Source organism: Echiichthys vipera (genome assembly GCF_963691815.1).
Source record: "Echiichthys vipera genome assembly, chromosome: 4".
In the NCBI taxonomy this organism is placed as follows: domain Eukaryota; kingdom Metazoa; phylum Chordata; class Actinopteri; order Perciformes; family Trachinidae; genus Echiichthys; species Echiichthys vipera.
In genome coordinates, this window is record NC_139829.1 from 5,404,980 (window position 1) to 5,477,068 (window position 72,089).

The following is a 72,089-nucleotide window of genomic DNA, read 5'->3' on the forward strand; positions in this document are numbered from 1 at the left end:
GCAGAGATGGATGTGGAGTCAGACATTTTTTTCAATCATTTCTTTTTAGATGTGAATCTAAAACATTAACAATGTGAAGTCTGAAAATACATTTCATCAATTTTGAATAATTAAGGCTATTTTTAGGGGGGGGGGTATTTTTTTCAAGAGATGTCACATTTTTTAAAGTTAAAGTGTCACCCCTTTAAACTTTGTGAGTTTGGCCATAGTTCTCATACCAAATGGTACAGAAGCACTGAAACACTATGTGCTTGGCAGCTCAATAAGGGGTTTATTTCAACCTTTGAGGGAGCTTTGAAAATTACTGTTCAGGGATTCTCAGTCAGAATCCTGCCGGTGAGCAGCACATGGGATCTGGTCACTAACAACAGGGACTGAGTAGCAAATGTTTTCAGCAGACCCCTGTGTGACTGAACGGCCATCTTCAGGGAACTCAGTTCAGTTCTCACACTAAATAGGGAAGGGCCTAGAAATCTTGGGTCTGAAAACTGCCCATTCGAACACTCACCTGGATAAGTTACTGGGCCTAATCGGTCATTCCACTTCTGCAGTTGAAATAAGAAACGATACAACCTAAATCGGGCAACATGGAATGAATTGGCATTTCTAGAGGTATGCTTTTGTTCCTGTTAATGAGTCTAAACACATTACCACACCCAAGGAGAATGATGAACCTGGAGGAGTAGGAATGAACATGTAAAAAACCCTTTACTGAGCTTCCCCGCCCTTCTCCTCACCTACACCTGATTTTTTTTATCAGCTCTGCAGTATAGCTACTTATACAGCCTCTTTTCCCCAGTCAGTCACAGTTTGATAAAGTGCTTCATAGCATCTGTCATCTGCTGCTGCCTTCCTGCCCGATCTTTGGACTTCTGACTCTTCTGACTGTAAGTTTTTGTATCTTCCACATAACTCCACTGAACTGATCCTGTCTGCTTTTGTCTGTGTTTGGGTCGTTCCCTTGTTTCCTCACACTTCAGTTTGTACATATAACTAAGAAAAGTAATGCACTGTAATTCATATGTAATGCACATACTGTATTATTAATGTGGAAATTACACCGAGCAAGAAGGAAATCAGGTGACATAGTAAAATACTATCCAAATTAATATTGTATTTATCATTATTATTATTATTGTTATTCTTATTATTGGGAAAGTGAGGACATTTTGGCAAGTTCTTTCTTCTTAAAAGGCTTTTTTTGAGGGTTAAAACTTTTATGGTTCAGGTTACTGTGTGCATGTCACAGTGACAATAAAAAGCATTTATTATGAACTTTTGGAATACCCAATTGATTACTTTAACATTTTTCTTGTCTGTGCAGGTTTTCCCCCTTCCTTTTACACAGTCCTGTTGCTGAACCCAAGTCTGTAGAACAAACTGCCTATAATCACTGCTAACAGATCAACAAACCCTGAGACTGAGGACAGCGTGTGTAAGTCTTCCCCACTCAAGATGGATAAAACCAACCTGGAATGGCAGACCTTTAATGGCTCTCTCCCCGATGGAGCAGTTTCAATCTACAACGACTACGTTGGACGCACTGACTACGTTGCCAAATATGGGTCATCGGCCGGCTTCTACAACCCTGACAAGGGTGCTTACTGCTACTACCCCTATGGAGATAAAGAGCATCAAGGCTCCCCATTTGAGATCCTGGTAAACAAAGACAACTTTGAGTTTTTGGAATGGAAGGACGGCTCCTATGGTTCAGTGCCTGAGAATTCAGTGTACAGCTCGCCCAATGACGTATATGTTGGGAAGAACAAGTATGGTCTTGGGAAGGTGGTTCCTAAACATGAGGCCTTCTTCCTTCCCTGGAAAGGTTCTGAGGAATGGTACAAGGAGTACCAGGTCCTGACCTTTAACAAAGATGTAATCAGTGAGCACATCTATGATGTCAAGTATAAGATTGATGATGTTAAACGCATTAACTATCCTCCTGAGAGCATGCGCTCATATGTCCTCACCAACAATGACTGCCGACCAGTGACACAGACAGCTAAAATGAAAACCTCAGTCCAAACTGAGCAAAGGTGGGACGCCAACTTTTCCTTCACAGTTGGCGTGTCATCTACCGTCACTGCCGGAATCCCAGATGTTGCATCTGCATCAACCACGATTAGCGCAGAGACGACCCTCGGGTACAGCCAGGGGAAATCTCATATTGAGACAAAAGAAGAAGAAATAAACGTCGAGCAGGAAGTCCCAGCCTACCACTCCTGCACTGTCCATCTGAAGGCAACTAAGTACAAGGCAGACATCCCTTTCAATGCACGTGTTAAACGCACCTACAGAGATGGGAAGACCACCATCACGTCCATCACTGGGACCTACAACAAAGTCTCTTATGGAGAATTCAGGTCTGTGGTGGATCCCTGTGTACCTTCACCTGGTGCAAAGCATGACCACTGAAAGGTTAAAGAAGAACCATGAGCTTCAGTACCTGACATTTTCTGATGAAAAGCTAAAAATTAATTCTGCTTTTGTTTTACATGCTTTATCATATATTATAATCACAGAACTACTTGCCATTTAACCTTTTTATTCATTTTTTCAACTAATTGTTTTCAAAGCAATGAATAAAATTAATGAACATTTGCATGTTATGTTTCATTACTTCATATATAATAAAATTATATCCAAACTAAATCTGTGTCATAAAACTGTCTTTATTACTAAGAATCATAATGCGTTATTGTGTCTTTGTTTTGGAAAATCTGGATAAAGTTGTTTAGTTAGTTACCAGTCACAACTATTCAGTTTAAAGCTAAATGTACAAAGTGTATTTAATTTGATATATATATATACTGTATATATCCATTTACAAATCTCTGCTGGATGATTATAACTTATTTGGTTCAAGAACTCAGCGGAAAAAGAAAATAATTCCTCTGATCATTTCAGTGTCAAACATTAACAAGATCAAAAACTAGTTTTAGTGTACTGTAAACAATGAGGAGGAAGCTGAAATATCCAATAAATCCAGTAGATGGCACTAAATGAACTGATCACTACATGTGAACACAAGATGAGTCATGTCTTCATGGATCTACAGCTCATTATGCAGAACAATCAAACTGATTGTTTTCATCACATTTGATTTAATATACAAGAGAAATATATGAATACTGACAATTCAAGTTTTTAATCACAAACTTCATGTGTATGCTTATGAATAAAACAATGGTATTATCATCATTATTTTGGATTTAATAATTCTCATTCGTATTTTGTGCCATCCCTCATACTGAAATCTGACTCTTTAAAGTGGCTTTCAGTCATTTAGTAGTTTCTGTCTGATTCTTCTGTTTTTCTGTTTTCTTTAACTCAACATAACAGCGTGTTATGACAAGTCGAGTGCAAAGAGACAAAACAAGTTCTCCAACAGTGTTCACATTCCAGGGGAGGTCACTGACAAGTCACAGAGAAAAGAGTTGCTCTATACTTGACAGTGCTGCATCTCATCTGCAAATTCACAAAGAATGGATTGTGGCTGCTGATAGCATTATGTCTAATCCAAATACCTAACTGCTTGGCTCAGGCTACTTGAATTGGTCAAGTATGGTCATGTCTCCCATATGCCTAATGATAGGAGGTTTAATTTAGATTTTCCATTGCCCATCATAGCCTGTCAGGGCCACCAATTTGAATCCGAGGAAGTCACATCAGAACGTATTCAGGCTGAAAATAAATTTTTGACCAAAATGTAAGGTCGTCTGATTGGGTTCATATTTACAGGGTAGAATCTGCATGGTGGGAGAATACTTGTGTGGAAGTTTCAGCTCTAGACCAAAGCATTGTGGAGACATGGCCTTGTCCACCTTGTCCACTTCAAATTTTCCTGGCCTTGCAGTAAGTTATTTGGATTGTACATAATTTGTCCAATCCAAATACCTTTGTGCAGGGCCTAGGGTGTTTCAACTGGACAAGGTTAAAAAAAAAACACAAGACAAGAGGCTAGCAGCCTGAATCTAACAAGGCATGCTCCTGTAGGCCCAATGACTAACATATTGCATATTAAAGGCATTACTGCTGAGCTCAGGGTATTTGGAGTAGTATTCGACAGGATATTTGGACAAGGTGGATAAGGCCACACAAGTCTCCACAATGCCTTATGACAGGAGGCTGAAAATGTGAATTTTCCATCCCCTATCATAGCTTGTCAGGTCCAACAATATTGAACGAATTAATCAGAGGCAGTCACATTTTGAGCCTCAAAAAGGTATGAAATCAATTTTTGACCAAAATCGAAGGTCGTCCGACTGACATCATATTTACAGGGTAGAATCCTCATGATGAGAGGATAGTTATGTCCAAGTCTCAGCCCCTATCCCAAGAGATATAGCCCTGTCCGCTTCAAATACCATGGCTATGTTTCAAGGTATTTGAAGCGCACAGGGCTGTTTATATGTTGGTCACTGGGTCTCCAGCTATGCGTTTCAATAGTAGTTCAACTTGCCCTCGTTCACTTCCCCTCAGCACTTGCCCTCGGAAGAATCCTTGCTGTCATCTTATGGGTCATTGCAATAGTCTGAAAAACAGAAGGTAACTTGGTGAGACCGACCCTCGGAGGGCTGAGTGATCGAGTGAACAACGTTTGTCAATCTGGAGGTGGATATCACCCACAATGCATTTCGGCATGCATTAGGTTCAAGAGAATACATCCATACATAATAAAACACGCCATACCCTAAAGAAAACAGCAGCTGTGAGTAAGGCTGGAGTACAGCCGAAACTATCAGCTAAGAAAAGGTAAGAGGACATCCTTACCATATAACTAATTTGTCTGACTAGAAGAAACTCTAGATTCGAAATGGATAAGGAAGACATTAGGAATACAAGCGATCTACATCCATGGGTAGGTGGCAGTAATGGACGTAAAACCTCCGCGATTACTCAGCAATATGCATAAATTTAGCAACTTTTTATCATAAAACTTGTTTTGTGTTTTTCAGTTTCAGTTCAGTTTTTCAGTTCTATAAACAATAGCTTAGTGTAAGTTAGTTGTTTGCCTATTTAGCAGATAGTTTCTTAAGAAAATCTCATTGATTGCTTCATACTTTACTGAAAAATGAGTAGGTGCGGTAAATATTTAGCCTACGTAGTTTATATATATATATATATATATATATATATATAAAATATATATGTATATATATATATACAGTATATATATATATATATATATATATATATATATATATATATATATAAACTATATACTTGTGCAATTTCTTCTCAACATTATCTGTAAACGCATGGAATAAATGTTATTTTACTATATATCATAGCAATAATAATGATGATAATCACGATACAGATCAAAAACAGAAGTTTCTGAACCAAAGATGATGCAGCTGTTTACAAAGTGCAAACGGTGCAGACGTGTTGCAATCATCAGTAGAAAACACAGTCATCTCATAAAAAGGAGTCTAAAGATATTTCTGATTATTTGTAAGAAGCAGAAGTACAGTGCTAAGCATACAACTGGTGGTGGATCCATGATAGTTTGGGCTGAAGTGAACGAGGACAGGTGGATTTCATTTCATCCCCTGTGATAGGGAGAATAACATTTTTCCCTAGACGGTTAGGATTAACGTCCAATACTCGTTAGTATAGTGAGCTTCTGTTCTGATTATTTCTTTGTCAGTTAGGTTAGATTATTTTCTTTAGTAAGATTAACCAGAAAACTCCCTCGAGCCTGCCAAGGCCACGATTCCCTTGACGCCTTCAATCTGACTCTGCAGACTCAAATGATAACACTCAACGTCACTTCCTTAAAGTCATGTTTATGCATTTTAGCCAATGAGATGCCACATGAGCACATTGCTGTCTCAATCCACCTATTGCTGTTTGAACCTCAGATTTGAGGTGGCTTCACGCACTACTTTGTGTTGACGACTCTTCTGTTCTCCTTGATCAAGTAATTAATCTCCTTCAGTATCAGATCAATTTTAGGACTCCTAACTTTTTAAGATAAGTATAAGCATTTTAGCGCTAAAACAGCTCCTAAATCTATAAAAACGTAAGTCACTCAGAGTAAATAAGGAAGGAGCTAACATGGCTGCTACAGTCAATATTTTGGAGAGATTAAATGATAGTGAGCTTTTAAAAAGGTATCGCCTTATTGGAGATATGAACCAGTGGTAATTGCTTTAAGACTACAAGGGAAGCTCAGCTTCCCCTAAAATGTTACAAAAAAGTGGTGAAATATGAACTGCTGTGTGTTTATTTCATTGACTAAATACGTGCTAGAAAGCCTTCATCTTTTGTTCAGAATCAGCGCCTTATCCCAGGTAACCGGGGCAGCTTTCTTCTCATTCATCCCCACAGCTCCACAGCGCTATACAAAGTCGTACGCTCAGCTTCTACTGACTTCAATAGGGGAAGCGTAGAGCGGGTTGTTCCACTGCAGCCAAACTAGACGCTCATTGGATAAATGCGTTGCTTTGTCCCATCCATCGGACGCTCAGCGTCTCTGGGGGCCTATGGGGCAGTGGGCTGGCCCGGACGCTCGGCTTCTGCATGATGATTGGATGAGCTGCCTGAGGCGAAATCCTTTTTTTGATTGACAGCTAAATGAGCAAATCGGCGATCTTGAGGAATAAACATCCAAGTTTTTCATTCCGTTGTTCTGAACTGATCGGGAGACTTTTAGAATTTACATAAACAATTAAACAAACACATTAATGATGAAAAATTAGCTTTCCCTTCTTGAAAGACCAGCAGCCTCCACTGTTATGAACGTGGTAGAGTTGGTCAGGGATGCCATCACATCACCAACCAATAAAAACCACCCAATATCACCGCAGATTAAGGTTGGTACAACTCTCCGCTGTTTGACCACGGGAATAATGCAGCTGTGCAGCTCAGACGATCTTTGGCGTCCCTCAGCTGTTGGTCAGGAGGATTTCGCACCAGACAATAAATTCCCTATCCAGACCCCACATAGTGCTGCAGTTTATTCACTTCCCCACTGAAGTGTTTCCATCATAAATTCACACTTAGGGACTCATTCCCTTTCAGCCAATCACTGTGGGCCTAGAAGGGATGAACATGTCATCCATAGTAATGAGGTCAACCCTGCCCTCTAGTCTAATCTTAGGAGTCCCTCCCATTCCTTAGGAAAAGTTGGTCTCAGAGGCTTTGGGAATAGGTTTGAAGAAATGACTCTGAACTTAGAATGCTTAGTATTAAGATAAAATGTTTTTTGAATATGGCCCCAGACTGTGTTTTTACTGGGCAGCTTCCAGGTGTGAATGTGATCAGGGCATTCCTGAGAAGGAAAGGCTTCCTCTCAGTGAAACTGCAACTGCAATTGAAGGTAAGAAGAAAAATACAAATTTCCACAGACATGCACTGTTAAATATCCCACCCTGCCCTGTAATATAATGAATGGCCATGCAGCTGCAGATTGGTGTGCAGGCCTGTGCTATATGATGGAGGGGCCCCATTTAGACGGATCAGGGTTAGATAACATTATGCCTCGTCCATGACCAGGCCGCTAGTGTCAGGTACAAGAGGAAAAGTCAGAGGATCATCACATATATTACAGTTAATCCTAAAGGGGGAGATGGATGTGTGTACCAAACCCCATGGCAATCAATCCAATAGTTGTGAAGATATTGTATTTAAAAGCCCAAATGTCAACCTCATGGTGGCGAAAGGGGGAAAGTCAGAGGATCCCCGAAGTCTTCAGGATTCATCCTCTTGGCACCGTGAATCTGTCCTGCTTTGGGCTGCTGGTGGTGCTAGATGAAAATTCAAGGGTTCACCAAAGTCAGTAGGATTCTTTGCCTATAGACAATGAGTGCTTGTACGGAATTTCATGGCAATCCATCCAGCAGCTGTTGAGATATTTCAGTGGTGGTAGATCGCTTCATTGACAAGAGGAGGTTGTGCTGCAGGGTCTTGGATAAACGGTAACCCTGGACCTCAAGGTTAATGCCGAACCTCAAAGGTTGAATATTGAGAATGAGCAGAACACCCACATCTAGTGTCTCAAGATCGTAGTTGCAACAACAAAAAATAATTCCAGTAGTCAGGTTGCCAGGTTCATTGCCGAGTGTGTCAAGCGATCAGCCTGTGCCATGTCAAGTGATGAATCATAGACTAATCAATTAATTTGACAACATTATTTATAGTTTGCCAGTCATCAACTGGAAGTCTTTCTTTGAGTGGTGTTTAAACGATTAGCTAGCTCTCAACCCAAAAAGATTCCTTGTCTCGGTAGCCTAACAAGAGACAACCCTGGCAATCTGCAATGCCCAATGCTATTAGCTGCTACAATGGAACCAGAACGTGAGAGAAAGAAAGAAAGAAACATTTTTAAAATATTAATTCAGACTAAATATATTTTTTTATGGACAAGCAATACTTTCATTCTGTACCCCTCAAAACGACCCGTGGGTGTATTATTTAAAAAAAAAAGTTGACCATGCTGCAGGTACGTAGATAGAAGTTAGCCAACCTGACCGAAACGTTGATCTTTAAGGCATCAATTATTTACTTAGTCAAAAGTTCACATTAAACTAAATGACTGAAGAGGAGGGAGTTAGCTAATGTTAGTAAAGTCAAAAGTTCACATTAAACTACATGACTGAAGAGGAGGGAGTTAGCTAACGTTAGTAAAGTTAAGTCAAAAATTCAGATTAAACTAAATGACTAAAAAGGAGGGAGTTAGCTAACGTTAGTAAAGTCAAAAGTTCACATTAAACTACATGACTGAAGAGGAGGGAGTTAGCTAACGTTAGTAAAGTCAAATGTTCAGATTAAACTAAATGACTAAAGAGGAGGGAGTTAGCTAATGTTAGTAAAGTCAAAAGTTCACATTAAACTACATGACTGAAGAGGAGGGAGTAAGCTAACGTTAGTAAAGTCAAATGTTCAGATTAAACTAAATGACAAAAGAGGAGGGAGTTAGCTAATGTAAGTAAAGTCAAAAATTCAGATTAAACTAAATGACAAAAGAGGAGAGAGTTAGCTAACGTTAGTAAAGTAAAGTCAAAAAGTTTAGATTAAATGAAATGACTAAAGAGAAGGGAGTTAGCTAGCGTTAGTAAAGTAAAGTCAAAAGTTCACATTAAACTACATGACTGGAGAGGAGGGAGTAAGATAACGTTAGTAAAGTCAAATGTTCAGATTAAACTAAATGACAAAAGAGGAGGGAGTTAGCTAATGTTAGTAAAGTCAAAAATTCAGATTAAACTAAATGACTAAAGAGGAGAGAGTTAGCTAACGTTAGTAAAGTAAAGTCAAAAAGTTTAGATTAAATGAAATGACTAAAGAGAAGGGAGTTAGCTAACGTTAGTAAAGTTAAGTCAAAAATTCAGATTAAACTAAATGACTGAAAAGGCGGGAGTTAGCTAACGTTAGTAAAGTCAAATGTTCAGATTAAACTAAATGACTAAAGAGGAGGGAGTTAGCTAATGTTAGAAAGGCAGAAATTCAGATTAAACTAAATGACTAAAGAGGAGGGAGTTAGCTAACGTTAGTAAAGTCAAACGTTCAGATTAAACAAAATGACTAAAGAGGAGGGAGTTAGCTAATGTTAGAAAGGCAGAAATTCAGATTAAACTAAATGATTAAAGAGGAGGGAGTTAGCTAATGTTAGTAAAGTCAAAAGTTCAAATTAAACAAAATGACTGAAGAGGAGGGAGTAAACTAACGTTAGTAAAGTCAAATGTTCAGATTAAACTAAATGACTAAAGAGGAGGGAGTTAGCTAACGTTAGTAAAGTAAAGTCAAAAGTTCAGATTAAATGAAATGACTAAAGAGGATGGAGTTAACTAATGTTAGTAAAGTAAAGTCAAAAATTCAGATTAAACTAAATGACTAAAGAGGAGGGAGTTAACTAATATTAGTAAAGTCAAGTCAAAAGTTTGAATGGCTTGTGTTTGATTACGAATAGGTTGTCATGCTTTGCCAGGATTGCTGCATGTACGCAAAAGAAAAAACAAAACAAAAAGAACAATTTGGTGGTGGGAACTAGTCATTTTATAGTCGAGGCAGTAAAGGACCATGAGAGTGCCTGAAGTCATCAGGAGAGCCCAAGGAACTTGGATGTATTGTAGATAGATAGATAGATAACTTTAGAAAGTTACCAGCCACATTGACTTCAAACCACTGCCCCAGCATGTGACAGCAAAGAAGATCGCACTGGCCACAACAGACTCATAAAACATCCTCAGCATCGTCCAGCAGATGTTAAAGGACCTCAGCCTCCTCAGGAAGAAGTGTCAACTTTGGCCCGTTTTGTAGACAGCCTCTGCGTTTCTAGTTCAGTTCAACTTATTATTAAAGTACACCCCCAGGTACTTATACTCCTCTACAGTGTCCACAGGGACCCCCTGGATGGAGACAGGGGTCACAGGTGTTTTCACCCTCCTCAGATCCACTACGAGCTCCTTTGTTTTAGTCACTTTGAGCTGCAGATGATTCAGCTCACTCAAAGTGACAAAGTTGCCCACAACAGTCCTGTATTCACTTTCATCCCCCTTTGCGATGCATGCTGACCACCCTGTCAGACACACAGTTCTGTAGGCGTCCATACTCCAGTCTGCCCATCAGGTAATCCACAATCCAGGACACGACGGGGGGCCTCCACCTGCATCGCAGCCAGTCTCACCCAGTAGATGCATTGATCTGACTTGATTATATATAGTATATATTAATGAACTGGTATTCGATCAGAACATCTCTACATGACAATTGGTGGAAGTGAATAAGTAATACGTATTTTTATAGCTTTTCACAGACATAAGCGACAAAGTGCTTTACAAGAGCATAAAGCAACATACAAGGCAATCATAGAAGGAACACAATACATCATGAAATGACACAGTGACAAAGACTTGTCTAAACAAAAATGTCTCAATCTGCCTAAAGAAAGAATCCAAAGACATACCAGAGCATAAAGGTGAAAGCAGAGCATTTCATAGTTCAGGTGCTACCGACTCAAAAACCCAAGCTTAAGGCGAGTGCATGGTACGGATACATTTGACCTGTGAGAGCGAGCCAACGAGTGTATGGGAAGCAACGCAGTCATGTATGAAGGAGCTCGACCGTGAAAAGCTCTGTAAGTGAAAATCTTAAACTGGATCCTCTATGCAACAGAGAGAGAAGAGGTTTGAGTGTAAGGGGTAATGTGAGGCCGCTTATGACAGAGTGAGTATTGGGGGTGTACTCACAAAACATTTGATCTTAGCCCTAAGAGTTCTCCTAAGGAGCACTAAAAGTTCTTAGTTCAGAGTCATTTCTTCAAACCTCTGAGACCACCTTTTCCTAAGGAGTGGGAGGGACTCCTAAGATTAGACTAGAGGGCGGGGTTGACCTCGTTGCTATGGATGACATCATGTTTATCCCTTCTATGCCCACAGTGATTGGCTGAGAGGTAATGAGTCCCTAAGAGTGAGTTTATGATGGAAACACTTCAGTGGGGAAGTGAATGAACGGCAGCACTATGTGGGGTCTGGATAGGACATTTATCGCCTGGAGAAAAATCGTCCTGACCTACAGCTGAGAGAAGCCAAAGATCAGCAGCTGTATTTTTCCCATGGTCAAACAGGGCAGAGTAATAGTGAGGACCTACCCTGAGCCTTAAGAAAAGAAAAAAACAAGATCTGGTCAGTTGCTTAAGATCGGTGTCAAACGAATATTGGCTCTAAATTACGCAGGTAGGGGTGGACAGCAGAGGAACGAGGCCCAATACATCGCAGTATTGGGTTGTAAGATATTTTCTGTCCCTAGCAGCTGTAGAAAAAGAAGCCTAGATAACTTAAAAGCCTCGCTGAGTTTAAACGAGACATGAAGTTGGATATTGTCTGCATAAAAATGGTAAACAACATTAAATCTGCTGATGATAGAATTTCAGCTCTGAAAATTAACACGTATGTTGAGAGTGGAAGTTAATTCTTGATCTTGGAAACAATATAACAATCTCAATCTCTAAACTTTTCAATCACTGCTAAATAGTATATTTTCAATCATGTAGGAGATGAAAACATTTTATGACAACAAATTCCACAGATTGTGTGATGCACAGGGGTCCGTTTCACAAAGCAGGTTCCAAAAACTCTGAGTCTAACCCTGAACTCTGAGTTGATCTACTCTGAGATAGGAAACTCTGAGTTTTCGGTTCCAGAACAGCTGATTTGCGTTAGGTTGATCAACTCAGAGTAGTTTGACCTGGAGTTAAGCGCGTGCACCACAAGTAAAAAAAGACAGCATCAATGGAGCCCTGATTCGACGAGTCACCATGGCAACAGGGAAGCGAAGGGCTACGCTACCACTGGAATTGGAAATATTAATGCGCTCATACGGTGAGTTTGAGCAGCAAAAGAGAGGGAGACGGTGCGGGAGGACATCGCTGCTCGGGTCAGTGCATAAGTTTAAATGTAGTCCAGTTGCAATCACAGTAATATCACAGGGGAAACTGCTCGAGTGGAAGCCGATTAATTTATTTAATTTAAGTGCAACCCCGCGGGGGAGAAGCGCACTTGGCAGCAGCTTAAGATCAAAAATAAAAAACATTGTTCAAACAGGTAAAACATTGGCAGAATCTCATGGTGACGCCTCATTTTGAGCATGTTTTACATTGTAAAGTAAATATTACCGTAAGTGGCTGTTTTTCATACAACATATAAATGTTGTATAAAAAACTCCCATTTGCAAAAAAACGCAGCGCAACACACAATATCTGCTGTGATATAAGAGCATTACTGATTGTTAATGTTGGAAATGTAAGGAGGGATGAGATGGACTGTGACGTGAAACTGTGTTGTGCGTATTCAGAACCCCTGCCGTGAAATGCACCCCCTCGCATTATAGATGAAATTCTGGATCAGAAGGCTGTTGTTTGGACCTATAGGAGTAGTTTATATAGCAGTAACCCAACTAAAAGCACACACTTTTGAACCTATGAATTGCAAGAAAAGCTGGGATTATATTTAGGAAACGCTGAGTCAAATACATTCAACTTGCTCAAAAGATCCATTTAATTCATTTTGTAATTATGGCTGCAGTATATTAAGGACGTCTATGCGCGGTCTGATAATCATCTCCCGACGAATATTTAATTCTCTGTGCAGTAATGCGTCACCTTCATCCACGGGATCGTTATCAAAAGGACATGCCATGGTAGTGAAATATTCACCACCTAATATAACTTCTATATAGGCCTACTGAATGCTTTTTATACATTGCATACAAAAACTCCCTTTTGCAAAAAAAACGCAGCGCAACACAGAATATCTGCTGTGATATGAAACGGTACCGCTCAAAAATTGCCTGGAAATGCAAGCACATCTATAATCAATAGTTTGATAATCATCTCCCGACGAATATTTAATTCTCTGCGCAGTATTGCTGCACTTTCATCCATGGGATCATTATCAAAAGGACATGCCATGGTAGTGAAATAGTCACCACCTAATATAACTTCTAATGTCTGTTTTTTGCAGTGATTTTCTGAAAAAACAGACAGAACTATACTACGCTAAAACTCGCGTGCTGACTGAATGAATGAGGAAATCAAACACCGTGTGTGGCTGAAAGAGGGCGGAGACAGAGAGAAACTTGAGGTTTTCTGAGAAAAACCTGGTCCCGACCAGGTTAGTTTCAGACAGCATGTTACCATGGTAACTGACCGAGAGTTTAAGTTACCTCTCTCTGTGAAACAGGCTAGAGTTACCCCTCTGTCTCTGGTTTGAGTTACCTCCCTTTGTGAAACGGAAAACTCGGAGTATCCTTCATTTCAGGGTTAACAGACTTTAGTTTTCACTAAACCTGCTTTGTGAAACGAGCCCCAGGACAGCTTCTCACTGGATCTTGTGGTAAGATTGTTTTGTAAATTATACAAAATATTGTTTTATATGTTCGGTAAAAGTTTGCACCTCTTTGGATTTGATTTTATCCCATGTGTCGTCCACATATCTGAACCAATGGCTCGGAGTTTCTCCTTTGAAGGAGTTCAAAGCCTTGCCCTCTACCTCCTCCATGTACAGATTGGCCACAATAGGGGATACCGTTGAACCCATGGCACAGCCGTGTGTCTGTCTGTATATGAATACTGAAAAGTTAAGTGTGCTAGCATCTCACTCTTGACCTGAGCTCAACTCTCTGGTTTATAAAAACTTCAATTTGCAGGGGAGCCTTAGAACATGTAGATAAAAGTGTTATAACTGTTACTGCACAAAAGATGAGAATATGATTAAAAACATAAGATGAAGTGACTTAAAGAAAGATCGATTGTATCCTGTACACACACACACGCACAACATGTTACATAAGAAAGAGGAAAAAGTAGCTCTCGGATTTTTACACTGCAGTTCCAGAAAAAGTGTGTGAGGCAGCCTGGTTAGTAACAGCCCTACGGTTGCAATGTTTGCATGTCACCACATGGCTTCCTGTTTGCGGTTGAAGTCAGTTCTAGCTATAAACAACAGAAATTTTGTTTTGTTATTGAAGGATAAGAAATACAGTTAATACCTGTTCTTTAGCTATTTGTTGTGAAGGAAATGTGGATACATTTTCAAATACTTTATTCAAAATCCAAGCACTTTTCAAACCTAGAAAACACAACTTTAAAATTCAAACATTTTCAAGGACTTCAAGCACCTGTACGAACCCTGTGTTTAAAATGTTTTTCACGGAAGCCCTAGGGACGTCTTCAGATCACTTTATCTGACCTACAGTCTAAAAACTAAAATATTCTCTGTGAACCAGACATATCATCTGATACTTGATAAATCTGGCCCTGCTCCCATTCAGACAGAGTTCCCTGCCCTGTGCGGACCAATCACAACTGTTTATCTCACGTGGGGCAGGTTTAAGATGAGCACCGGTCTGCAGCTCCGTTCAGTGCAGGTTTTTTTAGGCAGCGTTGATCAAATATGACTCGATATTAGTCCAGGCCCTCTCCAAGGGGCGTTTATCCACGGTGCAGAGGAAATGCTTTGAGAGGCAGTAAGATAGACGGACAACCAATCAGAGCAACGAAACAACGGTGCTTGCTTTGTGAAAAACCTTTCTCACATTACAGCTAAACATTATGCTGTAAATATTCAGTTTTCTATAACATAAGAGAAAGAAAAGCAGCAAATCCGTACAAACTCGATGTCATGAACGGTGCAGGGAATAACAGTGTATCAGACCCAAATGCAGACAAGGACACAGTGAACGGTTTAAAGGAATATTTAATAACAAAGAAAACAAGTTAATCCAAAAACAGGGGAAACAAACAAACAAAAAGTGACGAGACGGTTTGTTAACAATAGTTAACTAACAAACTACGAAGAGCGAAGGTTCAAACAAACAAAGTACGGGAGCCAACCGACAAGAAGTTACCACGTAAATGAGGACAAGGATCTGGCGCCAAATGTGTCCCACATCCGGCCTTTTATGCAGAAGAGCAGGTCATCAGTGGAACTGGATACAGCTGGGTGGAACCACGCCTACCAGCTCCAGACCGACTAACACTGAGAGGGGAGACACATGCAGGGAACAACAGACAGAGGGAGACAAACACAGGCACAAAAGGAAAGGCAGAACTGGGATCCTGACACTCTAAACCTTTAACCGGTGAATATTTGTCATTGTTGTAAGAAAATTTACTAGAAAACAATGAATCAATTATAAAAATTGCTCCTGATTAATTTTCTGTCGATTGACCACTGAGATTTATGTTGCTGGAGTCCAGCATGTGGAGGTAGATGGTGTAGTTTGTGATGAAACCTCTCCCCTTGTCTACAGGCAGCTCGTATGTTTTAAAGGAAAATTTTCTTTCTTGCGAGGAGTTAGATGAGAAGATTGACACCACTGCCACATCTCTCAATTAAAGTGTCATTCCGGCGCAAAATCATCCCATGGTCTTTTTCGGCACCTACACTCATCAAATACGTTTTTTCCATGTAACAAGTATTAACCGAGAAATCTGGCCGGACATGGCTAACACTGATTAGCTCTGGGCAGCACAATGAAGGCATTAAAACGTCTTTTTTAACCACTTATACTGCTCAAAATAACAGCAAACCTCTGCAGCAGCATGAGAAGAGTCCCTACACAGAAAACAAAGCACCAATGGGCTCCTTCCTTTTGGATTGACTTAAGTGATTGATTGACGTAATCCACTTGAATGGACTTTACTATGAGAGGAGCTGGTACCGGGGCCAGTAGGTAAGTCTTTCAAAACACTCTATTAAAAAACTCAGGGTTCACTAACTACGTTGTTGCTGCTCGGAGCTGTACTATCAAATAAAGGCATAAAAAGCCCAGAAAAAAAGTCTTCAAAATGTCCCTGGATGGAATTAGATAGACCTACAACCAATCAGAGCAAGAAAAGGACGTAGCACTGAATGAAATGTGCAAGTTGAGGTGGTGCTTGGTCTGTTTTGAAGTAGGAAGAGAATACAGCTAAACAGTACACTACAATGTGTTTCTGAAAACAATAAACAACAAAACAATAATATTGATTCATATTTGATCAGCGCTGCCTAGTTTGATTTGAGTTTCATGAGCTTGGTAAATTGCCCGGATTGAGAACTCCAGTTACATCAGTAACTATGACAGTTCCCCTGGGAAATCTGTCTAATGAAGGCTACCTGCCAGAGCAAATTTAACATCTGGTTTGGTTACGTTTGGTTTTCAGGCTCGTATCACACATGCTCAAGTTGATCAACAGCACTGAGACTGACTGCATCCTCCTTGTTTTGACTGAAACCACAGTGTGAACGTGATCATATCAAGCCTGAGCTGATTTTTCACGTGCAGTCGAATATAAAGTAGGAATTCAGTTGACAATGGTTTTTATTTTTAATTCTGTAGATTACATTAATGAAGAAAGTTTTGATAAATAAGAAAACGACAAATTATCTTTTACTCACACGATGGTTAACTATCAGTATAGCATATACTTATATATTACTATTACTCTGGCTATTTACATCCACCCCCTCATCCGTAGAGTCAAAGAGTGACAAAGTGTGGTATTGTGGTAGTAAACGAGCAAGGATCACATTTTCACCCAGGAGACCCTAGTTCGAATCCAGCCTGAGACCAATTTAAAAATTTGTTGACTTATTATTTTCACAGTTTGGTCAAATTTAGACAACGAAACAACTTGGTTAGGTCTAGGCAAAAAAACAGGTGAAACTAGCATTGTTGTCGACCGAGCCCAGTGTGAATAGCATACTTTGATATTTGTACCCAGATGTAAATATATTTTGCCTTAAAGAAGAAGAATGCCTTTATTAATCCTGCAAGGGAGATTCAATTTTTTCACTCTGTTATTATTATTCAGGTTACACACACACAGGTCCGAACTACACACATGCACAAACAGGACCTATACACAGGCAACTAATGGAAGGATGTCAGAGCGAGGGGGCTGCCAAATGGATCTGCGCCCCGAGCAGTTGTGGATTCGGTGCCTTGCTCAACAGCACCTCGGCAGTGCCCAGAGGATGAACTGGCACCTCTCCAGCCACCAGTCCACGCTTCATTCATGGTTCACACAGGGACTCCAACTGGGGACCCTCCGGTTCCCAGCCAAGTCACCTATGGACTGAGCTACTGCCGCCCCCTAAAGGAGCACTGTGAAGGTTTTTTTTATTCACATTACTTATGCATTCAAACGAATAGTTCTCTCTAGCGTCTCACTTTTTAAACGTGCGTTAACTTCTCTTTATGTAAAATGTCTTGAGATAACCCGTGATAAGTAACCAGTTACATGTCAAAAGTAAACTTCCTAACGCTGATTATAAGGCATGTAGAGGAAGAGAGAGATTTAGTGTTGGTTTGGTGACGGTGCAGTTGGAGGCGGTTAGCAGTTTATCGTGGGATGGCACAGAGGCGGTAAGGTTTGGGACAGAGAGTGGCTCCTAGCTTGAACTCCAGACTGGGCTGCTCTCCAGCGGGTGGCGAAAAAGAAAACCTCTGAAGGACGGAGGTGAAGAAGAGGAATAACTCCATCCTGGCTAACTGCTCCCCGAGACACACACGCTTACCTGAGAACACACAATCCAACAATCTTGCTCACACCATCTGTATTCTCTTTTATAAGACACGATGAGAACAATAAGATATGTAACCTGATGGCTTCTTTCGTCTGTCTGGTTTGAACCACGTAGAGGTTTTAGATGGTTGCAACTAACCTGCTGAAAAAGGAAGGAAGGCTTCTCTTTTCCTAAATTTGCCATCCTGGTCCAGAAAGTGTTGAGGGTTGAAGGAGTGCGGAGTTTCCCACATCGACTCATCACGCAGAACCGACACCAGTGTGGGCAGGACAAGAGTCCCCTGAGGATGGACATTAATCCAAACATGTAATCAAATGAAATCTCTGTTTCTGACTCCAGCCACCAACCCTTTCGGCCGTCCTGTCATAGTTTTTAATGGACTGGGAAACACCACCCACCAGACTTCAGCGGTTTAATTTCTAAGCACAAATATAGCTCAGTTGAAAACGTAACCTCAATTAATTGGTTTAGTTATTGCTTAGATGAATAATATCTGCTCTACAAGGGAAATATATGTTTCACGTTGTGCATATTTCTTGCCGAGTTTGTTCTTATAAATGAAATGGAAACAGGTGAAAAGAAACAAAAGACGAAGTTGAGCTTCAAGGTTCATTCTCAACCTTGGAAACGGCAGAAAAACAAATTCAACACAACTACAAAAAAAAATCTATTAAAATTTGAATCGTGAAGGAATGTTTCCCAACAATCCCAACAATTAAATCAACATGAACCTTAATTTCTCCAAAGAAAATGGAAATTTCATCATCTACAACTGATGAAAACTGAGCTCATTAAGATCATGTCATGTGATCAAAAAGTTCCCAGAAGAGGCACTTAACGTATAATAAACGTAGTAATGTTTAATTAAGTGTAAAATGTCTGGTAATTTACAACAAGCAGTTTATTTATATGTCATATTAATCTAAATTAAATAAATTAATCTATTTATTTTCTACATTAATTCTGATTATTTCTCAAGTATAAAATGGAATTTTCAATTAAATTTCTTACCTTACAGACAGTTACTTATTATCAATTTTTTAGTTCATTTTCAGTACATTTAAAATTTGTTTTCAAATGCAGAATTCAGATCACAAACAGCTGAAAGCATCTAAACAGTGTAACCATATACATAATTAAATTCATAATCGTCTGTAACAGTGGCTAAATCTAACATTTTCAACTCAACAAATCGTTTTCATACCCATTTAGATTGTCAGTGATGATATTTGAATGGCAGTTAAAACGTGAAAAAAATAGGAATTCTCCTGAGCTGACTTTCTCTTCATGCAGTTTTTACAGCTGTGGAAAACATCCTGCATGGTGCCTGTCCCAAAGACGCTGCACCCCAAGGACCTCAGCAGCTACAGGCCAGTGGTACTGTGAGAATCATGTTTTTTGATTTCTCCAGTGCTTTCCGCACAATACAGCCTGCACTTCTGAGGGATAAGCTGGAGCACGCAGAAAACGGACTGGCACCCCGCATACTGGATTTTGGACTACCTTACCAATGTTCCACAGTATGTGGCATCAGCCTTTCTATGGAGTGGTCTTTTTTCTGTATTTTCTAGTGATCCTTTTTCTATCTGTGCTATCCACTTGCTGCTGTATAATGAAATTGTCCCCTTTGTGGGACTAATAAAGGAATATCTTAGTAAGTAAGTAACACCACGAACACACAAGCGTCAAAATCCAAGCCGCAGCTGGCCATGGAGTGGAAAATAACGTGTTTATAATGCGTTCATTTCTCTTCCACTTTACCTGCAGGAAACAAGCCTTACTGTCGACTGACTGTTTCAGTGTTTGTGGGAAACTGATGTCTTGAGTAGGTTGCCAAGGAGCACAACCAACTTAAAAAGCCATGCTGCCAATTTAGAAAACAAACAGTGAGCAAAGTTATGCACCACACGAGCATCATGTACCTTTGGGAGTGTGTACTTGTCGAGCGTGGTGTCCTTGTTTGTCATGTGGGCCAGATTGAGGGGAAGGATGTTGGCCATTCTCTGGATTTCATGGATGACTGCATCGGTGTAGGGCATGTTTTCTCTGTCACTCACAGAGGGCTGTCTGGATGAACCCACCACAGTGTCGATCTCAGCCTGGACTCTCTCTGCGCACAGGAAACAATGTGAGTCTGTTCATAAATGTGGGAAAAACATCCCATGCACTTACTCTCCTAACACAGGCCTGACCTGAGACACCCCTAACACACTTGCACTCACACTGTCCTTCCGTCCCGGGCCAAAACCGTTTTTTCAGCTAAAGCCTAGTGCTTTTGAGCAGTGTGAGTGCACCCGCTCCGCGCATAACTGCGGACAGCGGGCCGTCCACGGCCCGCCTGAGAGAGGTCGGCTTTTGTAGAGCCCGTTTGCGCATGTACGAGCACGAGGCCTACGACGGTTCTGACGTAATTTATGTGCGCCTGTTCGGACATAGGGGGGACCATGCGCGGACATTTAACAACAACAACAATGGCGGCGAAAGGTTCACGTTGGTGTGATGCGGAGGTGGAGTGTTTACTGCAGATTTGGTCGGATGAAAATATTTAAAAACAGTTAACAAGACGCACAAAAACTCTGAGGTCTATGGAAAGATTTGTAAACAAAGCGACGCATCGCGACGACGTCAATCAATGCGTGTGACGTGTTACGGCGTGATGACGTATGGACAGCGAGAAACATTTGCGCGAGGCCCAGGCAGTGTGAGTACAAACGGGCCTGGGGCGCGGGGGGAGAGGGAGGGGGGACAAGTACCCTAAAGCCCGGGGCGCGGTGCGGAAGGACAGTGTGAGTGCGCCCTTACAAACCATGCAGGGATGCGGCAGGGCAGATGACTTATGCGATACACACTCACCTTGTATGTGAGGGTAGTAAATCATGTACAGCAGCCCCCAGTGTAAAGTAGTGGAAGTGGTTTCAGTTCCAGCAACAAACAGGTCCAGAGTGCAGAAAGTCAAATTCTTAATATCAAAACCAGAACCTTTGTCCTTCGTCTGTCAATAACAAGAGACAATTTCAAAGCATAAAAACACGTCATAAAAACACTCACGACATAGAAACACTCACGGCATAAAAACAGTCGCAACATAAAAACACTCACAACATAAAAACACTCGCGACATAAAAACACTCACGTCATAGAAACACTCACGTCATAAAACACTCACGACATAAAAACACTCACTTCATAAAAACACTCACGCCCTAAAAACACTCACGACATGAAAACACTCACAGCATAAAACACTCGTCATAAAAACACTAACAGCATGAAAAACACTCACAGCAAAAAACACTCGTCATAAAAACACTAACAGCATGAAAAACACTCACAGCATAAAAACACGACATAAAAACACGTCATAAAAAATCTCACGACATTAAAACACTCACGACATGAAAACACTCACATCATAAAAGACACTCACGTCATAAAAACACTCGTCATAAAAACACTCGTCATAAAAACACTCACAGCATAAAAACACTCACAGCATAAAAACACTCACAGCATAAAAACACTCACGTCATAAAAACACTCGTCATAAAAACACTCGTCATAAAAACATTCACAGCATAAAAACACTCACGTCATAAAACACTCACAGCATAAAAACACTCACGTCATAAAAACACTCGTCATAAAAACATTCACAGCATAAAAACACTCACAGCATAAAAACACTCACGTCATAAAAACACTCACAGCATAAAAACACTCACGTCATAAAAACACTCGTCATAAAAACACTCGTCATAAAAACATTCACAGCATAAAAACACTCACAGCAGAAAAACACTCGTCATAAAAACATTCACAGCATAAAAACACCCCAGACATAAAAACACTCACGACATGAAAATACTCAAGACATAAAAACAATCGTCATAAAAACACTCACGATATAAAAACACGTCATAAAAACACTCGCCCTAAAAATACTCACAACATAAAAACACGTCATAAAAAATCTCACAACATTAAAAAACTCACAACATAAAAACACTCACAGTATAAAAACAAGTCATTAAAACACTCACAGCATAAAAACATTCACGCCCTAAAAACACTCACGCCCTAAAAACACTTGTCATAAAACACTTGTCATAAAACACTCGTCATAAAAACACTCACAACATAAAAACACTCACGTCATAAAAACACTCACGTCATAAAAACACTCACGTCATAAAAACACTCACAGCATAAAAACACTCACGACATTAAAACACTCACAGCATAAAAACACTCACGACATTAAAACACTCACGTCATAAAAACACTCACATCATAAAAAACACTCACAGCAGAAAAACACTCGCCCTAAAAACACTCAAGACATAAAAACCAATCGTCACAAAAACACTCACAACATAAAAACACCCACGTCATAAAAACACTCACATCATAAAAAACACTCACGCCCGAAAAACGCTCAAGACATAAAAACACTCACGACATAAAAACACGTCATAAAAAATCTCACAACATTAAAACACTCACGACATAAAAACGCTCACAACATAAAAACACTCACAGCATAAAAACACTCACGACATAAAAACACGTCATAAAAAATCTCACAACATTAAAACACTCACGACATAAAAACGCTCACAACATAAAAACACTCACTTCATAAAAACACTCACGACATAAAAACGCTCACGACATAAAAACACTCACGGCATAAAAACACTTGCCCTAAAAACACTCACGTCATAAAAACACTCACAGCATGAAAAACACTCACAGCATAAAAACACGACATAAAAACACTCACAGCATAAAACACTCGTCATAAAAACACTCACAGCATGAAAAACACTCACAGCATAAAAACACGTCATAAAAACACTCACAGCATAAAACACTCGTCATAAAAACACTCGTCATAAAAACACTCACAGCATGAAAAACACTCACAGCATAAAAACACGACATAAAAACACTCACAGCATAAAACACTCGTCATAAAAACACTCACAGCATGAAAAACACTCACAGCATAAAAACACGACATAAAAACACTCACGACATAAAAACACGTCATACAAAATCTCACAACATAAAAACACTCACGACATAAAAACACTCACGACATAAAAACGCTCATGACATAAAAACACTCACAGCACAAAAACACGACATAAAAACACGTCATAAAAACACTTGCGACATAAAAACACTCAAGACATAAAAACACTCGCCCTAAAAACACTCACGACATAAAAACACTCATGACATAAAAACACTCACAACATAAAAACACTCAAAACATAAAAACACTCACAGTATAAAAACAAGTCATAAAAACACTCACAACATAAAAACACTCGCGACATAAAAACACTCACTTCATAAAAACACTCAAGACATGAAAACACTCACGTCATAAAAACACTTACGACATGAAAACACTCACGACATAAAAACACTCACAGCATAAAAACACTCACGACATAAAAACACTTACGACATGAAAACACTCACGACATAAAAACACTCACAGCATAAAAACACTCACAGCATAAAAACACTCACGACATAAAAACACTCACGACATTAAAACACTCACGACATAAAAACACTCACGTCATAAAAACACTCACAGCATAAAAACACTCACAACATTAAAACACTCACGACATAAAAACACTCACAGCATAAAAACACTCACAGCATAAAAACACTCACGACATAAAAACACTCACAGCATAAAAACACTCACAACATTAAAACACTCACGACATAAAAACACTCACAGCATAAAAACACTCACAGCATAAAAACACTCACGACATAAAAACACTCACAGCATAAAAACACTCACGACATAAAAACACTCACAGCATAAAAACACTCAGCATAAAAACACTCACAGCATAAAAACACTCACAGCATAAAAACACTCACAGCATAAAAACACTCACGACATAAAAACACTCACAGCATAAAAACACTCACAGCATAAAAACACTCACAGCATAAAAACACTCACAGCATAAAAACACTCACAGCATAAAAACACTCACAGCATAAAAACACTCACAGCATAAAAACACTCACAGCATAAAAACACTCACGTCTTGCATCTCTGTGAGGAAGCAGTCGATGTAGTCTCTTGGGGAGGACGGGTCAAAGTTTTCTCTGTGTTCTTGGATCTTGATTTTTATGAAGTCATGTAAAATTCGTACCAGAGTGAATATCCTCTGGTGAGGTCCAGGCAGCCACCACATCAGCCAGGGAAACACATTATAAATCTACAGAGCAAGAAGACAGAGGCAAGAATCAGGCAACAGGCACAGGAGGCAGAACTCATCTGTTTCAGCTGGTGTTGTAAAAAAAACAACACTCACAATAAATCGATATCACAATATAAATTGACATATACTGTGATAGATTTTACTCCTAAACAAAGTTAATTAAGAAGTAGTTTCGAATCTAATAATGCAATATACAGTATAATACTATATCAGTAAGGGCACTGCAATTATTCAATCTAATTTGATTTTGGTCTAATTTATTTAATATTTTGAATATGTGTGTAGGGGTTTTCAGTTCCAACATAGTTGATCTTATTTAATCTAATATATGTATAGTTATTATTTCTATATTATTATAAATGCATATATTTACATTTCATTATTTTACATGTATTTTATATTTGAGGAGCCGTGTCCGACGGCCCAACGCGTGGTTGGCCCGGTGACATCCCCATCTTTTGTTCTTTTTGGCTGGGATCTCCAACCGTCATTTGTTTGTTTACTTGAACCTCGGTTTAACTTTAAATGGCAAGAAAATAAATAAAACTTTGATTACTTTCTTTGCTCACGGCCCCAGTGAGCTAATATGTTCGTTTTCTCTTTTACTGAGAGAGGCCGTAACATATTTGGGGGCTGTAACCAGGGACTGTAACCAAGGCAAATATCGGCCTATACCTAAGGTTTGTTCAATAAATCGTTGCATCCCTAGGGGTAAAACTTTTGCACTTTAAATTTGAATTATTTTTCATTGTTGTATCAATACTTTTACTTTAGTAACGAATATGAGTACTTCTCCTTACACTGATTACACATTCCTATTACAGTTACTCATTTAATGCCTTTTTTTTTTAATTTAACGTCATGTGTTTACTCGTGGCCTCAGACTGGATAAATCCTGATTTGTGTGGATTCTTGTTCACAAAGGAGGCTCACCTGTGCCCAAAAACCTCCCTCTAAGTACAATAACTCATTGAAGTTCTGAAGAATAGACTGGAGGTGCTTGTCAGTGTACTCAAAGCGATCCCCAAACACCAGGCAGGAGATGATGTTGGACACAGCTTTATTTAGCAGTGACTGGGCATTAAAGGGCTTGCCTGTAAAATAAAGAGAAAATATAGATAAGACTCCCAGAATAAAAGGACAAAGTTCCTTAGATACTTGCTCACATGCACATGCTCTGAGGTGTACAGTTCAATGGCAGAGGGACATCACATGTTCATAGAATAAACATTTAAAAAAATCTGTGTAATGGTAAAATAGTATTAGCTGAGCTGTTTGTTTGTTGAAAGATAATATTTGTTCAGTGCCTTGCTGAAGGGCATAAGCCTCAGCGAGAAAGTTGCACTCCTGCTGGATGGACAGCTCCAGCGTCTTCTTGCCCAAACCAAAGTTTCTGAGTGTACGAAGAGCAAATCTCCTCTGCTCCTTCCACAGATGGCCATTCGATATCACCAGACCTTTTGGAAACACAAAACAGCTTTAGACCGCCAGTGTTTGGAAATGGATATAACTAACTAGCTAAATGCTATATGCCTCATATGGTCAGGTGTCTGATGCTATTACTCAGAGGTTTTCAAGGTGTGAGGCTCAGTGAATGGAAGTGAACACATAATACATGAGTGGTCAAAAGAAGATGACAGAATGGCCTAAATGTCTGTGATTTGGTTAGTTAACGCACTGTCACCAGTGGGACGCCGTTCGCTGGTATTGTCCCTGTCTGAACACATCCCCCCTGACGCAGTTTTTGTCTTTTCGTGTTGCTTTTACTGGGTGATCGACACCGAAGGGCAAGTAGAATTAGTTTACACAATTCTAAGATCTGGTATTTCATATTTGTACATTGGCGTTTACATGTCTAATTAGTTTACAAAAGTGACTTTGAAGAGAGAAAGCAGTACGAATTTTTTGGCGACGCTCAGGTGGTGGTATAATTTTAAAAAATAGAGATTAGGAATATTTTACGTTGTATTTTAGAGTTGTTGAAAGACTGAAGTATGTTCCCAGATGTGTTGACAGCATTGATGTTAATGTGGACGACCAGCAGCTCCCAGTGTTTACAGAGAGGAGATCAGGGTGTCCCACTAGAGAGGAGCACACAGCTAATTCACCTGTTAGCATCCTTTTTGACCACTCTTCTAAACACAAAGATAAATTAGACCGTTAAAACGAGATTTGGTTACAAAGATAAAAAGTTAGACTTTAGTTTAACTCCATTAAATTAACTCAAACACCCCACCACCATTTATATCTGTGGGCTAAACAAAGTTTGATAGAATTTAGCCAAAAATTGACTGACCAGTGACACAAATCCGTTACAGCAGTTTTTGGGGAATGTTACTGTTTTTGGCTGGACTGCATGGAGTGAACACCTGCCCTAACTTATTACTAACAAGCAACGTTTTAAAAAAAAGGCAGCACAAACTACCATTATTCCCAGTTAACGCTGAAAACAATGGTATGACGGGACGGTCCACGTAGTCCTCGCCTTTGTGGACCAGGGCCTCTTTCACAAGCTTGTAGCCATTGAGGACCACGATCCTTCCACCAAAGAGCCGAAGGCTGAAAATGTTTCCATATTTATCTGCAAACTGAACAAAGACAACAGACTGGTGTTAGTCATAATGAAATAACCACGCGATAAAGCATATTTCTGCATACTCCAGTATGAATTTAATCTGTACAAAAGTATTTTCTAATTTTACTAAGAACTTTAGTCGAAAAATGTAAACTTTTAGTCTGTTTAGTTGATTGATACATACGTCTATGGTTTAGTCGGACATTATTGACTACTGCAGTCTTTTTAAGTACTTCTATCCGAAACTCCCTTGTGGTTATTTTGAAATAAAATGTCCCTTTTGATTTCAACATCGTGAAACAAGTGACTGCAGCTACTTTAATAATGTAACAATGCCTGCTCATAGATATTAAACGTCCTGCAACAATGGACCCAAACCAAAAAACTGATCCTGCTGCTGTAAAACCAGTTGTAACCACATCACTGAGTGTTGAAGCATAAAGAAGAAGTGACTCTATATCAGGGGTGTAACCATACATATCAATTCGACAATGCAGATCATAACAGTGTTGCGCTCAGTAATGTTCCCGTGTCAATTGTTATTATTATTATTCAATTTTATATTTTATTCATTTATAATGTTGCTTAAGTAAAACTACAAAAGAATTAGCATCAAAATGTACTTTACGTAAACAAAAAGTACTCATTATGCAGCATGGCCAATTTCAGAATTTTATATTATCTATTTATTGATACTGATTAATGTAAATATCACTTTAATGTTGCAGTTGATAAAAGTGATAAAAGTATAGCTTAATCTAAACAATATTTGGTATTCCAATTGTTGATAATAATGTGTATAAATAATTAGAATCCATAAAGTAACTAGTAAGTAAAGTTAGCAAATAAATGTCGTAGAGTAAAAAGTACAATATTTAGATGTATAAAGTAGATTAAAATTAATTTACGCAAGTAAAGTATAAGTATCTTAAAATTGTACTTAAATATGTTGAATTTTTATTAAAAGCTATATTTCAAAAAATAAAACACCCACAGGGCATTTTGAGGGGTACAGAATGAAAGTATTACTTTTCCATAAAAAAAGATTTAGTATGAATTAATATTTATAATATTTTTTTACGGGTTCGAATATGACTTATGTCACAGTCTGTTTCCATGGTAGCAGCCAATAGCGTTGGGCGTTGCTGGTTGCCAGGGTTGTCTGTTGTTGGGTGCAGCTACTGTAGGCTGGCACTGGGTGAAATGGAGTTTGCCAATCCTGCAGCTGCTTCGGAGCCTCAGTGAAGGGGGCGTTATTTGTCCCAGCAGCTGAGTGAGCGGAGACGGGCAAAAACCAGAGTCAATATAGGCCGAGCATTCACTCCATGGACTGAGAGAAAGGAGAGAAACGCCATAACTACTGTTATAAAATTAACTGATTAATCGTAAATTAGTCGTTACCCTTTCATTCATCACTTGACTGCTGGAGTTATGTTTTGTTGTTGCCACTACGATCTTGAGACACTAGATGCCGGTGTCCTGCTAATTCAACATGTTCAACCTTTGAGTAGAGTACTTGAGTAAAAGTTACTTTCCAGCGTTTTGCGGGCATTTGAACGTCACCTCTCTGATCTGCAAGTGGAATCTGGTGGGATCCATGCGGTGCAGGTCCCCTATGACAGGAAGAGCCCAGGGTCCCGGGGGAAAGTTAGGCGGCACTCTGTTCTTAAAAACATCAGTCAACAGCAGAAAAACACAGAGGAAAATCAAAACACTCCTGCAGTCCAGCCACTCCAGGCCGAGGACGCCCAGTACGGTCTCCATCCGTTCACCTAGGAGAGCTCTTCACGGTGTTCATGCAGATCATGCGACTAAACAGGGCTCAAGCAAAGTAAATGTTTTTGGATCTACACCGATAACAAGACTGAAACCAAGACGATAAGATAAAACATCCGGTTTGCGTGCCTGACCTTCAAAATAAAAGCCCGTCCCGCTAAGGCGTAAAGCTACTCAAAGTATTCATTATGCAGAATGGCCCATTTCAGATCATTAAACCATAACGATAGATGCATTAATACGTAAATGTTACTCTAATGTTGCAGCAAGTAATGGTGGGGGTAACTGTAACAACTTTATATTATAATACTGTATATAATTATATTCAATTGCACTGTTCTTTGCAGTCACTCGTTGAGCATTTTCAATAGTTGTTTTTCCATTTCTTTTGCACTATTTAGTTTTTGTGTTCTTCTTTTTCTTTTGCACTACGTAGAATGTATTTATTGTAAATATTACATCTGTACTTATTGCACTGTGGGTCAGAGAGAAATGTGTTTTTAATTCCTCTGTATGTCTAAAATTTGACTGATTTATTAGCTGATTTTATTTTGATGGTTCAGGTGAGGATTAAGGGCTAAGAAAAGTATTGTGGTGAAGGTAAACAGACATATGAGCAAAGTCCTTTTTTCTTGGGCAAGACATATGAGCAAAGTCCTTTTTTCTTGTGCATCCCGACCTCGGCCTTTCTGTGCGATGTTCTCCCCGTGTCTGCGTGGGTTTTCTCCGGGTTCTCCGGTTTCCTCCCACAATCCAAAGACATGCATGTGTTGGGTTAATTGATGAGTCTAAAATTGCCCGTAGGTGTGAATGGTTGTCTGTCTCTGTTCGTCTCTGTGTGCCCTGTGGGGGACTGGCGTCCTGTCCAGGGTGTACCCCGCCTCCCGATGTCAGCTGGGATCGGCTCCAGCCCCCCACGACCCCAACCCCGGGATAAGCGGTTGAAGATGAATGAATGAATTATGTCATGTTTAGTCATTAATGTAAGGCTAGAACAAGTCTGTTCTTTATAAAGAGAGAAAAAAAGGAGCCTCTTTATAATAATATTATTGGCCACTTTATCTCACCTGTTCAATAAGTATGACAAGTAGCCTAATTGAATAGGTATTGTATTTATTGGAATTCTAACTTCATAAAAGCTCTAAGAATGCAGGGCTACTTGTCGTTCCTAGAGTCTCCAAAAGTAGAAGTGGAGGCAGAGCCTTCAGCTACCAAGCTCCTCTCCTGTGGAACCAACTCCCAAGTGTTATTCTGGAGGCAGACACTGTCCCCATATTTAAGAGTAAACTTGAAACTTTCCTTTTTGATAAAGCTTACAGCTAGGGCTTACGAGCCCTCAGCTTTGCTGTTATTGGCATTTAATTTCTCTTCGAGTCTGCTTGGGGCCTAAGCTGAGTTTGTTCTGCTTAATGATGCTGCTATAGGCCTAGTCTGCCGGGGGATAATACCGTGGTCCTGCATGACGCTTCCTGCTGCTATTATTATTACCCATATATACTATCATTAGTTTTAGAAATTATACAATTTGTAGCCATAAACACACCATCAGTAGTATGGCTCATTGTATCACAGCTGTTATTACCACTACTCATCATTGATCATATTTACCACCATAATTATTATCATTGTATTATTCTATCCCCATAGATGTGCTTGTTTCTTGCTGTTCTGCTGTATTAACTGCCATAACATATAAGTGATATTCACATTAATATAGATATTATTATAGTTACTGTTACTTTTGTGGTTGCTTGCATCTCTGGAAGTGTGTCTGTCTCTCTGTCTTTGTGTCTGTCTTTGTCTCTCTCTGTCCATCTGTCCATCTTTTCTCTCTTTCTCTCTTCTTTTCTTCCTCCCCAATTGGTGCAGACAGATGTCCGTCCTCCATAGAGCTGGGTCTGTCTGACGTTCCTGCCTGTTATAGGGAAGGTATTTCGTTACCAACGTACTCTACGGGGGAATTGTTGGGTCTATGTAAATCATAAATAAGTCATAGAGTGTGGTGTTTACCTACTCTGTAAAGTGTCCTGAGATAACTTTTGTTATGATTTGGCACTGTAAATAAAATTTAGTTGAATTCTCAATCAAAAACATATTCTCTCCCTGTCACTTTAAAACAGGGAAATATTGACAGACAGACTACAATGTAATCAAACAAAAGCTTGTTTACTTCTTAATTTAATTTCAAAATGCCAAAATTATATTCTGTCGATTGTATTGCTTAGCTGACATTAGCTTACATCAGCCCCATCACACACACACACACTTTTAATATTTAAGTGACAAGTCTTTAACTTCTCAGCCCACGTTGAGTCTCTTATTTCCTGTATAGTCATTAAAGCAGAGACTTCAGTCACCAAGTCTCTCCTCACCTCTGGTGAGATGTCTATGCTTTACTAGGGATAAGTTATTATTAAATGGTATTATTTTATTGCTGCACCCTTTGATAATTCAAATCCAATGTAACTTGTAATTTGAGATCATGAAACAGTTGATGGAGGGGGGAATCAGGACCAACACAGTCTTGATTCTCGTGTAGTGTGTATCTGAGGTTAGTATATTCAATGCACAAAAGTGAGAAGTGACAATAATTACTTTTCAACAAAGGTGCTTCTTAAATGTGCATGTTGTGGAACTAACCACAGTCATGGCAGGACTGTCCATCACAAACAAACTCTGCTCAGGACCTCATTACTCAACTATATCTGTACATAGAAAACAGTAGTTTGCTGCTGCATTAATGTTCTTAATATTAAGTACAGAGCCTTTAAATATGTTAAGGCAATGGGTTGCTTGCTTTCTTTGTTAAGAATTTTGTTTGACTGATTTTACCTCCTAATATAATTTATCATCAATTTAATTTAATTCCACCTACGACATTCCAAGGAAGACCATTCAACCCCCACTACATCATAAAGAATGCAGTGAGTAACATCATCTCGTCTGTGGTCTTCAGACATCGCTTTGAATACATTGAAGCTTTTGCAAGCTTCTTGAGTTGGACAATGAGGCCATTGTGCTCGCTGGCTCTGCTCAGACTCAGGTAATTCATGATCTGCCTCATCTACGATGTGATCATATAACCAACTACAACCAACACAACTGATCTCAGTTTTTCCTATCCGTAGCTGTACGATGCCTTCCCTGGATTGCTGAAGTACCTGCTAGGACCTCACCAGACCGTCCTCGCCAACTAAAAGGAGATCATGAATTTCCTGAAAAAGGAAGTAGAGAAGCACAGGAAGAGTGGAAACCTTATGACCCTTGTGATAAAAATGATGCATGACATTTTTACATTTTAAGAAAAGCTCCCTGAAATCGTTGTAAAGGATAACTTCACACTTTTGTCTTAAAACATTAACCAGGTGCCTATATAAACAAGTTTTTGCTAGCAGTGATCATTCTACCTGTTCACACAAGCCATTAACAGATCCCTTTGTTATTGGATTCCAATGTAACCATTGCTGTCGGGACTTGGTGTGAGAACCAGAGGGTCGCCATACTTCAAGTCCCACCTCAGGACAAAGTATAGAAATGGACTGGTTGCTGCCTTAAGCAAGGCACCAAGCTGCTCGGAGCGCCTTTCCACAGGCAGGCCAATTCTGACATCTCTCCATTTGATGCATGTGTATCCTGTTTGCATATGTGTGTGTACTACTCCTTCTAAGTGAGGGAGTTGAAAATCCGTAATCCACGAAACTGAACTTGAATAAAACAGCACCATCATTAATGTTATTAGTAACACCTCTGCTTTTCCTGCTCTGACAAGTCAAAACTGAGATAAAGGCTAGTTAAGAGATTTGACAGTTAAGAACAGCGGCCGCTCCAAGTCGTGGTCCCTCCCACTACAACTATCAACTCAGTTTCCAGTCACGCATAGACTGTCGGTCACTCACTAGAATCATAATGGCCGAGATTTGGGGAGAGTTTAGGGGAGTGGTTTGGGGCAATATCTTTAGAGCCCTGAGGTCCATGTATTTGTCCCATAGAGCAAAGCAAGCTGTGTGTACAACCTCTTAATGAGTGTGTGTGTGAAACTGATGCGTGCTCCGAATAGCACGCTCAATCTCGTACAAGACTTGTAAATTCGCGAGACCAGATTTCCTTGCCTCGGATGGCAGATAAGACAAATATTTCAATGCAGTTGTTGCTTTTAGTTAGTTTTATTGCAGAAAATTCATCACAAACTGACCACACAGTTGTAATCATAGGATGAAAATGATAAATAAATAAAATCGATAAAAAATGTATCAACTTCGATGTAGAGCAGGAGGTATGGCGTCCTAGCGTATGATGTTCTAACTCTGCCCGCAAAAGGAGGACCCCCAGGCTGGCTTCAACATTGAAACCATGCTGGTTTGAACCCTTGACCTGATTGAGGCTGGTACAGAAAGTAGTGCCAACACTTTACGCTGGGCCCTCGTATACCTGATGCACTACCCAGAGATACAGGGTTAGTTAATTTATTTATTTGTTTATTTCGGGCATGTCAGTTAGATCAATCTTCATCACACTTAATCTTGGTTTACAATTCACATGACCGAAAGAGAAAGCGGGAGAAGCAAAAGCTTATCTATCCCCGCCCCCGTTACCCACAGAATATATCATTCTATTTTTCTTATGTCCTTTAACATAATATGTTTAAACAGCAGGCTATAATCGGAGCGGCAGCCCACTCTGGCTGACAGATCCAACCTGCCTTACAGTGACGCTGTCATCCATGAGACACAAAGGTTGGGAAATATTGTTCCCCTGGGATTCCCCAAAAGGGCCAGTGAAGACACTATACTGGGAGGATACCTAATACCCAAAGTAAGGGACCATTTAGCAGACTTACCCAGATATGAATGGCTGTAAATTAACACAACTTAAATCCACATCTCAAATCTGTTTTTCCAGGGCACAGCTATAACTATATTATTCTATAACTATATATTCGTCGAGGCAGTGGTCGAGGAGGAGGCGTTGCAGCTATTTATGACTCAGGCCTATTAATAAACCCTAAACCTAAACTAAATTCTAATTCATTTGAAAGTCTTGTTCTTAGTCTTTCACATTCAACCTGGAAAACTGTGCAGCCAATTATGTTTGTTATAGTGTACCGTGCTCCTGGTCCGTACTGTGAATTTCTGTCTGAATTCTCAGAGTTTCTGTCAAATTTAGTCCTTAAATCTGACAAAGTAATCATTGTAGGTGATTTTAATATTCATGTGGACAGCGATAATAATAGTCTCAGTATCGCGTTTATCTCTCTATTAGATTCGATTGGTTTTAGTCAGAGTGTACATAAACCTACTCACTGTTTTAATCACACCCTCGACCTTGTTTTGGCTTATGGTGTGGAAATTAATGACTTAATAGTCTTTCCACAGAATCCTATTTTATCAGACCATTATTTAATAACTTTTGAATTCATATTACAGAACTACTCGCCTCTGGGTAAAAGTGTCTACACTAGATGTTTATCTGATAGTGCTGTAACTAAATTTAAGGAGGCGATTCCATCTGCATTTACTTTAATGCCTTATCCTAATATTCAAGACTCCTGCACTAACGTTAGTTTCTCTGAAATTGATCACATTGTTGACAGTGTTGCAGGCTCTCTAAGAACAACACTCGACTCTGTTTCTCCCTTAAAAAAGAAGATAATAAAACAGAGGAAGTTAGCTCCGTGGTATAACTCACAAACCCATGAATTAAAACAAATATCGCGAAAGTTGGAAAGTAAATGGCGCTCCACTAAACTGGAGGAATCTCACTTAGTTTGGCAAGAAAGTCTTAAAACCTATAGGAAGGACCTCCGTAATGCCAGAGCAGGCTATTACTCATCTTTAATAGAGGAGAATAAGAACAATCCTAGATTTCTTTTCAGCACTGTAGCCAGGCTGACAGAGAGCCACAGCTCTATTGAGCCATGTATTCCTATAACCCTCAGTAGTAACGACTTCATGACCTTCTTTAATGACAAAATTATAACTATTAGAGACAATATCCACTCGCTTGGCACCAATTTTTCATCAAACCCAGGAACCTTACAAACTGTACGACCTGATATATTGGACTGCTTTTCTTCAGTCGACCTTAACAAATTAACCTCTACTATTTCAGCATCAAAACCATCTACTTGTCTCCTAGACTCTATTCAAACTAGGTTACTTAAAGAAGTGTTACCTTTAATAAGCACTCCTGTATTAGATATGATTAACATGTCTTTATCAGCAGGTTATGTACCATAGTCTTTTAAAGTAGCTGTAATTAACCCTCTTCTTAAAAAGCCCAGTCTTGATCCTGAGGTACTAGCCAACTATAGACCTATATCTAACCTTCCTTTTCTCTCTAAGATCCTCGAGAAATTAGTCGCCAATCAGCTGTGTGACTTTTTACATAATAATGAGATATTTGAGGATTTCTAGTCAGGATTTAGAGCAAATCATAGCACTGAGACAGCACTGGTGAAAATTACTAACGACCTTCTAATAGCTTCAGACAAAGGACTTGTCTCTGTGCTTGTTTTACTAGATCTTAGTGTCCTTTGACACTATTGACCATCACATCCAGCTACAGAGACTGGAGCATCTAATTGGCATTAAAGGAACCGCATTGAGCGGGTTTAAGTCATATTTATCAGATAGATCTCATTTGTACATGTTAATGACAAATCCTCCATGCACACTAAAGTTAGTCACGGAGTCCCACAGAGTTCTGTCCTTGGACCGATTCTTTTCACCTTATATATGCTTCCCTTAGGAAATATTATAAGGAAGCACTCCATGAATTTTCATTGTTATGCTGATGATACACAATTATATTTGTCGATCAAACCAGAAGAAACCCATCAGTTAGATAAACTTCAAATGTGCATCAAGGGAATAAAAAGCTGGATGACCTGCAATTTTCTGATGTTAAACTCAGACAAAACTGAAACTATTTTACTTGGCCCCAAAGGTCTCCGAAACTCAATAGCTAAAGACATTGTTACTCTGGATGATGTTGTGTTGTCCTCCAGCACCACAGTAAGGAATCTGGGTGTTATTTTTGATCAGGATATGTCCTTCGATTCTCACATAAAACTAACAACAAGGACTGCATATTTTCACCTGCATAATATTGCAAAAATTAGGAACATTGTGTCTCAGAAAGATGCAGAAAAACTTGTCCATGCATTTGTTACTTCTAGGCTGGACTATTGCAACTCCTTATTATCAGGCTGCTGCAATAAGTCTGTTAAGAGTCTCCAGTTGGTCCAAAGAGCTGCAGCTCGTGTACTAACTAAAACAAATCGAAGAGAACATATTTCTCCTGTATTAGCTTCTCTGCACTGGCTACCTGTAAAATCTAGAATAGAATTTAAAATCCTTCTCCTTACGTACAAAGCTCTTATTGGTCAGGCTCCGTCGTATCTTAAAGAGCTCATAGTACCGCATCACCCAACTAGATCTCTGCGCTCTGAGAATGCAGGGCTACTCGTCGTTCCTAGAGTCTCCAAAAGTAGAAGTGGAGGCAGAGCCTTCAGCTACCAAGCTCCTCTCCTGTGGAACAAACTCCCAAATGTTATTCGGGAGGCAGACACTGTCCCCTTATTTAAGAGTAAACTTAAAACTTTCCTTTTTGATAAAGCTTACAGCTAGGGCTTACGATAAGACTTTATTCTGCTTAATTATGCTGCTATAGGCCTAGTCTGCCGGGGGATAATACTTTTCCTGATACTCTGAGCTTCTCTACTCTCTGTCTGTACCATTCATGTCTCATCAATGCATGTCACTAATTCAGCTTCTTCCCCGGAGCTGTCTGTGCTTTGTCGTCTCGCAGGTCTCTGCTGATCGTGGTGGTGCCTGCTGCCGTGGTCCTACATGGCGCTTTCTGCTGCTATTATCACTGTTACTCATATACACTATCACTAGTTTAATAAACTATAAAATTTGTAGATGTATCGTAGCTGCTATTGCCACTACTCATCATTGATCATGTTTGCCACCATAATTATTACCATTTTCATATTCTGTCACCTTAGCTGTGCTTGTTTCTACTATTCTGTTGTATTAACTGTCTTAACATATACGTTATATTCACATTACTATAAATATTATTATAGTTACTGTTAGGCTTTGCTTGCATCTCTGGGAGTGTGTCTGTCTCTCTCTGTCCATCTGTGTGTCTTTTCTCTCTTTCTCTCTCCTTTTCTTCCTCCCCAACCTGTCAAGACAGATTGCCGTCCTCCACAGAGCTGGGTCTGTCTGACGTTCCTCCTTTCGTTGCCACCGTACTCTACAGAGGAATTGTTGGGTCTATGTAAATCATAAATAAGTCATTGAGTGTGGTCTTTACCTACTCTGTAAAGTGTCCTGAGATAACTTTTGTTATGATTCGACACTATAAATAAAATTGAATTGAATTGAAATTGAATAACTACAATCCTCGCGTCTGTACTGTTTGATAAGAATTAGTGGGCTACTCCAGATATCTTCAATCCTGAGCATTTCTTGGATTCAGAGGGCCAGTTTTGCAGAAGAGACGCCGTCTTGCATGTTTCAGCAGGTTTGCTCGATATTCCTCCGCTTTCATTCATACTATTTAGCTCACATGAATTCCTACTCCCAATACCAACATGATAGCAAGATGTAGTTAAGGAGTCTAGTTACCTGGAGCTGCTGTCAACCGTTTCCCCACAGGTAAATGTGTGTTTAGGGGAGCACCTGGCCAGAATGGAGCTCTTCCTTTTCTTTACAGCTCTCCTCCAACACTTCACCTTCTCTCCTGCTCCTGGAGAAGTACCAGGCTTGAAGGATGTGCTGGGCTATACCCATTCCCCCAAGAAGTTCAGGATGCTAGCTGTGCCTCGCTGATTGGCTCCAAACCTTTTCTCATCCCTGCGCCAGCAAAAACTTTATCTCTGCATCAACAAATCAAAGATCACCAATCATTTCTCGCAAGTGAAATGTTAGTTGCATAACACATTTCTATGTGATCAGGCAGTCTCATTGAGATTAAGATCTCAGAGAACTAGAAACATTTATAGTCAAGAGAATCAAAAACAACACAGTTATACAAGGAATTAGACAAAGTTACAAGAATCCTAAAAAATAAAATCTGACAATAAAGATTTGAAATCTCCAAGTGGAATGCAAGACTTTCACAGCAACTGAAATCATTTCTGCCAATGTTGGGATATCTAAGGTTAAGTAATTACTGAACTGTGTGCTGTAGTTGCCACATTTAAATAAGAAGAGATGTGTGGTAGTTTGGAAGCTTCAACAGTAGGTCTTTATAAATGAGTAACATGAGATGGCTATTTCTTCTTGAGTTTAAGGGAGGTCTAATGTTGACTGAAGTTTTGCATTTGTGATAAAATGCAAAACAAATAAATAAATATAGAAGGTCTGTGGAGATTCACAGTCATCTCAAGGTCAGATGATATTTTCAAGTTCAAAGTCCAAATAACCTGGACTTGTTTACTGTTTAAGCGTCAAACGTAACCCCAGTTGCCTTTGGTGATTAAAGCACATGCACAGAGGTTTTCACCCAGGATTTAGTCACAAATAACAGTCCCCCAATGTTACAGTTACATTAAACTGGGCAAAGGTAGTCAGTATTACATTGTCACAAAGAGTGACGATGTTTAAATAAACTAAAAATAAACTGTTCTTTACTTGTACGAAGATGGAATTGGTATCACTTGTCTGACAATCTTTTATTTACTGGATCTCATTAACGAGAGTGAGATGGTCATTAACGTTTGACCTGACAACTGTTTATCTTGATCCATTAAGTGTTGTACAATATATGACTTACAGTATTGATGACTATCTGGGGATCTTGATAAAGCCTATTATCTAATCATATATCCATATTCTCACAATGTCAGCTCTTACCCAAAAGAAATACGAGTTAATTTTATTTAGTAAGATTCAAGTTCAAGTATTTTCCCTCAGTATACTTTATGTAGTAAGTGTGCATATATCAATGTACTTGTCAGGTTTCACAAACTGGCAAACAAGAACCTAATAGAACGACACAAAACAGTTCAGGTGCAAAAACAGAGTTTAATTGATAGAAGGGGCCAAACCAAGTAATCAGACAGCATGGCAAAAGGTGAAGTCAAAAATCCAGAAGGCAAGTCGAAACACAGACAGGCAGGGAAATGGCCCGCTGGAGCATTAGGTGAACACAATATATAAGCTTGCAGCGAACTGAGGGAAAGAGTCTGAAATTACATGATAGTTAAACTGGCAAAACGGGAAACAGACAGATAAATCAACGAAAGCCTATGTTTTCGGTTCAAAAAGTCGGTGCTCGGTACTATGAGCTCTTTAAGATACGACGGAGCCTGACCAATAAGAGCTTTGTACGTAAGGAGAAGGATTTTAAATTCTATTCTAGATTTTACAGGTAGCCAGTGCAGAGAAGCTAATGCAGGAGAAATATGTTCTCTTCTATTTGTTTTAGTAAGTACTCGAGCTGCAGCATTTTGGACCAACTTGAGACTCTTAACAGACTTATTGGAGCAGCCTGATAATATGGAGTTGCAGTAGTCCAGCCTAGAAGTAACAAATGCATGGACTAGTTTCTCTGCATCTTTCTTGGACACAATGTTCCTAATTTTGCAATATTACGCAGGTGAAAATATGCAGTCCTTGTTGTTAGTTTTATGTGAGAATCGAAGGACATATCCTGATCAAAAATAACACCCAGATTCCTTACTGTGGTGCTGGAGGACAACACAACATCATCCAGAGTAACAATGTCTTTAGCTATTGAGTTTCAGAGGCCTTTGGGGCCAAGTACAATAACTTCAGTTTTATCTGAGTCTAACATCAGAAAATTGCAGGTCATCCAGCTTTTTATTTCCTTAATGCACATTTGAAGTTTAGCTAACTGATCAGTTTCTTCTGGTTTAATCGACAAATACAATTGTGTATTATTAGCATAACAATGTAAAATTTATGGAGTGCTTCCTTATAATATTTCCTAAGGGAAGCATATATAAGGTGAAAAGAATCGGTCCAAGGACAGAACCCTGTGGGACTCTGTGACTGACTTTAGTGTGCATGGAGGATTTATCATTAACATGTACAAACTGAGATCTATCTGATAAATAGGACTTAAACCAGCTCAGTGCGGTTCCTTTAATGCCAATTAGATGCTCCAGTCTTTCTAGCAGGATGTGATGGTCAATAGTGTCGAAGGCAGCACTAAGATCTAGTAAAACAAGTAGAGACAAGTCCTTTGTCTGAAGCTATTAGAAGGTCATTAGTAGTTTTTACCAGTGCTGTCTCAGTGCTATGATTCACTCTAATTCCTGACTGGAAGTCCTCAAACAACTCATCATTATGTAAAAAGTCACACAGCTGATTGGCGACTAATTTCTCTAGGATCTTAGAGAGAAAAGGAAGGTTAGATATAGGTCTATAGTTGGCTAGTACCTCAGGATCAAGACTGGGCTTTTTAAGAAGAGGTTTAATTACATCTATTTTAAAAGACTGTGGTACATAACCTGCTGATAAAGACTGTTTATCATATCTAATACAGGAGTGCTAACTAAAGGTAAAACTTCTTTAAGTAACCTAGTTGGAATAGAGTCTAGGAGACAAGTAGAAGACTTTGATGCTGAAATAGTAGAGGTTAATTTGTTAAGGTTGACTGTAGAAAAGCAGTCCAAGAATATATCAGGCCGTACAGTTGTTTCTAAGGTCCTGGGTTTGAAGAAAGATTGGTGCCAGGCGAGTTGATTTTGTCTCTAACAGTTATAATTTTGTCATTAAAGAAGGTCATGAAGTCGTTACTACTGAGGATTATAGGAATACATGGCTCAACAGAGCTGTGGCTCTCTGTCAGCCTGGCTACAGTGCTGAAAAGAAATCTGGGATTGTTCTTAATCTCCTTTATTAAAGATGAGTAATAAGGCTTCCTATCTGTTTTAGACCTCTCGCCAAACTAAGGGAGATTCCTCCAATTTAGTGGAACGGCATTTACTTTTTAATTTTCACGAAACTTGTTTTAATTCACGGGTTTGTGAGTTATACCACAGAGCTAACTTCCTCTGTTTCATTATCTTCTTTTTTAAAGGAGCAACAGAGTCGAGTGTTGTTCTTAGTGAGCCTGCAACACTTTCAACAAGATGACCAATTTCAGAGAAACTAATGTTAGTAAAGGAATCTTGAATATTAGAATAAGGCAATAAATTAAATTCAGATGGAATCGCTTCCTTAAATTTAGTAACAGCACTATCAGATAAACATCTAGTGTAGACACTTTTACCCAGAGGTGAGTAGTCCTGTAATATGAATTCAAAAGTTATTAAATAATGGTTTGATAAAATAGGATTCTATGGAAAGACTATTAAGTCATTGATTTCCACACCATAAGCCAAAACAAGGTCGAGGGTGTGATTAAAACAGTGAGTAGGTTTATGTACACTACTGACTAAAACCAATCGAATCTAATAAGAGAGATTAACGCAGTAATAAGGCTATTATTATCAATGTCCACGTGAATATTAAAATCTCCTACAATGATTACTTCATCAGATTTAAGGACTATGTTTGACAGAAGAGTACGGATCAGGGGCCTCATGTATCAGTTCAATTAAATTCAATTCGATTTTATTTATAGTGTCGAATAATAACAAAAGTTATCTCAGGACACTTTACAGAGTAGGTCAAGACCACACTCAATGACTTATTTATGATTTACATAGACCCAACAATTCCTCTGTAGAGTACGGTGGCAACGAAAACCTTCCCTATAACAGGCAGGAACGTCAGACAGACCCAGCTCTGTAGAGGAAGGCCATCTGTCTTGACCGGTTGGGGAGGAAGAAAAGGAGAGAGAAAGAGAGAAAAGACACACAGATGGACAGAGAGAGACAGACACACTCCCAGAGATGCAAGCAAAGCCTAACAGTAACTATAATAATATTTATAGTAATGTGAATATAACGTATATGTTAAGACAGTTAATACAACAGAATAGTAGAAACAAGCACAGCTAAGGTGACAGAATATGAAAATGATAATAATTATGATGGCAAACATGATCAATGATGAGTAGTGGCAATAGCAGCTACGATACAGCTACAAATTTTATAGTTTATTAAACTAGTGATAGTATATATGAGTAACAGTGATAATAGCAGCAGGAAGCGTCATGTAGGACCACAGCGGCAGGCACCACCACGATCAGCAGAGACCTGCGAGACGACAAAGCACAAACAGCTCCGGGGAAGAAGCTGAATTAGTAACATGCATTGATGAGACATGAATGATACAGACAGAGAGGAGAGAAGCTCAGAGTATCAGGAAAAGTATTATCCCCCGGCAGACTAGGCCTATAGCAGCATAATTAAGCAGAATAAAGTCTTATCGTAAGCCCTAGCTGTAAGCTTTATCAAAAAGGAAAGTTTTAAGTTTACTTTTAAATAAGGGGACAGTGTCTGCCTCCCAAATAACATTTGGGAGTTTGTTCCACAGGAGAGGAGCTTGGTAGCTGAAGGCTCTGCCTCCACTTCTACTTTTGGAGACTCTAGGAACGACGAGTAGCCCTGCATTCTCAGAGCGCAGAGATCTAGTTGGGTGATGCGGTACTATGAGCTCTTTAAGATACGACGGAGCCTGACCAATAAGAGCTTTGTACGTAAGGAGAAGGATTTTAAATTCTATTCTAGATTTTACAGGTAGCCAGTGCAGAGAAGCTAATACAGGAGAAATATGTTCTCTTCGATTTGTTTTAGTTAGTACACGAGCTGCAGCATTTTGGACCAACTGGAGACTCTTAACAGACTTATTGGAGCAGCGTGATAATAAGGAGTTGCAATAGTCCAGCCTAGAAGTAACAAATGCATGGACAAGTTTCTCTGCATCTTTCTGAGACACAATGTTCCTAATTTTTGCAATATTACGCAGGTGAAAATCTGCAGTCCTTGTTGTTAGTTTTATGTGAGAATCGAAGGACATATCCTGATCAAAAATAACACCCAGATTCCTTACTGTGGTGCTGGAGGACAACACAACATCATCCAGAGTAACAATGTCTTTAGCTATTGAGTTTCGGAGCCCTTTGGGGCCAAGTACAATAACTTCAGTTTTGTCTGCGTTTAACATCAGAAAATTGCAGGTCATCCAGCTTTTTATTCCCTTGATGCACATTTGAAGTTTATCTAACTGATGGGTTTCTTCTGGTTTGATCGACAAATATAATTGTGTATCATCAGCATAACAATGAAAATTTATGGAGTGCTTCCTTATAATATTTCCTAAGGGAAGCATATATAAGGTGAAAAGAATCTGTCCAAGGACAGAACCCTGTGGGACTCCGTGACTAACTTTAGTGTGCATGGAGGATTTGTCATTAACATGTACAAACTGATCTATCTGATAAATATGACTTAAATCAGCTCAGTGCGGTTCCTTTAATGCCAATTAGATGCTCCAGTCTCTGTAGCAGGATGTGATGGTCAATAGTGTCGAAGGCAGCACTAAGATCTAGTAAAACAAGCACAGAGACGAGTCCTTTGTCTGAAGCTATTAGAAGGTCGTTAGTAATTTTCACCAGTGCTGTCTCAGTGCTATGATTTGCTCTAAATGCTGACTGGAAATCCTCAAATATCTCATTATTATGTAAAAACTCACACAACTGATTGGCAACTAATTTCTCGAGGATCTTAGAGAGAAAAGGAAGGTTAGATATAGGTCTATAGTTGGCTAGAACCTCAGGATCAAGACTGGGCTTTTTAAGAAGAGGTTTAATTACAGCTACTTTAAAAGACTGGGTACATAACCTGCTGATAAAGACATGTTAATCATATCTAATACAGGAGTGCTAATTAAAGGTAACACTTCTTTAAGTAACCTAGTTGGAATAGAGTCTAGGAGACAAGTAGAAGGTTTTGATGCTGAAATAGTAGAGGTTAATTTGTTAAGGTCGAATGTAGAAAAGCAGTCCAAGAATATATCAGGTTGTACAGTTTGTAAGGTTCCTGGGTTTGATGAAAAATTGGTGCCAAGCGAGTTGATTTTGTCTCGAATAGTAATAATTTTGTCATTAAAGAAGGTCATGAAGTCGTTACTACTGAGGGTTATAGGAATACATGGCTCAATAGAGCTGTGGCTCTCTGTCAGCCTGGCTACAGTGCTGAAAAGAAATCTAGGATTGTTCTTATTCTCCTCTATTAAAGATGAGTAATAGGCTGCTCTGGCATTACGGAGGGCCTTCCTATAGGTTTTAAGACTTTCTTGCCAAACTAAGTGAGATTCCTCCAGTTTAGTGGAGCGCCATTTACTTTCCAACTTTCACGATATTTGTTTTAATTCACAGGTTTGTGAGTTATACCACAGAGCTAACTTCCTCTGTTTTATCATCTTCTTTTTTAAAGGAGCTACAGAGTCGAGTGCTGTTCTTAGAGAGCCTGCAACACTGTCAACAATGTGATCAATTTCAGAGAAACTAACGTTAGTGCAGGAGTCTTGAATATTAGGATGAGGCATTAAAGTAAATGCAGATGGAATCGCTTCCTTAAATTTAGTTATAGCACTATCAGATAAACATCTAGTGTAGACACTTTTACCCAGAGGTGAGTAGTCCTGTAATATGAATACAAAAGTTATTAAATAATGGTCTGATAAAATAGGATTCTGTGGAAAGACTATTAAGTCATTAATTTCCACACCATAAACCAAAACAAGGTCGAGGGTGTGATTAAAACTGTGAGTAGGTTTATGTATGTATCAATGTTGCGTACGCACAAAAATGTGGCGTACGCCATTTTCCACGCCAACGTTCAGATGTATGAAAAGTGAAATGGCCGTGGAAATGTGCGGTGCGCCACGCAAACTTCATGGCTGTCGTACGCACGTTTCTACAGCTACTGATTCGTTGGCGACACTTAGAGGTGATGCTGGGAAACTGTTAGTTATGTGAAAACAATTCATCCTCAGTGTAATGTGCGCATCGGAGACACATTAATGGACAATTAACACACACGTGTTTGCAATCATATGGATGGATATAAAAGCATGCGCAATTTAATGAAAAATGGCATTAACAATGGCAGCCTTGGCCTTGTTAGAAGACATTGCAAATGGTTATATCAGACGTGAGAGGGTGTTTAGAGAGCGGGAAGATCTGTTGGCAAGTGACGACAACTGGCTCATGAGTCATTTCAGGTTGCCGAGGCCAGTGTTACTGGAGCTGTGCGCGGAGCTGCGGCCAGCCCTAGAACGACACACAGCCAGGAGCCAGGGGTTGTCCGTTCCCACACAGGTGCTGACCACTCTGGGGTTTCTGGCAACACATGACTCGTTCAATCTAAACAAAAGCATGGTTGGTAACAGGTTGGAGGCTGGCATGGTGCGCGATGGGTGGCTTCTCGGTGAGTAAATAATTTATCTGTAATGCGCCCCGAATTTAAACCAGCACAATGCCCGTTTGGACACGCGCATTCAAATATGTGTTTTTGTTTTTTTCCTTGGTATATATATATATATATATATATGGTTACCCCCTGAGAACGTGGCTGTTGACCCCACGAAATCAGCAAACTTTCTGCTGCTGCTGTTAAACTGGTTACAGTTATCCCCCTATGAAATAAGAAGCTCCTGCACCTTGAAGGTCTTGTCACATGTCCATGTTGTTCAAATTGTAGCTGAATACAGTCCTACTTTTGAGTGAAATCCATAATTTTGTGGGCTGCCATTTTTTACAATCTCAGCCGAGTAAATTAGATTATTGCGGCCAATATTGACGGTTGCTTCACTATGTGTTATGCTCTTGATGGTTCTCTCTGATCAATCAGTGTTTTGCAGTGTTTTAAAATACCAGGAACTACCCATAACTTTTGCTGTTAGAAAACCAATAAAGAGCAAGTCAAGCCATACCATGCCGTGGAAATGCAGCATCATTTATTGAGTTAATGCTCTTGATGGTTCTCTCTGATCAATCAGTGGTTTGCAGTGTTTTAAAATACCAGGAACTACCCATAACTTTTGCTGTTAGAAGACCAATAAAGAGCAAGTCAAGCCATACCATGCCTGGGAAATGCAGCATAATTTATTGAGTCAATGAAGGTGGGTGTTCTGTATTCATTGTATTATTTTACTTGTGCTTTAGGATTTTCTTTCATTTTCCTTTTTTTTAAATGGATAGATAGTTCTCATGATTTTATAACAAGCATAAGCGGCCGAAATGGGTTTTCTCAGGAGGGTGGCTGGAGTCTCCCTTAGAGATAGGGTGAGAAGTTCAGCCATCCGTGAGGAACTCGGAGTAGAGCCGCTGCTCCTTAGAGTTGAAAGGAGCCAGTTGAGGTGGTTCGGGCATCTAGTAAGGATGCCCCCTGGGCGCCTCCCTAGGGAGGTGTTCCAGGCACGTCCAGCTGGGAGGAGGCCTCGGGGAAGACCCAGGACTAGGTGGAGAGATTATATCTCCACACTGGCCTGGGAACGCCTCGGGATCCCCCAGTTAGAGCTGGTTAATGTGGCCCGGGAAAGGGAAGTTTGGGGTCCCCTGCTAAAGCTGCTGCCCCAACCCGACCCCGGATAAGCGGATGAAGATGAGATGAGATGAGATGCATTTAAATTTTGGATTGTGTTTTGATTAGGTAACGAGTTGCCAAGAACATGTTTTTGAAGCCTATATACTTATTTAAGCAAAAGGATATTGTAAAGACCTTATTTTATGCAATGTTTTATGTTTAAGGCAAATGTTAGAAATGGTTCAGAAGAACAATTTTAACCAAAAAAATGGGATTGAGGGACTTATTGATTTGTAAAAGTATCCATGGTTTAGGAAGTGTTAAGCAGGAAGTCATTATTTTAGTATAATGCAAGGGAGGGGAAGCTCATTTTTCCGGCCTACATCATAAATGTGTTTGTTTATTTAAATGTAAATTCTACCCTTCGTTCCTTTTCAAGAAGATGATCTGTGACCTTGTCGTACTAACTGGGTGTCTTTACAAGGGACTTGACCAGTGTCCTCTCAATGGCCAGCAGAGCTAGGCGGCTTCAACGGCCTTGGCCCAGCTGGAGCTGCTGCGCCAGGCTACTGTGAAGTGTGACCACCTGTGAGTGTGAGTTTGGGTGACGGGGGGAGGAGCTCTGAAGCTGTAGCTGCTCGTTTGGGAAAGAAACACAACGCTAGTCGTTTTTAACAAAGACAAAGTTGCTGGGGATCGGTAAAGTCTCGGCCAACGGAATGAAAAACTTGGAAAATGCTCTGTTGGATGTTTATTTTTCAAGATCGCTGATTCGCTCATTTAGCTGTCAATCAAAAAAGGATTCGCGACTCATGACAGCTCATCCAATCATCATGCAGAAGCCGAGAGTTCAGGCCAGCCCACTGTCCCATAGAACCCCAGAGACGCTGAGCATCTGATGACCATCTAGTTTCTCTGCAGTGAAACAACACACTCTACGCTTCCCCACTGAAGTCAGTAGAAGCTGAGCGTCCAACTGTGTAAAGCGCTGTGGAGCCGTTGTGTTTCCCATTAGACTGACACGGGAGTGCCTGCACTCGACTCGCGTAGCCGGTGTAATCTTCACCAGAGATACAGAGTGCCGTGTGTGTCTACCCTCTAAAAAATCCTTTTCCTGTTACAATATTTAAAAAATGACTCCCATTCCCTCCTGGTCCTGGAAAAAAAACTCCCATTTATGTAGCAGCGTGTTTTGTTAGTCTGGCTCCCGGGCGTTGGAGCTCATGTTGCTAATTCAGTAAACGTCAGCCAGTTGGCCGTATCCCCCTGCCCCCCCCAACGTCACATCAATGCCTCTTTTGGAAAGAGAAAATGAGGTTAAATTCTGACAAGATGGCGATTTGATTAAGTTGAGAGGGCCCCGATAGAGAGGCTACGTCCATTTTCTATCGTGTATTGTTACTGCCTTGTCTACCTAATAATGAGTGTTTGTTAAGATGAGGTAACCATTTGAATTGGTGAGCGCAGAGGGAAAAGAGACAAGATAGAGAATGTAAATTAGAATGTACAGTAAATCCCTGATAACGTCATGCAGTTTCTTTGGTGATCAAGGACTAACCAAATGTCTCTGAACTTTGTTCCCTGCTAAGATATAAAAAACGTGAAATATCTGTGTGTGTGTGAGTGAGAGAGAGAGAGAGAGAGAGAGAGAGAGAGAGAGAGATTTTTTTGATTTTTGAATCAACTTTATTTTCCGTTCATTTTTCAAAAACATAACGATATATTATATTTAAGTCTTTACACTCTTACTCTTAGAGTAAATAAATTAGTGAAAGAATAAATAAATAAATACTTAATTCACATGAGCACATCTCCAAACTGCAGTGTGTGGTTTTCCACAGAACACAACGCCTGATTAAAACACCAAACCTGCTGGAAGGAGTCCAGATCTCCTGCTGCGTTAAAAAACTTAAAATCAATGAGGAGTCTGGACTTTATCATATTAATACACACAGTCACAGGTTCAACAATAAAACCATCCTCCACCTTTCTCCTCCGGCTAAAATACACAGCCATCTTGGCCTGCCCTAAAACAAAGTTTAAAAGCTGGCATTTGTTCTTGTGTTGGCGTGTGTATTTAAAACCCAGAATAAAAAGCTGCTTGGTAAAAACCTCCCCACATTTGGAAAAAACAGTTTGTAAAAACAGAAACAAGGGTAAAAGACGAAGACACTCATAAAAACAGTGAAACACAGTCTCTCTTTGGTCGCAGTAGGGACACTTGTCCTCTACTGCAGGGTTTATGGTGGACACAAAGGAGTTTACTGCGATTACTCCATGGAGGAGTCGCCAGTGAATGTCTGCATGTCTTTTGGAGAGTGAAGGCTTGTAGAAGGACCTCCATTCTGGTCTGGCTGCAGGAGCCAGTTGCAGATAACTCCTCCATGGAGTATCAGGTCTTCTGTCCAGTTTTGTTTTGTTTATTGCTTTTACCAGTATTCTGTAAAATGTTCTTCCTGTGGTACCATCCAGTGGTGCGGGGTGTGTGTAATCCATTCCAAGGTATCTGAAGCCTCCTTCTTTCCACTGTAGGCCACCAGGCAGCCTGAGCCGACCCCCCAGCTCTCCCCCAGCCATCAGAGCCTCGCTTTTCCCCCAGTTCACCCTAGCAGATGAAATAAAACCAAAGTCTTTTACAGTGTTAGTTAAAAAGTCAATGTCTTTTTGTGATTTAATTAAAACAACGAGATAATCCGCATACACAGACAGTTTAAAAGACACAGGACACTGGGGGAAACACACACCTGTCAGTTTAGCTCTGAGTTTGTGGAGCAGAGGCTCGATGGCGATCGAATATAACATCCCAGAGAGAGAGCAGCCCTGCCTCACCCCTCTCTGGATCTCAAATGGTGTGCCCAGCCCGCCGTTAATTTTCAGAACGCTTGCAATGTCACTATAGAGAACCCGGACCATGGCTATGAAACCAGGGTTGAACCCAAAAGCAGCCAGAGTCTGCCACAGGTACTGGTGTTCAACCCGGTCAAAAGCCTTTTCTTGGTCTATTGAAATCAGACCAGTCTCTATACCCAATGAACTGGAGAGCTCCAAAACGTCTCGAATTAAAGTGACATTGTCACTGATGAGCCTGCCGGGCACACAGTAGGTCTGGTCAGGGTGGATGATGGACGCCAGCACCTCTCTCAGTCTAAGGGCCAGAGCTTTGGACAGGATCTTATAATCTGTGCACAGCAATGAGACCGGCCTCCAATTTTTAAATTTCTGCAGGTCTCCCTTTTTAGGCAGCAGGGTTATTGCGGCCCTCCTGCAGCTCAGAGGCAGTCTGCCAGTCTTTAGACTTTCATTTAGGACCTCTAGCAGATCTGGTCCTAGGGTGGACCAGAAGGACTTGTAAAAGTCTGCAGGAAGGCCGTCCATGCCTGGAGCTCTGCCGCTCTGCAGGCTCATGGTGGCAGTGTGGAGCTCCTGCAGCGTCACCTCTGCTGCCAACTCCCTGTTGTCAGCCTCGCTGACCTGAGGGAGACCGCTGAGGAAGCTGTTGCACACATTTGGATTATTTGTCCACTCACTCTTAAAGAGGTCTCTGTAGAAACCGGCAGCATACTTCCTAATCTCAGATGAGTCTGAGATTTGGGAGCAGCTACCCGTGCGTAAAGAATGAATGGTCTTCCTTTGTCCATTTTTTCGCTCCAGCCCAAAGAAGAAGCGAGATGGGGCGTCCATCTGTGTGATGTTCATGAACCTAGACCTGACCAGAGCCCCCTGTGCTGAGACGCCCAGCAGGTTGGCTATGGCCGACTTTTTTGACTTGAGGGAGTCTAAAAGCCCTCGGTTTGCTGTGGAGTCTGCTAAGGTCTGTAGCTCCACTACCTGCGACTCCAGATCTTTCATGGACCGGTTTAAGTCTGTAGTGACACCACAAGTGAACTGCTGGCAGAGCTGCTTTATCTGGGTTTTACCAAAGTCCCACCACTGTTGTATGTTAGTGAAGGCAGGCCTGCTCTCTCTGTGGGACTTTCAAAAAAACTTAAAAGCAGTTCTAAAAGCCTGGTCATCTAAAAGGGCCATGTTAAAATGCCAATAGGCGCTCTTAAAACGGATGTTTTTGATAAAAACATGACAGGAGACTAAAAAATGATCACTAAAACCCACAGGCTGAATAAAACACCCCTAAAAAATATTTAAATGGTGTTTAAAACAATAAAAACGGTCCAGTCTGGCCAGAGATAAAACCCCCTCCCTACTGTGGCTCCAGGTGTACTGTCTGTGCTGACTGTTAAAAACCCTCCACACATCACTCAGCTCATGGTTCTCCATAAGTTGTCTGAGTGTGCGAGATGAAGGAGGGTGTGGCTCAGGATGGTTCCTGTCCAGGGCTGGATTTACTGTGCAATTAAAACCCCCCCCTAAAAACATAAAACCATCATCCTCACAGTTCTTAATACAGTCACTTAAAATGTTTAAAAACGCTACCCTGTCCACTGCGTTAGTGGGAGTGTAGACATTTAAAAACACAAACGTTTTCAAAGACAGCTTTTACTTTCAATAAAACACCTGGAACGACTTCATCAATAGTAAAAGAAAAAGGTAAAAAGCTCTGAGCAAATAAAATCCCCACTCCTCCACTCAGACTGGACCTGTGACTTAAAACCACCTCCCCTTTAAAAGCCCTCTTCCAGTCACTTTCATTGTCTACAGTGCTGTGAGTTTCTTGAACAAACATGACATCAATTCTTTTAGTCTCCATCAGTTTAAAAAGGGTGGCTATGGGAGGCCGTTTGGGATGAAAACATTGAAATATGTGCACACACACACACACACTGAAATACATGCACGTACACGCTGAGAACGTACACACACACACTGACAATGTGCACGTACACACTGAAAACGTACACACACACACTGACAATGTGCACGTACACACTGAAAACGTACACACACACACTGACAATGTGCACGTACACACTGAAAACGTACACACACACGTTGACAATATGCACACATTGAAATACTTGCACATACATTGACATGATGTGCACAAACACACTGAAAATGTCCACACCCTACCAACTTCTCACACAGCGAAATATAGGCTAACTGTGTGTGTGTGTCCGAGTATCTGAGTGTGCGTGTAAAATGTCAGTGCGCCCAGAAGTTGTTTCAATGTAACCGGAAGGCACCGCCGACAGCTACTTCTCTCTCCATGGGTTCAGGGATGCCGAACTAAATATTATTATTATTATTATTATTATGATTTTGTTAATCTGTGAGCACGTGATTAATTTTGCATATGGTTGCCTAGATCCATAACCTGTCACTCGAGGCACATTACCTGCTCATAAATCTTATTTATCATTCGCCGTTATTTTATTTTGGAAAATTAGGACAGGAAGTAGTGACCTTTGACCGCGGACGACCCGGACAATCAAGTTCGTTGGAGAGAAAAAACTTGGACAGTCGCGATGGCGGGCAACAATTCGGAGGAGGCTATCGGTGTTTTGAGGAGGCTTCTCGGTTCACCAGAACTCATTAATTGTCTTGTGAACCGAGGAGCCTCTGTAAACACGAGAAATCCCGTCAACAATGAGAATAATGAGATAAGCGTGTTGTTTCGGCCAAACCAATGCCTAAATGTTAATATGAGGAGCGACACCCCCCCTCCCGCCGTGGCCCCACAGGAGCAGACACCGCGCTTCCAAGCCAGGCGATTCAGCAACTGGGGCGGGCCAAAGGCAAAGACAAGGTGGGTGACATGCGAATGATTTTGCTTTATTATTTCCTGGGCCTCAATTAAACATAAATAAATGACGCCTATTCATTATGTCCACTTTCCAGACCAAAACTATCGCCCCGCCGTGAAAGTGCATTTTTTAAGGACGTAATATTGCTCTGCAGCCCCCGGGACAAAAAGGCCATGTTATATGAAAAGGGCCACATCGTGAGTGCACTGGAAGTGGATAAAACATGGGACCACACGACCCTGCTACTCAATCTGCGTCAGGCGTTTGATGGGAAGATTCCTTCTGGAGCGAGGTATGTCATCTTGGCACGCTAGCGGAGTTAGCTCGATAAAGCTAACGTTTCGTAGTTGAGCTCAAATAAGACAGCTAGTCAGCTAAATGAAGCAAACCTTACGTTAACTAGCTAACGTTAATACTGGCAGCTAAAGAGTAAGCGGGATCTGTTAGCCACGAACGGGTAACGTTAGTTCTCCCTGTGTGTTAAATATTGTGAAGTAACGGTAATTATCGTGTTAAAGTTGTTTAGTAGGGTGTGATCTAAGTATTTGGATGTTCGTGTGTGCATGGATTCTTGTTTCAGTCTGGAGATGCTTCTGCCGTGTGGGAACACACTGGTTACACCCACGCTTAGCAGAGGTCAGCAGTTAGACGCTTCTATGGTGCACAAGATCTTCAAAAGCGCTCCGCTGTATATCAGGCCGCCAGTGGCCCTGGAGGTAAGCAGCAGAGGACAGATGCGTGAGAACTTGACCTGCCCCTGCCCCTGTCCCTTTTAAAAATCTTTTTGTTTTTAAAGACCAATTCTTATCCGAATAAAATGAATAGCTTGTGGTTCTGATTAAAATTCAAGTTGGTTTGAATGTAGTCCTTTCTTGTTCTGCTTGGCTTAATTTGTATTTGTGTGAGTAAGTGCAGCAGACTTGCATAGTTGGAGTCACAGGCATGTCACATTTATTTATTCAGCCCTTATTCACACTTAGTTCCCTGGATGCGAAGTTCTCAGTTAATGGCAATTTACATGTTGTACAGCAAGCCAGATGGACAACATCACTGCCTGTATGTGTAAGCTAAGACTCCGTGCCTGTAGCCCTACCAAAGCTAATGCTAACCAGTCGCCACCGTTCAATATGTCAACTCATGCAATGAAACCTGACTTGGTTGATCTCGCTTTGTGAGATAGGGCTCTAGTGTTGCATCCCAACAAAGTTTTTTTTATGACAACTTAACATTTGATCACCTGACGGTTGCAACGGAAAAATCTAAGCTTTTGAGATTAAGGTTATCAGCAGGGAGCATGATGACCAGTGATTATAAGTTAAGCTAACAATTCATTTGTTTCTTATTTCAGCCTGCGATGAAAGAAGGCAGTGATTCAAGTACAGAGGAAGATGACTGGGTGGAAGAGGAGGATATGTTTGTCCCAGCCACTGCAGTTGCCCAACAGGAAGTCCAAATGTTCTCATCACAGCCCTCCACAAGTGACCAGACCCCCAATCGTTGGCTGGATCCCAGACCTCAAGTCTATGCCCCAGCCACTGCAGTTGCCCAGGCTTCATGCAGCCCAGGACAGAAAGCCCAAGCTTCTTCATCACGGCCCTCCACAAGTGACCAGACCCCAAGCCAATGGCAGAACGATTATGGAACGTACATCGACCTCATTCATGAGACATCAGATGAAGATAATGATGACGACCTCTACAGTGCTATCATTGCCAGTATTGAAGATCAGACGTATGTGGTTTTTTTCTTACTACAGTAAAGATTTCACTTCAAGTGTTGAACTGTAGGCTTTGGCACAGTGGAAGTTTGACAATAAGCAGAAAATACTGTGCAGACTATGAGCCTTCAGATTGACACTTTTTACAGTAGCTATGAGTTTAAAGTGCCGACTTTCTGCTTTAATTTGAATGTATTTACATTACTGTTGATCAGTGAATCCTTAAAGACGGAACCACTCTTACTCTTTGCCTATAAGATGAAAGACCCATGTCATTGTTAATATAAGCACAGTTACTGATTGATCTGTCATTCTTACTTTTAGGCAGCCAAAAGAACAAATCCCCATTAGTCAAATATTGAGTGAACTCAGGGACAAAATTGATAACCTGCAAGTGTGCAAGTTCAACATCAATCGTTCGGCAGTCCTCGATGGAGCAATAAGGGGGTTCAGACGGCTCTGCTATGAACCAAATAAGAAGATGTCAGTAAAGTTTTCTGATGACAGGGGAACCACGGAAGAGGCGGTGGACCTCGGTGGCCCTCGCCGAGAGTTTCTACGTCTGCTGATGGAAACACTGGCAGAGTCAGACATGTTTGTTTAACATCTAAACTTGGCTCTCAGTTCGTCTGGTGTGTATATCAGCATTTTCCAAAAAACATGTATTAAGGGTGTATTTATTTGTTTGTTCACTTGATTTCTTTAACCCATGCTTTTGATACAGCCTCATGTGCAGGGGCAACTGATGGTTTTGAGTTTTGGCTGTTGTTTTCTGAATTGTGGTTTTTCAGGTTAAGACACCATGTCAGGCAGCATCTCATCCCATCATAATCAAAGTGATTCTTAATATGAAAAAACTCTGCTGCTGTGCCTCCCCAGATATTTACCCACATGCTGCTACTGATTTGTTTTTATCTTGTATATTGTTAACTTTTTTTTTAGCTGTGCGGGAGGACAGATATTTCATAGCTGGCAGAGCAATTGCTGTCAGCCTGGTGCATGGAGGCCCCCCACCCTGTTTCCTCTCGAGAACACTGTTTACCTGCATAGCAGAGGGACCTGATACATGCAGGCCTTTACTGGAGGACATTACAGACATGGACCTCTATAGTAAACTAAAACAGGTTTGTAGAGAGTTTATTTTGTTGCTGATACCAGTTGTATTGTGCATGGTTCCTGTCTTTATTCAAACATCTCTCTCTCTCAGATTTCAGAAGCCAAAACACCGGAGGACCTGCAAAAGTTTACAGAGCCACTCACTGACTACCTGGCCACTGCTGGCTGCTTGAGACATCTTACAAGCCTGGTTGACAAGGACAAACTGTTGGAAGATGTCCTGATGTTTCAGGTGGATCAGGGTGTCTGTGGTCCCTTGGAAAGGTATATTTTGTCACAGTGCAAATCTGTTAGCTTTCCTGTGATATGGTTTAGACACAATGTGAATATAGTATAAACAGGAGACTGTTATACACTACCATTAACAGTATACCCATCTTATTATTGCAACACATACACTACGTTCATTGAATATTGGGCTGCATTTGCTCTTTACCTCAATATAACTCTGCTCATGACTGATATCACCAGTAGCCTACATTTGTGGCACTTAAATTCATTCTGACTGCCTGTGTATGCCTTCTTGTGTATCTATGTTGTGTATGTGTGTGTGTGTGTGTGTGTAGGTTCAGTGATGGATTGAGAACACTTGGAGTGCTCCAGAAAATAAAACATCATCCCGAAGCCTTTCGCCCTGTCCTGTGCTACAGCCCTGGGACCCTGACTGCTGAAATCATGGATGACCTCTTCGCCATAAGATGGTCAGAGATGGGAAGCAATAACAGGACGGATGAGAACAGGGTGGTTGCCTACTGGAGCGATTATTTACAGGATGCCGAAGGTGGGCGATTTTATTATCTGTAAAGCTATGGATTTTCGCCCTTACTTTGCAGTCAGTGTATGGATATGGAATAGTGTTTAAACTTGACTGGAACTATTGGTGTTGTATGCTTTTAATTAAGAACTGAGTGTTCTCTTTTGTAAATCAAAGAGTAACTTTGCCATCTTGAAACCCAGACCCTATTACACTGGCAATGAAAAATAATTGCTTACATTACTAAAATAAGCAAGGTGTCCAAGGTGAGCGATCAGTACAGTGTTCATATTTTGTATGATTCTTGCCTTCAAATTACTAACATACCACACTGTGACATTAAGCAATTAGTAGTGAAAATACTTTGCTGCAGTCAGGAGTAACTGGAGCATCCTTCCTATGAAATCTGTAAAATTATTTTGCTGTCACCCTATTGCTACGTGTACAAAACATTTAATTGTCTTTTTTTATTGCTTTGTTCATTGAAATCAGTAGAGACAATAGTTTTCTTTAAACACATCAAAAACATCAGTTTATAATGTATATGCATGCAAGCAGTTTGTTTTTGACAACCATTGCATAATATTGCTTCACATCTATGTGATGTTCATTATACTAAGAGGAAAAAAATATTAGTAAAGACTTTACTTTTAGTTTTAATCAGAACCAGTGATTGTTGTTAATTAATAACCATTAATCTTGTCATGGTATTTTTCAGAGGACGAAGGACCAATAAAGCTGGGAGGCATTCTGTCATTTGCAACAGGATGTGATGTGATGCCACCAATCGGGTTTTCTCCTAAACCCTTTCTAGAATTCCAAAGAGGGAGATACCCGATAGCAAACACATGTGTAAACTGTCTCCGATTACCTCTTCACAAGTCCTACGAGGACTTCAAAAGTAACATGGATTTTGCAATCCGAAACACTCAGGGATTTGGAATGGAGTAAAAAGAAAAGTCTCAGGTAGCCTAGTGCTCACAATTCTCACATCTGGTTTGCAAATGTTTTTTGTTTCTTATTTGTATTTGTAATTTTTTACAAGCCCTTGAGTATCACAGACCTTACAGCAAGGTTACATAAAATGTGGTGTTTGTAGGTACAGTGTCAAGGAAGAGTTCATTGTTACTTGATATGTTCAACTTACTTTGTAGTGCACTCAGGTAAAAGATGAGATGTAATATAAAATGAAAGAGTGCAGGTGTAGGCTACTACTGTCGATTAAATGCTGCTATGTTTTCAGATCCATGTGACAGGACTGTTACCATTCTTCACAGTGCTGTCTTTGTTCTTACTAGCAGTTCCGCAGAAATAGTTTACTCAAACCTTTGTTTCAAGGAAATTCAAAAGTGTCACAAATAAATTGATTCCATGGTTACCATCCTCAGTGAGTGGATCGATAGCCTGGTTGATTTCCTTGATGGTGGTGTCATTTATGTTTAAGTTGTTTTCAGGAACTTCAACATTGTTGTTGAGATTAAGCTCAGGCAATGGTCCAGCCTCATCAGTAACTGAAGATTCATTAGCATCAAGTACACTGCTCACAGCCGTGCTGTTCTGTCCGACCTGAGTAATCACACCTCTATACCACAACTGTAAAGGTGTCATGTGTCTCTCAGTAGATAGTGCATGGTTATTCCATTGGTCTCTAAATTCCCTGACAGCCCTTTGGATCCTTGGAAAGTAAATGTAATGCAAACTAACATGTGTAGCTCAGAAAGTGAATCAAGTATACATTCATTCTGCATGAACGTAAACAGATCAGAGTAATGGTATGAAACTACACGATTAAGCTCAGCCCACAGTCTTTCTATGCGCTGGTTATGCACACTGCGGCCTGTTATTATGCTGTTCCTGTTTAGTCCTCTTCGCCTGAGCATATATCGAGCTACCTCAGTGTTCTCCATACCCTGATCACATCAAACTCGTGAAGGCATTCCAAAGTTTTGAACTCCTTCCTGGAATAGGGATAGTACACTGGAAGCCCTGTTGTTGTTGAGGCACTCAAGGTAAATGATCGTGCGACTGAATCCGTCCACGCAGCCATGGAACACCATCCTCCAGCTGATGAGTTAATGGTTTCTGTCTATATGCCTGTCAAAACAAAGCAAAGGTAAGGTCTGAGTAAGCCTGGTGTTATCGTTATTATATTTGGTGACCCATCAGAATCTGTGACCTGCAGTGTTGGAAGGGGTAGACTCTGATCCTTCAGTAAAACTCAATACCACAATATGAAAATACTTAATTAAAAGTAAAAAAAAGAATAGAAGTACCCCATTACAAGCTAAATTTACTTAAAAGTACTAAAGTAATACTTAGTAAGTACTTATGCAGAAAATAGGGCCACGACTGCGATATTAAATAAATATATGGAACACTAATAATATTAAACCCAAAATGAGTGTTTTAACTAAAGTTAGATTTTAATGCAGGATTTTTACTTATAATTAAGTATTTTACATTGTGTTATTGACACTTCTACTGAGAGTATCTGAGTACTTCCTCTAACTGCAGGTCACAGAATCTGAAGGGTCACTACAGTGAAACATCGTCCAATTGCATATGTTTCTCTGTAGACACCAGATTCAAATGATCAGGTACTCCACAAATGACCTGATAACATGCATTGTGTGTGTTATTCCAACTCTACAAATGACCTGATAACATGCATTGTGTGTGTTATTCCAACTCTACAAATGACCTGATAACATGCATTGTGTGTGTTATTCCAACTCTACAAATGACCTGATAACATGCATTGTGTGTGTTATTCCAACTCTACAAATGACCTGATAACATGCATTGTGTGTGTTATTCCAACTCTACAAATGACCTGATAACATGCATTGTGGGTGTTATTCCAACTCCACAAATGACCTGATAACATGCATTGTGTGTGTTATTCCAACTCTACAAATGACCTGATAACATGCATTGTGTGTGTTATTCCAACTCTACAAATGACCTGATAACATGCATTGTGGGTGTTATTCCAACTCCACAAATGACCTGATAACATGCATTGTGTGTGTTATTCCAACTCTACAAATGACCTGATAACATGCATTGTGGGTGTTATTCCAACTCTACAAATGACCTGATAACATGCATTGTGTGTGTTATTCCAACTCTACAAATGACCTGATAACATGCATTGTGTGTGTTATTCCAACTCTACAAATGACCTGATAACATGCATTGTGTGTGTTATTCCAACTCTACAAATGACCTGATAACATGCATTGTGTGTGTTATTCCAACTCTACAAATGACCTGATAACATGCATTGTGTGTGTTATTCCAACTCTACAAATGACCTGATAACATGCATTGTGTGTGTTATTCCAACTCTACAAATGACCTGATAACATGCATTGTGTGTGTTATTCCAACTCTACAAATGACCTGATAACATGCATTGTGGGTGTTATTCCAACTCCACAAATGACCTGATAACATGCATTGTGTGTGTTATTCCAACTCTACAAATGACCTGATAACATGCATTGTGGGTGTTATTCCAACTCTACAAATGACCTGATAACATGCATTGTGTGCGTTATTCCAACTCTACAAATGACCTGATAACATGCATTGTGTGTGTTATTCCAACTCTACAAATGACCTGATAACATGCATTGTGTGTGTTATTCCAACTCTACAAATTACCTGATAACATGCATTGTGTGTGTTATTCCAACTCTACAAATGACCTGATAACATGCATTGTGTGTGTTATTCCAACTCTACTGTCTCCTTAAAATGACGTTGCCATACAGCTAAACCGCATTCTCAATTTACAATTTGTGACGTATCACGACACGAGCGTGGGATGTCTTTATTTGTTTCAACCCCTTATTAGCCTTATAATGTGTATTTGAACAGTAGACTAGAGGTTAAACAACTGCGAGCACAACATTTGACATCTAAACATTTGTTTCCTCTTTTTATGAACGAATATCGTTCCTCACATCAGACGACTATTGAAAAAATGGGCATTATGCTCAAAACATCAGAAAGCTAGAAACCTATTAGCAATAGCCTACGTCACAAACAAACGTAATCCGGGAAAAAGTGGCAAATATTTATCAACTCTATATGAATGACAGGTGTGTATCCTAAATACCAGATGGCACAAAGTTAAAACAGTCCACCAAATTAGGATTGCAGGCCTTATTGGAAACTAATCACGTCAAACGTTGTCTACTGTCCCTCACACTAAGCCACACGATGCTCTGTTTATCAAAAGGAGGCAACTTACCACAACTCGTTAGGCCCGCTACATGGTAGATTCTACGACGGATGGCTCGAGAACGACGAAAGCATCGTCCCATTGGGTCTATTTCTTGCAGAATGTGGCGGACCCTCCAACGCTGAATACGGATTCCTCTGGCGCGAAGACTGCCGCGGACATAAGTTTCGCCGGCATTAGATGTGTTGGCTAAAATCTGCCCATCGACTGACATCAAATGTTCATCTGACAATGGTGTGTAGTCAAGAGATGGGATACCAAGGCGTTGTCTGTGACGAAATAAGGTCCGCCGGTCGATCCCAAACAGTGACGCGATTCCTTGCCAATTCAATCCTAAATCCAAACAATGGTTAATCTGATCTGCTGTCAAATTGTACCTCCGGCAACCAGGAGCGCCACTTCCAGTTGTTGGCGGAATGACAACGCCTTCCTGTTGTGTCTGACTCTGAGGTAGCTGTAGAATTAGTTGCCCTTGTAATGACTCTAAAAGAGTGGTCCAGTCTCTTGCCTCGGGGCTTTCACGACGAACCACGTAAATCATAGAACTAATAGTCCTTGTATGGTGCCACAGCTCAGTGAAGTGTCTGGCTGCCGGGTTGTCTTGTATAGATTGGATGCAGTGCATGAGGCGGACGAAGAAATCATAAATGTCGTCCGTATTTGCAGAAAAACAAGTCTTATCACAGGCTAAAAGGCCAACTACAATTAACAGTAATAACTGCATCTTCTCTTTGAAAGGACAACACCGCACAGCTACGTAGCCGAGGCCGAGGTCCAGGTCGCGAACTTGATGGTCCGGGTCGTCCGCGGTCAAAGGCCACCACTTCCTGTCCTAATTTTCCAAAATAAAATAACGGCGAATGATAAATAAGATCTATGAGCAGGTGATGTGCCTCGAGTGACAGGTTATGGATCTAGGCAACCATATGCACAATTAATCACCTGCTCACAGATTAACAAAATCATAATAATAATAATAATAATAATATTTAGTTCGGCATCCCTGAACCCATGGAGAGAGAAGTAGCTGTCGGCGGTGCCTTCCGGTTACATTGAAACAACTTCTGGGCGCACTGACATTTTACACGCACACTCAGATACTCGGACACACACACACAGTTAGCCTATATTTCGCTGTGTGAGAAGTTGGTAGGGTGTGGACATTTTCAGTGTGTTTGTGCACATTGTCAGTGTGTGTGTGTACGTTTTCAGTGTGTACGTGCATGTATTTCAGTGTGTGCGTGTACGTGCATGTATTTCAGTGTGTGTGCGCACATATTTAAATTTTCACCCTAAACGGCCTCCCATAGGTGGCTCTTTTAAGATCAGACCTTGCACCGTTCAGGTTTAAGGTGCTTATGTTAAAATCAAACATGGATAAAAAAAGAACAACAGTAAAAAGAGCAGTCAGTAAAAGATAAAAACATCTAACAATCATCTTCATCATTTACGATTTGAGCTCTCACCTTCAGTATTAACTTTTTTAATCTAAATATTTCTTGCTCGGTTAAAATTTCCTCTCCATAGCTCTTCCTGGTGAGCAGCTTGGCTGAACTAATAAAAAGGTGCAGGTCAGGAAAGAACTCACCTACATTAGTCAGCCTGGCTCCGTTCGTTTGCTCCACGAAGGCTTTAATTTTCTCGGGAGAGTAGTGAGACTGAGGGTCCAGCTGAGTCAGGAGGAGATCACTCTCTGACTAAGTGGACCTCTGTGAACTCGTTTTCTTTACTTTACTGTTTATTTGTCCACTTTCTATGTTCTTTCTTTTCTGTGACATTTTGAGGAGATCATCTTCTGACATATCCTCCTCCATCATTTCTTGGCACATATCGTTGTTCTCAGTCAAACTATTGTTTGTGGATTCATTGGTCGCAACCACAGGGATCAGCGCCGCGGGAGGATTCTCCGCGACGGACGGCCCCACCGGGGCAGAAAAAACCGGCCTTGCGACAACAACGGGGGTGCCCCACACGGTAACCGGGGCAGGGGTGACATCCGCGAGAGGATCTCCCCCCGGAGCCGCAGCCGCAGCAGCAACGGGCGGATCCCCACCCGGAGCCGCAGCAGCAACGGGCGGATCCCCACCTGGAGCCGCAGCCGCAGCAACGGGCGGTTCTCCACCCGGAGCCGCAGTCGCAGCAACGGGCAGATCCCCACCCGGAGCCGCAGCAGCAGCAACGGGCGGATCTCCACCCGGAGCCGCAGTCGCAGCAACGGGCGGATCTCCACCCGGAGCCGCAGTCGCAGCAACGGGCAGATCCCCACCCGGAGCCGCAGCAGCAGCAACGGGCGGACCGCCCGCCGGAGCCGCAGCAGCAGCACCGGGCGGATCTCCCCCCGCAGCAGCCCGCTGCGCTCCGCGGTCCTTCGGACAGGACCGGACCAAGTGCCCCTCGCCCCCACAACCAAAGCATTTCATCGTCTCTGATGAAACAAAGACGACAGAATTAAAACCATCAATTTTGAACGAGAAAGACAGGTTCAGATCGGTGTTTCTTTCTTTCAAGACCATATAAACCTGTCTCCTGTGACAAACAACGTGTTTTAATTTTAGGGATTTACATCCCAGCGAAATCATTCTGATAGGTGAGACTATCTGTCCATATTTCAACAGCTCCCTCCCCAACAATTCATTTTTTATGAAGGGGGAGCGTTTGAAATCATGATTTTCGTGGCCGGGTTGACGAGAGGGGAGACGGGAGTGAAGGTGTCTCTGATAACCACTCCCCTCTCCACCACCTCGCCAACCTTAGCCGTACTATCTAAAAACATGACAATAGCCCCGTTCCTGCGTGAGGCAGACCTCACGCTGTCGTACCCCACCACTTCTCCTACCGCCAGTCCAGCTTCCTCTACTGAGCATGGCACTGCGGGGAAAAGCTTAATCGCATGCCTGCGAGTAAGCTTTTCAAAGTCCGCTGCCAGAGCCTCAGCGGCTGGCATTATGCCTCAGGCAGCACGCTGCCCCTCCAAACAATTACACACGTTCACACACAAACACAAAAACAACCCTTACACCCAAAAAAGACAAACAAACAACTCATAAACACACTCACACCGACGAAAAAGGAAATGGCTTTTCACAAACTTACGAAAATTGAAACAAAAACCAAACGCTCTCAGCTCCACCATTCACTGGCACCCAGCACACTCACTCCCAGCATGCACTCCGAGAGAGAGAGAGAGAGAGAGAGAGCCACACAAGGTCTGTATACTAGAATGCAGCTTTAAGTGGAGTCCCTGCTGGACGTTAGAGAGAATGCAGCTTTAAGTGGAGTCTCCTCCTGCTGGACATTAGAGAGAATGCAGCTTTAAGTGAAGTCTCCCCCTGCTGGACATTAGAGAGAATGCAGCTTTAAGTGGAATCTCCCCCTGCTGGACATTAGAGAGAATGCAGCTTTAAGTGAAGCCTCCCCCTGCTGGACATTAGAGAGAATGCAGCTTTAAGTGGAGTCTCCCCCTCCTGGACATTAGAGAGAATGCAGCTTTAAGTAAAGTCTCCTCCTGCTGGACATTAGAGAGAATGCAGCTTTAAGTGGAGTCTCCCCCTGATGTACATCAGAGAGAATGCAGCTTTAAGTGGAGTCTCCCCATTCTGGACATGAGAGAGAATGCAGCTTTAAGTGGAGTCTCCCCCTGCTGGATATTGAGAGAGAATGCAGGGATTTCACCATTGACTTCACTTTTTAGAGCTGAGGATACGTCCATCTTTATACAGTCCTATTACAAGACCCAAGTCTGGTGAACGTAGTTCCTAAAATCACTGCTAACAGATTAACAAGCCCAGCTATAAGAGCCAGGAGAGCTGTTGTTCTCAGAGAAACTCCACCCCACCCAAACCAATCTTCCTCATTCAAGATTGATAAAACCAACCTGAAATGGCAGACCTTTGATGGATCTCTGCCCAACGGAGCAGTTTCAATCTACAATGGATACGTTGGACGAACCGATTACGTTGCCAAATATGGGTCAGAGGGCGGCTTCTACAACCCTGACCTGGGTCCTTACTGCTAGAACCCCTATTGTAATAAAGAGTACTATAACTCTCCATTTGAGATCCTGGTAAACAAAGAAAACTCTGAGCTTCTGTAATCTGTAATGGAAGGATGGCTCTTATGTTTCATTGCCTGAGAATTCAGTCATAGAAAAGACTTTAATGATCCCAGAATGGGAAATTATTTTGTAACAGCGAATAAAAACTTTGGACATAACATAAATAGAATCCAATATATACATAGTGTATATATATATATATACAGTGCACAGTGTGCTATAAACAATAAACAATAATAATATATGCAACAAAATATGCAAAACATACTATAACAATAATAATATATACAAAGCAAAACAACAACAAAAAAAAAACAGTAGAGAGAGGGAATGTTAGGATGCAGCGTCTGTATCTTGGAAACAGCGGAGTGGATGACGTCACAGGCCAGCGCTGCATCAGCTGAAGGAGGAACATACACACCGATAATGCTGGCAGACGTGAATTACCGGGGCAAATAACAAGGCCTCATCCCCACAGTCAACAGTTCAATGTCTGGGGTACAGAGACGTCTCCCCACGCGAACGTGTCCGGGACCACACCACCTCTCACTCACGTGCAGTGCAATGCAATCCCTCCTCCTTTTTTCATTCCGCTGCTTGTCACGTCCCTGTCCGCCCGAACAGTGCTGAAACTGGGAAACGCCATGCTGTGGTCCGGGATTTGTGAACTCTGAGTTGATCTACTCTGAGATAGGAAACTCTGAGTTTTCAGTTCCAGAACAGCAGATTTGCGTTAGGTTGATCAACTCAGAGTAGTTTGACCTGGAATTAAGCGCGTGCACCACAAGTAAAAAAAGACAGCATCAATGGAGCCCTGATTCGACGAGTCACCATAGCAACAGGGAAGCGGAGCGCTACGCAACCACTGGAATTGGAAATATTAATGCGCTCATACGGAGAGTTTGAGCAGGTTTACACCGCTGCCGCAGCAAAAGAGAGGGAGACGGTGCGGGAGAACATCGCTGCTCGGGTCAGTGCATAAGTTTAAATGTAGTCCAGTTGTAATCACAGTAATATCACAGGGGAAACTGCTTGAGTGGGAGCCTATTAATATATTTCATTTAGGTGCATTCACACGGGGGAGAAGTGCACTTGGCAGCAGCTTAAGATGAAACATAAAAACATTGTTCAAACAGGTAAAACATCGGCACAATCTCATGGTGACGCCTGATGTTGAGCATGTTTTACATGGTAAAGTAAATATTACCGTAAGTGGCTGTTTTTTATACAACATATAAAAAACTCCCATTTGCAAAAAAACGCAGCGCAACCCGCGTCCCGACCAGGTTAGTTTCAGAGAGCATGTTACCATGGTAACTGACCGAGAGTTTAAGTTACCTCTCTTTGTGAAACAGGCTAGAGTTACCCCTCTGTCTCTGGTTTGAGTTACCTCCCTTTGTGAAACGGAAAACTCAGAGTTTCCCTCATTTCAGGGTTAACAGACTCAGAGTATTCACTAAACCTGCTTTGTGAAACAGGCCCCTGGCCCTCTATTGCTAGGGTTAGCAAAACCATCACAAAAACAAAAATAACACAAAAAGTGCCATGGAAGTTCAAAAAAGAAAAAAAAAAGAAAGGTGTTCGTCCTCTCCCAGTGTCGGGAGAAGAGTCGCCAAAAGTTGAGCAAAAACCAGAACACAAACAACAAAAACTTTTTAAAAACTTAAAAACCCACGGGAGCTGCTGTTATAGGCTGCCACCTAGTACGGCACCATAGCAACATGACACCATTAAGTCATGACTGACCCCAGCCATCCGTTATATGTTGGGAAGAACCAGTATGGTCTTGGGAAGGTTGATTTTTTTGCTGACGGCTTCTACCTTCCCTGGAGAGGTTATGAGTATAAGTACACCAAGAATTACCAGGTCCTGACCTTTAACAGGCATGTAATTAGTGAGGAAATATTAGATGTCAAATATAAGACTGATGGGGTTAAACCCACTCAGGATCCCCCAGAGTCTCTAGACAGATTTGTCCTCTTCAACCATGATTGCCGACCAGTGAAACAGATAGCTAAACTCTCAAAGACAGTCCAAACTGAGCAAAGGTGGGACTTCAGCGGTTCCCTCACTACCGGAATCCCCTTTATTGCCTCTGGAGAAATCATGATTAGCGCATCGGTTACCTACCAGTACAGCCAGGGGAAATCTCATATCGAAATGAAAACAGCAGAAGAAACTGTCGAGCAGGAAGTCCCGCCCAACCACTCCTGCACTGTCCATCTGATGGCAAATAAATACACAGCAGACATCCCTTTCACTGCAAGTGTCAAACACACCTACAGAAATGGGAGGACTAGAATCCACTCCATCACTGGGACCTACAATGAAGTCCAGTATGGAGAATTCAGGTCTTTGGTGGATCGCTGTCAGCTTTTAGATGGTGCCAAGCTCTGTCCCTGAAAGAATGATGGAAGAAGCACCATGAGATACAATACCTGACATATACTAATGAATATTTTAAAATTAAATCTGCTTTTGTTTTACATGCTTTAACATATATTATAACCACAGAACTACTTGCCATTTAACCTTTTTATTCAATTTTTCAACTAATTGTTTTCAAAGCAACAAATTAAATTAATGAAATTTGCACGTCATGTTTCATTGTTTCATATATAATAAAGTTATATCCGCAATAAATCTGTGTCTGAAAACTCTCTTTATTACTAAGAATCATAACGGCATTATTGTGTATTTATTTAAAATAATTTGTCTGATCATTTCAGTGAGTGTCAAACATTAACAAGATCAAAAACTAGTTTTAGTGACCTGTAAACAAGGAGGAAGCTGAAATATCCAATAAATCCAGTAGATGGCACTGAATGAACTGATCACTACATGTGGACAGAAGATGAGTCATGTCTTCATGAATCTACAGCTCATGATGCAGAACATTCAGACTGATTGTTTTCATCACATTATTTTGATATACAAGAGAAATATATGAATACTGATAATTTCAGTTTTTAAACACAAACTTTATGTGTATGCTTATGAATAAAACAATGGTATTATCATCATTATTTTTTAGTATTTTAGAATTCTCATTCCTGGGCCTTTCTGTGTGGAGTTTGCATGTTCTCCTCGTGTCTGCGTGGGTTTTCTCCGGGTTCTCCGGTTTCCTCCCACAGTCCAAGGACATGCACGTGTAGGTTAATTGATGACTCTCAAAATTGCCCGTAGGTGTAAATGGTTGTCTGTGTCTGTTCGTCTCTATGTGCCCTGCGATAGACTGGCGTCCTGTCTAGGGTGTGCCCCGCCTCACTCATATTGAAATCTGCCTTTGAAGACTCTTTAAACTGGCTTTCAGTCATTTAGTAGTTTCTGTCTGATTCTTCTGTGTTTCTGTTTTCTTTAATTCAACATAACAGCGTGTTATGACAAGTCGAGTGCAAAGAGACAAAACAAGTTCTCCAACAGTGTTCACATTCCAGGGGAGGTCACTGACAAGTCACAGAAACAACTGTGCAGCATACTTGGCAGTGCTGAACACAAAAAGGCTGTATGATTAACTGCAGATACCTCACATCAACTACTCTCATCTGCAAACTCACAAAGAATGGATTGCAGCCACCGATATCACCATGAATTGCACTTTACTTGAAGTGAATCCGAGAAAGTCACATTTTGGGCCTCAGAAAGGTATTCAGGCTGAAAATCCTTTTTTGACCATTGAAGGTTGACTGATTGGCTTGTTTACAGGTTAGAATCTGTATAGTGAGAGGGTAACTTGCAATAATAATTTGGACATGTTTTGTAGAAACCAAATACCTTTGTGCAGGGCCTAGGATGTTTGAACTGGACATGGTTAAAAAAAACACAAGAAAATTGACTAGCAGCCTGAATCTAACAAGGCATGCTCCTGTAGGCCCAATGACTAACATATTGCAACAAAAGGTCCCAACTTCTTAACACTTGGGAGATAGGACCACAGTCCACTTGAGATACCCTGGGCCGTGCACTAAGGTATGTAAATGCCTGCTGCGCTCAGGGTATTTCGAGTAGTATTGGACAGGATATTTGGACAAGGTGGATAAGGCCATGTCTCCAAAATGCCTTATGATAGGAGGCTTAAAATGTATATTTTCCAGCTCTTATCATAGCCTGTCATGTGAACCAAGTTTGAAGTGAATCTGAGAAAGTCACATTTTGAGCCTCAGAAAGGTATGAAAATCCATTTTTGACAAAAATCAAAGGTCGTCGATTGGCTTCATATTTACAGGGTAGAATCCTGATGATGTATGGATAGCTTTGTCAAAGTCTCAGCCCCCTATCCCAAGAGATCCCTGTCCACTTCAAATACCGTAATGTTGTGGCTGTGTTTCAAGGTATTTGAAGTGGACAGGGCTATGTTGGTCGCAGGGTCTCCAGTTATGCGTTTCAATAATGGATCAACTTGCCCTTTCCCTTACCCTCAGCACTTGCCCTCTCGGAATCCCCACCGCCATCTGAAGTGTCGTTCTAATAGTCTGAAAAACGTTGGTCCCTCTGGAGGTGGATATCACTCACAATGCATTGCAGTTCTTCATTTGGTGCAATAGAATACTTCCATAGGTAGGTGGCAGTAATAAAACATCCGTGATTACTCATCACTAAAGAAGAACAATATGCATAAATAAAGCAACTTTTAATCATCATTAGAAAACTACACTATCTGACGTGCTTTTCAGTTTGTCTATGTATAATATCTTAACATAATTGTCTGTATTCTTACATGTGTGGGTTGTTTGCCTACTAAGCAGATAGTTTCTTAAGTAAATCTCATTGATTGCTTAATATTTTACTGAAAAATGACAAGTGGCCTCCGTATGATGTATGAATCAGATCAGAATCAGAAATACTTTAATAATCCCAGGGGGAAATTATTTTCGTTACAGAACTCCATATATATCTATATATACAGTATATATATATATATAGATAGATATATATGCCAGCCACTTGGTTATGCCATTCCATGTATGTTTTCCCTGCCAGCATCTTGCAACCTGTGGTTATGTGTTGGATCGTTTCAGGTGCCTCTTTGCACAACCTACACCTTGGGTCTTGTCTGGTGTGGTATATCTGGGCCTCTATTGCTCTTGTGCACAGGGCCTGCTCCTGTGCAGCCTAAATGAGTGCCTCAGTGCTGGCCTGTAGGCCAGCCCTCTCTAGCCATTGGTAGGACTTCTTGAGATCAGCCACTTCAGTGGCTTCCAGTGGTACATGCCGTGTAGGGGCTTGTCCTCCCATGTTGGCTTCTCCTCCAGCATCTCCAGCATTATCCAACTTCCCACCAACGACTGTCACTCCAATGACAGTCGTTAGCACAAAGGGTTCCGGTGACATCATCGGCCTGGTGCACGCCCTCACTAGAGGTTAAATACCTGGATCTCCACATCAGATGAAGCCTCTTGGATGAGAGGTGAAACGTCTTCCTAGACAAACAACCAAGTCCAGTTGTTTTTGACTTAAGTTTCTTTGGGGATAACGATGACCTGGACAAATGAGAATATTCACAGGCCTCCGACATTGTATTTTAGTAGTAGCTGACTTACAATCTTGTGTGTTTTATTTTCTTCCTTTGAAAAATGCCCCACCCTATTTGTTCACATTGCCTGCCAGTTGAAATGATCAACAATGAAGCAACACAGATTACAATTTTTTATATATTGCAATCAACATTTCTCTGGAAGTTAAATAATGGGTTTGAATGATGTTTAACTTTACGAGTTAAACACAGATAAGTAGGTGTAGGAGAGTAAGCCTACCTTTATTATCGCTAGAATATATTAGTCGCTGAATTAATTATCAATTAACTCGACTCGCTAAAATTTAGGATTTATTTTACCTCGAAGTAAGGCACCACACCAAAATAAGACAGGATGTTTATTAAACTTTGGTAAAAGTTTAATACCTGTTAGTAATTTAAAGTAACTGATTGTTTAAATTTTATCAGTCTCGTCTTGAACGCATTAATTCGTACCACAGCCTTTATCTAGATACCAAAGTGATTCAGGCCTACGGGGTTGGTTTGTAATCTTACTGGCGGACTTAAAACTGGCTCTAATTAGCTGGTCAACAGAACTCTGATCAGAATTTAATTAACACCACATTTCAACCATGAGTTGTATTAAAAGGCCAACCTTACTTTGCCGTTGATATTACAGTCGTCTGGCGTCTTACAGTATCGATGCAGGTTCCATAGGTCCGAGTCCCGGTGTTTGGCGGACCTGAGTTCTGGGGTTCTGTAGACTGGGTCAGCTGCGCAGTTGGATCGGCGGGCTTGTCTGCTCCCGTCCTGGCTTGAATTCAGCTCTTCAGGTGGCTTGCCTCTGGCTGTTGTTTGTGGGTTGACAAAAATTTTCTAACCGGTTCTGAACTAGAATTTGATGCAATTTGTCGGCCGGACAAAAGGGAAAGGACAGCACAAGGGGTTTTTACCAAACTTTAAAAGATGATAACGTGGCGTAGAAAACTTGTATAGTTGCACGATAAAAATAGATTAATAAACGAAAATACTTAAGTAAGAAAACAACGTCCCTTGCTAACTTTGGGTTAACAAAGTTAAACAAAAGAACAAAGGAAATGAAACGCAGGAAGCGCAGAAGAGGGGGAGAAGAGATAAGTGCAGGAGGTGAAGTAACAGAGGGGGTCAGAGGTGCAGAGGTGCAGAATAGATTGCAAGACAGCAGTCTCTTCCTTTCCTACGGTAGAAAAGGGGGGGGGGGTCTTGGCATAGCCCAACCCTTTGGCTCTGAGCGAATCAACTGCGAATACCAACAGGTGCACTATCTTTGGTTGATTTTCCACTATTAAGCTTTCTGATATCCAATTTAACCAAAATCTTTAGGCAGACAGTTTTAACAGATACAGATACTGAGTGACAGGCCTATTATTAAAAGACAAAATATTTCAGGAATTAGACACAGACTTTACTTTCTGAAACCACATAAACATAATCACACCAAGATACAAATATTTCATATACTGTTACACACTTGCAAGAATGTCTTTGAACCGCCAGTTGCGATGAAACATCAAACTAACTGTTTTCCAAACTTTTACACAAAGTTCTGTTGTTTGGATTTTATCAATGAAAGTCTCCAAACAGAGACCACTCCTCCTGTTCGAATTGTGGTCAAAGAACTCCTTAACCAGCACTTCCTGTCGGGGTTCTACATAGGGTTGAAGAGGCTCACCTAATCAGCAACTTTTATAGATGATAGGTATGATTTTAACTTAAATGCAAGTGTTTGCTGTGCACCTCTGGGTTATCCCTGTCATATATAATTAGTATTCAAAGCCATTTTATAGCATGTGCTTTAACCTCCAGCATTCACACTCATCACATTACATTTCATTTAGCTGATGCTTTCATCCAAAGTGACTTCCATTCACACCATGTACAGCACAGGGAGTATGGATTCAGTGTCTCGCCCAAAGACGCTTCAACATGGTGACCGGAGGAGCTGGGGATCAACCTCTGATCTTTCATGTACCCACTCTATCCCTGAGCCACTCTGCCCAACTCATTGCCTTTACTAATTCCCTTTGTCATGCATGTATCATGGAACATATTTTATAAGATCTGCTCTCTTCAATTATCTATAGAATTTGCTGCTACTTTTCCATTTGCACTATTGAATATTGTATACTTTATACTTACATATTTTAATGGAGCGTCATGTTATGTTGAGAAATATAACTAATCTAATGAAATGGGTTAACCATTAACTGGAAGTTGAATCCAGCTGCCCTTAAAAAAATAAAAATGAAAAGGATAACTTAGTTTATTGTATGGTTCCTTATGGTCTTACTGGAAGTGTCCTTTTGTACCTGTTTTTCTAAATTAATGAGTCAAAAGTTATCCATTAACTTCCAGAGATTAAGAGTGAGTCCACCTTTTAACAAACAAGGGTGCCACTGCCAGGGAAGATAAGGAAACTGGAAAAAATGAAATAAAGGTTAAGTGAATATTACCTCATCTGAGCGTTCCCACCCATCAACATCTCCGTACCTTCACCTAATTTTATTATCAGCTCTGCCGTACTTATACCAGCCGCTTCCCCAGTTATTGACAGATGGCAAAGTTACCAAGTGACTGTTTTGTAGCACCTGTTACATATCTGCCCATCTGCCTGATTTTTTGACCCGTGTGACTGTACGTTTTTGCAACTTCCCCTTGAATCCACTGAACTGATCTTGTCTGCCTGCTTTTGTCTGAGTTTGGGTCCTTACCCTCCAGTGATTTAGTTTATTTTGGTCTAGATTTCATCTGCAGATGGAGTTGTCAGTGTTGCTGCTGTTGGCCCTGCCGGCTCTCTCCTCAGCCAACCTTTACAGCTGTGGCAAGGATGACAAACCAGGTAAACTCAAACTGCCATTACAGACTGAATTATCCGTACTGCTGTTTGTTT

At 40.7% G+C, this 72,089-nt stretch overlaps 4 protein-coding genes across 4 annotated transcripts in view; 3 read left to right on the forward strand and 1 right to left on the reverse strand.

The window, feature by feature from the left end:
* Nucleotides 1-738: 738 nt before the first annotated feature.
* Nucleotides 739-2,652, forward strand: LOC310946430 (natterin-3-like). Its single transcript, XM_083912889.1, has 2 exons — nucleotides 739-887; nucleotides 1,325-2,652. The coding sequence occupies exon 2, from the start codon at nucleotides 1,456-1,458 to the stop codon at nucleotides 2,413-2,415; it is 960 nt and encodes a 319-aa protein (XP_083769015.1). The 5' UTR covers nucleotides 739-887; nucleotides 1,325-1,455; the 3' UTR covers nucleotides 2,416-2,652.
* Nucleotides 2,653-17,506: 14,854 nt separating this feature from the next.
* Nucleotides 17,507-28,639, reverse strand: LOC310945665 (cytochrome P450 2J4-like). Its single transcript, XM_083911832.1, has 9 exons — nucleotides 28,419-28,639; nucleotides 26,706-26,868; nucleotides 25,588-25,737; nucleotides 25,214-25,374; nucleotides 24,101-24,277; nucleotides 20,868-21,006; nucleotides 19,937-20,124; nucleotides 18,153-18,294; nucleotides 17,507-18,005 (listed from the first exon to the last, which is right to left on the reverse strand). Exons 1-9 carry the CDS (start codon nucleotides 28,617-28,619, stop codon nucleotides 17,830-17,832), a joined length of 1,497 nt encoding a protein of 498 aa, XP_083767958.1. The 5' UTR covers nucleotides 28,620-28,639; the 3' UTR covers nucleotides 17,507-17,829.
* Nucleotides 28,640-32,996: 4,357 nt separating this feature from the next.
* Nucleotides 32,997-37,474, forward strand: LOC310945894 (cytochrome P450 2K3-like; the record flags this gene model as incomplete). The annotated part of the gene is made up of 3 exons (XM_083912151.1): nucleotides 32,997-33,053; nucleotides 33,303-33,443; nucleotides 37,301-37,474. Coding segments are annotated over 3 exons (372 nt in total), but the record flags the coding sequence as incomplete, so codon positions are not given.
* Nucleotides 37,475-71,953: 34,479 nt separating this feature from the next.
* LOC310945895 (natterin-3-like) overlaps nucleotides 71,954-72,089 on the forward strand; it is a gene marked incomplete at both ends in the record, with an annotated part of 2,498 nt that continues 2,362 nt past the window's right edge. The window contains one exon of the mRNA XM_083912152.1: nucleotides 71,954-72,038. Within this exon, the coding sequence (XP_083768278.1) occupies nucleotides 71,954-72,038 (85 nt within the window). The remainder of the gene's footprint in view (nucleotides 72,039-72,089) is intronic.

What these genes read in the sequence shown, in the direction of transcription:
- LOC310946430 (XM_083912889.1), top strand. Translation starts at nt 1,456, where the DNA reads ATGGATAAAACCAACCTGGAATGGCAGACCTTTAATGGCTCTCTCCCC.
- LOC310945665 (XM_083911832.1), bottom strand. Translation starts at nt 28,619, where the DNA reads ATGGAGACCGTACTGGGCGTCCTCGGCCTGGAGTGGCTGGACTGCAGG. An exon ending in GGCTTATGCCCTTCAGCAAG is followed by an intron (nt 25,375 to 25,587) that starts GCACTGAACAAA and finishes TTTATTTTACAG; the next exon opens with GCAAGCCCTTTAATGCCCAG. An exon ending in TTACTACCCTCACATACAAG is followed by an intron (nt 20,125 to 20,867) that starts GTGAGTGTGTAT and finishes TCCTGTGCGCAG; the next exon opens with AGAGAGTCCAGGCTGAGATC.